The 72089-nt window shown below is 38.6% G+C and overlaps 1 non-coding gene across 1 annotated transcript; it reads right to left on the reverse strand.

The window, feature by feature from the left end:
• Window positions 1-33793: 33793 nt before the first annotated feature.
• LOC112739148 (small nucleolar RNA R71) lies at window positions 33794-33901 on the reverse strand. Its single transcript, XR_003170087.1, has one exon. It is a non-coding gene; the product is annotated as a small nucleolar RNA R71 (small nucleolar RNA).
• Between the last annotated feature and the right edge of the window lie 38188 nt (window positions 33902-72089).

A 72089-nucleotide genomic window follows, 5' to 3' on the forward strand; every position in this document is an offset into this window, starting at 1 on the left:
CAATATAAATCATAAAATAGTGGTTTATCAGATGCCCACGCATCGCCTACGCGCACGCGTGGGTTGCCCCCCTCCCCCTTTTTTTTTAAATAACATGCTACCAAAATAAAGTTAAATATCATTAAACCAGTAGAACCAAAACTTAAACTAAATAATTCTAACAAAAAATATAAATTCAATATATTACCAACATAAATGAAAAATAAAATTGGAAGAGTTTACCATGGTGTGGTGTCTCCCACCTAACAGTTTTAGTTAAAGTCCTTAAGTTGGACATTTAGTGAGCTCTTTGTCAAGGTGGCTTGTGCTTGAACTCATCTTGAAACTTTCACCAACGCTTGGAATTCCAATAACCCTCAACATTTCCGAATGAATTCACCAAGCTCTGACCAAGTTCTTCACAAGCTTTGAGCTCCCAAAGTTGAGCCTCTTGTATGTCGGGATCCCAAATCCTGTTTCTACACCCGTCTTCAAGTTGATCATCTTTGTTCCAACCGGGTGGCAAGCAGTCTGAATTCTCAATGAAGTACCAAACTTTTCTCTTAGATACAACCAAATGTTCACTAGTTCTACCCTTGCATCTAGCTCTTGAAGTATCAACCTTGATAAGCCTTGATTTGCAACTCCAACCACTGAACATCCTTCTCTTACGCTTAGTGCCACAAAGCCTCCTAAGTTGGCCATCTGTTTCAAGTATACCATACTCAAGTGGGACAGTAAAGCGAATAGAGATAAGTTTTACCCACTCAAATGAAGGATTAGATGGCAACCTAGGTAGAGAAGTCTCCAACGTTCTTGACAAAGCGTACTCAACTCCCGTCCAACCTTTGTGAAGGACTTCCATTTCCACATCATTCTCAAATTTACTCAGAGAAGGTTCTCCACACTCAAGGAGTTCATTTGCGGATGCACATTCATCACTAGAAAGACTTGATTCATGATCATCATCACCAAGGGAACTTGCTTCTTGATCTATCCCATCCAATTCTTCATAGGGAATATGCCATGGAGGTTGTGCACTAGCTTCCTTGACATCAATTTCAATTTTCTTGGAGGAATACTCTACAACTCTTGATTCCCATGGAGGTTTGGCATCTCCTAAGTCTTCAACCACTTCTTCCTCTTCAATTATTATGGCTTCCTCCACTTGTTCCAATACAAAGTCACGTTCCTTATTGTCCACCGGAGTTTCAAGTGTCTCCTTCATGCTACGCTCTTCTATTGATTCTCCACATGTAGCCATGGAAGTTCCTTGAGTGTCGAAGCACAGAAAGGCTAAATTACCTACTACCTCGGTCAAGGTAGCTATGAACTCTTGTGTCGTCCTTTGCATCTCTCTTTACTCTTGAAGAAGAACACGTAGAGTGTCATCCATTGGAGATTGGGGTGGATATGAGGGTTTATTGCTTGGGAGAAAAGGTTCATGATATGAGGGTGATTCATCATAATAAGGATGTGGCGGTTCAACACTCTCCATCCTTTCCACTTGTTGCACAACACACTCCATTTCCTTGTTCTCAAGTTGAGACTCTAGAATCTCACCCATACTCCTTTCTTCAGTTACTTCTCCCTAATCATCTGTGGGCGTGTTTTGCTTATGGTATTAATCCCATGAGTCTATTTTTTGACGGATGGTTGCTTGAAGCTGATCCATTGATTCCTTGAGACGATCCTTTGATTCCTGTTTCACTTGGATTGCATAATTAGGATCATATGGCTCTTGGGTTGATGGATATGGACAAGGCGTATATGGGGGTGGTAGTTCTTGGGACTAATTGTGTTGGAATTGGGGAGGCTTTATGTATGGTTCATACGGCTCATAAGGTGGTTGGTATGGTGGATAAGGGTTAGGATCTTATGAGGGTGTTTGGTAGTAGGTGGCTTGTGAGTATGGTGGTTCAAAGCTATGTTGAGGAGGGGGTTTGATGAGCGGATAATTTATACCCTTTTTGGCATTGTTGTCACATAGTTTTTAGTATGTTTTAGATACTTTTTATTATATTTTTATTAATTTTTATGCAAAAATCACATTTCTGGACTTTACTATGAGTTTGTGTGTTTTTCTGTGATTTCAAGTATTTTCTGGCTGAAATTGAGGGACCTGAGCAAATATCTGATTCAGAGGCTGAAAAAGGACTACAGGTGCTGTTGGATTCTGACCCTCCTGCATTCAAAGTGAATTTTCTAGAGCTACAGAAGCCCAATTGGCGTGCTCTAAATTTCATTGGAAAGTAGACATCTTGGGCTTTCCAGCAATATATAATAGTTCATACTTTGCTTGAGATTTGATGGCCCAAACTGGCGTCCAAAGCCAGCCTAAAACTTTCTGGCGTAAAACGCCAGAACTGGCATAATTCTTGGCATTAAACGCCCATTTTGGCACCCAGGGTGGTGTTTAACTCCAACCTTGGGCATATGCACGTGAAAGCTTGAAAGCTCAGCCCAGACACGCACCAAGTGGGTCCTAGAAGTGAATTTCTGCACTATCTGCACTTAGTTACTCATTTTTTTTGTAAACCTAAGTTACGAGTCTAGTATAAAAACTACTTTTAGAGATTCATTTTGTATCTCATGACATTTTACACTTCATATTGTATCTTCTATGGCATGAGTCTCTAAACCCCATAGGTGGGGGTGAGGAACTCTGCTGTGTTTCAATGGATTAATACAATTACTACTGTTTTCTATTCAATCACGCTTGATTCTATTCTAAGATACTCACTCGTACTTCAATATAGAGAATATGATGATCCGTGACACTCATCATTATCCTCAACCTATGAAGGCGTGCCTGACAACCACTCCTGTTCTATCTGAGCTCAGCGTAGTCATTGGGCGACAACTTGAGTGCGTATCTCTTGGGTTTCTAATCTACGGACCGAGTCCGGGGGTTAGAACCTTCGTGGTATAGGCTAGAACCAATTGGTAGCATTCCTGGGATCCGAAAAGTCTAAACCTTGTCTGTGGTATTCCGAGTAGGATCTGGGAAGGGATGACTGTGAAGAGCTTCAAACTTGCGAATGTTGGGCGCAGTGACAGTGTGCAAAAGGACAAGGGTCCTATTCCGATGCTAGCAGGAACCGACAGATGATTAGCTGTGCGGTAGCTGTACTTGGTATTTTTCATCCGAGAGGATCATACAGCTTGCCATTGAAGGAAGCCATGCATGTTTGGAGAAGAAGACAGTAGGAAAGCAGAGATTCAGATGACAGAGCATCTCCGGAACCTCAGCCTGTTTCTCATTACTGAATCTCAAGTACTATTTATTTCATGTTATTTATTTTTCATAAATACAATCACTTTTATAATTAATCTCCTGACTAAGATTTACAAAATAACCATAGCTTGCTTCAAGTCGACAATCTCCGTGGGATCGACCCTTACTCACGTAAGGTATTACTTGGACGACCCAGTGCACTTGCTGGTTAGTTGTGCGGAGTTGTGAAAAGTGTTATCACAATTTTGTGCACCAAGTTTTTGGCGCCGTTGTTGGGGATTGTTCCAGTTTGGATAACTGACGGTTTATATTGTTGCTTAGATTAGGAAAAATTTATCTTTTTGGTTTAGAGTCACTAAAATTGAGTCTTCTATTATTGTTTTTGGTTAAAATTTTAAAATCCTTATTTTCTTTTTCTAAATTATTTTCAAAAATTAAAAAAAAAACAAAAACCTCATAATTTAGTCTTCTGTTTAAATTTAGTTTCATGTTTTAAGTTTGGTGTCAATTGCATGATTTTTTTTTTAATTTTTTTGAATTATATGTTGTTAATTCTTTCTTAATATTCAAGTTGTTCCTGTTTATTTTCCTTGTTTGATCTTTAGTTTTTCTTGTTTTGTGTCATTTCTTGTTTTTCTTGTGCATTTTCGAATTATTAGTGTCCAAGGTACAAAAATTTTTAAGTTTGGTGTCCTTTGTGTTTTTATTTTCTTAAAAATTTTCAAAAAGTGTTCTTGGTGTTCATCTTGACATTCAACATTTTTGTGTTTGCTTTCTTTGTTTGATCTAAAAATTCTAAGTTTGGTGTCCTTTTATTGTTTTTCTCTTTCCTCATTAAATTCAAAAATTCAATAAAATATCTTTTCCTTTATTTGCTCATTATTTTCGAACTCCTTAGATTAACTTAGTCAAAAATTTTTAAAATTTGGTAGTTTCTTGTTAGGCAAGTTAAAATTTCAATTTTAAAATTTTATCTTCTTAAATCTTTTTCAAAACTCCCTAACCACTTTCTCTCTCCTCATTTTTTTCCGAAAATCATATCCAGAATTTTTAAAATTTTTTTGATTAATTAATCATTTTAGTATTCTAATCTTTTTTTTATTTTTTTATTTTTTAGTTTTCGAAAATTATATTCTATTTTCCAATTATCTTATTTTATTTTATCTTATTTCCTTTTTTTAATTCGGTTTCTCCTTAATTAAATAAAATAAAAATAAAAATATTTTACTTTCTCTATCATGGATTTAAGTGGAAATGAACAGTCCAGAAGGACTCTGGGGTCATATGCTAACCCCACTAATGCTTCCTATGGGAGTAGTATCTGTATACCTCCCATCAGAGCAAGCAGTTTTGAGCTAAATCCTCAGCTCATTATCATGGTGCAGTAAAATTGCCAGTATTCTGGTCTTCCATAGGAAGAACCTACTGAGTTTCTGGCACAGTTCTTACAAATTGCTGACACAGTACGTGATAAGGAAGTAGATCAGGATGTCTACAGATTATTACTGTTTTTATTTGCTGTAAAAGATCAAGCTAAGAGGTGGTTAAATAACCAACCCACAACAAGTATAAAAACATGGAAACAGTTATCAAACAAATTTTTGAATCAATATTTTCCTCCAAAAAGGATGACACAGCTAAGGCTGGACATCCAAGGCTTTAAACAAGAGGATAATGGATCCCTTTATAATGCCTGGGAGAGGTACAGAGGGATGCTAAGGAAATACCCCTCTGAAATATTTTCAGAATGGGTGCAGTTAGACATCTTTTACTATGGGCTTACAGAAAAGGCCCAAATGTCTCTAGACCATTCAACTGGTGGATCTATACATATGAGAAAGACAATTGAAGAGGCTCAAGAGCTCATTGATACGGTTGCTAGAAATCAATATCTTTACTTAAGTAGTGGGTCCTCCATGAAAGAAGAAGCTAATGCAGTACTCACTGAACTTAGTCCTCAGGAACAAGTCGCTGAACTCAATCAGCAATTGCTTGTTATAACAAAACAGTTAGCAAAATTTAAAGAGATGCTGCAAGAAACCAAAGATGCTAATGAGAATATGGAAAAACACTTGAATCAGACAAGACAGCCGCTATCTAAACATATAACAAAAGAATGCCAAGCTGTTCAACTAAGGAGTGGGAAGACATTGAATGTCTCAATTCAAAGCAGCAGAAAGCCAAGAAAGGAACAAATGACAAAGGATGACCAACCCACTGCCCAAAATCCCTCTGAGGACAGTAAGAGCCCAGAGAAGAATGATTTTGGCATTCAAACGCCAGAAAAGTGTAAGAAAGTGGCGTTAAAAGCCCAAGGAATGACCAGTTCTAGCGTCCAAATGCCAGAAAAGGGTGGCAATCTGGCGTTAAACGCCCATGCAGCGCCTAATTCTGGTGTTCAAACGCCAATAAGGGATCAGACACCTGAAGGTGCTGATAACAGCCCCCTTAAGCAGGCTTCTCCAACCACTTCTGTAGAAAATAAACCTGCAGCAACTAAGGTTGAAGAATACAAAGCCAATATGCCTTCTCCTCAGAAACTCCGCCAAGCGGAACAGGATAAACAATTTGTCCGCTTTGCAGACTATCTTATTACTCTTGAAATAAAGATTCCGTTTGCAGAAGCACTTGAGCAAATACCCTCTTATGCTAAATTCATGAAAGAGATCTTAAGTTAAAAGAAGGATTGGAGAGAAACTGAAAAAGTTTTCCTCACTGAAGAATGCAGTGCATTCATTCTGAAAAGCTTACCAGAAAAGCTTAAAGATCCCGGAAGCTTTATAATACCATGCACATTAGAGGGTGCTTGTACCAAGACAGCTCTATGTGATCTTGGGGCAAGTATAAACCTAATACCTGCATCCACTATCGAAAAGCTTGGTTTGACTGATGAGGTTAAACCAACCCGGATATGCCTCCAACTTGGTTATGGCTCCATTAAGATTCCATCAGGCATAATTGAAGATATGATTGTCAAGGTTGGGCCATTTTTTTTCCTACTGACTTTGTAGTACTGAAAATGGAGGAGCACAAGATTGCAACTCTCATTCTAGGAAGACCTTTCCTAGCAATTAGACGAACCCTCATTGACGTCCAAAAAGGGAAGATAATCCTGAGAGTCAATGAGGATGAGTTTAAGTTGAATGCTGTCAAAGCTATGTAGCATCCAGACACATCAAAAGACTGCATGAACACTGATATTATTGACTCCCTAGTGGAAGAGGTCAATATAACTGAGAGTCTCAAATCAGAGCTAGAGGACATTTTTAAAGATGTTCAGCCTGACCTGGAGGAATCAGAAAAAAACAGAAGAACCTCTGAAAACTCCTCAGGAAGAGGAGAAGCCTCCGAAACCCGAGCTCAAACCACTACTACCATCCCTGAAATATGCATTTCTAGGGAAAGATGACACTTTTCCCGTGATCATAAGCTCTGCTTTAGAGCCAAGGGAAGAGGAAGCACTGCTTCAGGTGCTAAGGACACACAAGACAGCTCTTGGGATGTCCATAAGTGATCTTAAGGGCATTAGCCTAGCCAGATGCATGCACAAGATCCTATTGGAGGATGATGCTAAGTCAGTGGTTCAACCACAGAGGTGGCTGAATCTAGCCATGAAGGAGTTGGTGCAGAAAGAGGTCACTAAGTTACTAGAGGCTGGGATTATTTATCCTATTTCTGATAGTCCCTAGGTGAGCCTTGTCCAAGTTGTCCCCAAGAAGGGAGGCATGACAGTGGTTCATAATGAAAAAAATGAACTGGTTTCTACAAGAACAGTTACAGGATGGCGTATGGGTATTGACTATAGAAGACTCAATACAGCCACCAGAAAGGATCAATTTCCTTTACCATTCATAGACCAGATCCTAAAGAGACTAGCAGGTCATGAATACTACTGCTTTTTGGATGGTTATTCAGGTTACAACCAAATTGCAGTAGATCCTCAGGACCAATAGAAAACAGCATTCACATGTCCTTCTGGAGTATTTGCCTACAGAAGGATGCCATTTGGTCTGTGCAATGCACCTGCAACTTTTCAGAGGTGCATGCTCTCTATCTTCTCTAATATGGTAGAAAAATTTCTGGAAGTCTTCATGGATGACTTCTCAGTATTTGGAGACTCATTCAGCTCCTATCTTGACCATCTAGCACTTGTTCTGAAAAGGTGCCAAGAGACTAACCTGGTTTTAAACTGGGAAAAATGTCACTTTATGGTGACTAAAAGAATTGTCTTTGGGCACAAATTTTTAAACAAGGGAATAGAGGTGGATCAAGCTAATAAGGTAGAGGTAATTGAAAAATTACCACCACCTACCAATGTTAAGGCAATCAGAAGCTTTCTAAGGCATGTAGGATTCTATAGGAGGTTTATAAAAGATTTTTCAAAAATTGCAAACCCTCTGATCAATCTGCTAGCTGCTGACACGCCATTTTTCTTTGACATAGAGTGTCTGCAGGCGTTTGAAACTCTGAAAGCTAAGTTGGTCACAGCACCAGTCATTTCTGCACCAGACTGAACATTACCATTCGAACTAATGTGTGATGCCAGTGACCATGCCATTGGTGCAGTGTTGGGACAGAGGCATAACAAGCTTCTGCACATCATTTACTATGCTAGCCGTGTTTTGAATGACGCACAGAAGAATTACACAACCACAGAAAAAGAGTTGCTTGCAGTGGTTTATGCCATTGACAAGTTCAGATCTTATTTAGTGGGATCAAAAGTGATTGTGTACACTGACCATGCTACTCTAAAATATCTCCTCATAAAGTAGGATTCAAACCCCAGACTCATAAGATGGGTGTTGCTTCTGCAAGAGTTTGATATAGAAATAAGAGACAGAAAAGGGACAGAAAACCAAGTAGCAGATCACCTGTCCCGGATAGAACCAGTAGTAGGGGTGTCCCTCCCTCATACTGAGATCTCTGAAACCTTTCCGGATGAGCAACTCTTTGCCATTCAGGAATTACCATGATTTGCAGACATTGCAAACTATAAAGCTGTGAGATTCATACCCAAAGAGTACAGTAAGCAACAAATGAAAAAATTGATTTCTGATGCAAAGTACTACTTGTGGGATGAACCATATCTCTTTAAGAGGTGTGCAGACGGAGTAATCCGCAGATGTGTGCCTAGAAAAGAGGCACAGAAGATCCTATGGCATTGCCATGGATCGCAATATGGAGGACACTTTGGAGGTGAGTGAACAGCCACCAAAGTTCTCCAATGTGATTTCTACTGGCCCACTCTCTATAGAGACTCCCGAGAGTTTGTACGTAACTGTGACAGTTGTCAGAGAGCTGATAATCTACCTCACGGTTATGCCATGCCTCAGCAAGGGATTCTAGAGATTGAGTTGTTTGATGTATGGGGTATTGATTTCATGGGGCCTTTCCCACCATCATATTCAAACACTTATATTCTGGTGGCAGTACACTATGTATCTAGATGGGTAGAGGTAATTGTAACACCCACTAATGATACTAAGACAGTGATGAAGTTCCTCCAGAAGCATATCTTCAGCAGGCTCGGTGTTCCTAGGACACTGATCAGTGATGGAGGCACTCATTTCTGCAATAAACAGCTTGACTCTGCTCTGGTATGATATGGAATTAACCATAAAGTGGCGACTCCATATCATCCACAGATAAATGGGCAAGCTGAAGTCTCGAATAGAGGACTAAAACGAATCCTGGAACACACTGTAAGTACCCGTAGAAGGAATTGGGCAAGAAGTCTGGATGATGCTCTGTGGGCATACAGAACAGCATTCAAGACTTCTATAGGGACCTCTCCATACCAACTTGTGTATGGAAAAGCCTGTCATCTGCCAGTTGAACTAGAACACAAGGCCTATTGGGCAACCAGGTTCCTAAACCTTGATGCTAAGATAGCTAGAGAGAAAAGATTACTCCAGTTGAATGAGCTAGAGGAGTTTAGACTCAATGCTTTTGAAAATGCTAAAATCTATAAAGAAAAAGCAAAAAGATAGCATGACAAAAGGCTGTCATCTAGAGTCTTTGAGCCAGGACAGAAGGGTCCTGCTGTTTAACTCTAGGCTCAGATTGTTCCCTGGGAAATTGAAATCCCGGTGGAGGGGACCATATGTGATTACAAGTGTGTCACCATATGGTTATATAGAGCTGCAAGATGTTGATTCTGACAAAAAATTCATTGTTAATGGACAGAGAATCAAACATTATCTTGAAGGCAATGTTGAGCAAGAATGCTCAAAACTGAGACTAAATTAAAAAGCTCAGTGAAGTCCAGCTAAAGACAGTAAAGAAGCGGTTATTGGGAGGCAACCCAGCTATTATCAAATCAAATTAGATGTTTATAACAATTATATAAGTCTATTTAATTTTGTTGTCCATGTTTATTGATACTTTTTTAGAGAACAAGTCAAGGGTATGAAGGTTCAGAACATAAAGCAGAAGAATCACAGAGTAAAAGAGCTCACTGGCATCAAAACGCCAGTAAAGAGGTAATCTGGGCATTAAATGCCAGAATAGCTATCATTCTGGGCATTTAACGCCAGTAAAGATATCATTCTGGGCGTTTAACGCCTAACTTGGCAGCATTCTGGGCATTCAGAAAAACGCCCAGTAAGAAAGGATTTCGGGCGTTTAACACCAGCCAGGGAATCTGGTTGGGCGTTAAACGCCCAAAATGGCCACCAGATGGGTGTTAAACACCAGAATGGCTATCATTCTGGGCATTTAACGCCAGCACAACTAGGGAAGAGGTAATTTCGTTTCCAATCCAATTTGTTTTCAAATTTTCATGTTTTAAATCAAAATTTTCTGCATCCAAACATTACAAACATTCATTTTTTAATTTTCATTCACAAAAATTTATAATCTTATAAATTCTTCTTGATTCGTTTTCAATTATTCTCAATTCTTTTTCAAAACGCATTCATCTTTTCAATTTCTTTTCAAATTTTTTTAACTCATTCATATTATCTTTTATTTCATAGATGCATAAACAAAAATTCAAGATCTAACTTCCTCAAATCTTTTTCATATCTCTTAATTTTGAAAATAATCTTCTCTTTTTCATATCATGTTTATCTTTTATCAATCATATCTTTCAAAGCATATCTTTTTCTAAAATTTCGAACCCATTCCCGCCCTCCCCTTTATTTATACATTTGGCCATCACCTCTCCTCCATCATCCGAATCCTTCTCTCTATCTATTCATCTTCTTTCTTTTTATTTTGCTTGAGGACAAGCAAATCTCTAAGTTTGGTGTGATTTCCGTGATCCCTGAGTTAAAACAAACCAATCTCATGGCACCCAAAGGAAGACAAACTGCTTCAAGAGAGAAGAAAAAAAACAATCCAAAGCCACGTTGGATGCATGAGAACTTCTGCACCAAAGAACATGCAGACCATTATTTCAAAATTGTGTGAAGAAGATCAGTGATCCCGGAAGTTAGGTTCAATCTGAAAGAAGATGAATACCCGGAGATCCAAGAGCAGATTCAAAACAGGGGCTGGGAAGTCCTGGCTAATCCTGAAATACATGTTGGAAGAAACCTGGTCTAGGAATTCTATGCAAATCTGTGGATGACAGAGAAGCAAATATTAGAGGGAACTGCTTTCTACACCTTTCGGACTATGGTCAGAGGGAAGGTTATTTACTTCTACTTTGACAAAGTGAGAGAGGTTCTTAAACTTCCTCAACTACAAGATGATCCAGAATCCTTTAACAGGAGAATAGCCAAGGATAAAAGGCTAGATCAAGTTCTAGAGGACATATGCATCCCTGGAACCAAGTGGATTACCAATTCAAAAGGTGTCCCAAACTAGTTAAAGAGAGGAGATCTCAAACCAGTTGCTAGAGGGTGGCTGGATTTCATAGGGCGTTCTATACTCCCAACCAGTAACCGATCTGAAGTCACTGTCAAGAGGGCAGTGATGATTCACTGTATTATGCTAGGGAAGGAGGTAGAGATTCATCAGCTGATCCCTGTTGAAATTTACATGTTTGCAAACAAGGAGTCCACTGAGGCCAAATTGGCCTACCCAAGCTTGATTATCCTGTTATGCAAAGATGCGGGGGTACAGATGGGTGTGGATGAATATATCACAGTTGAACACCCAATCACCAAAAAAAGTGTTGGATGGACCTCAAATTCAAGATAACCTCATCAAGAGAGGGGCGCATAAGCTCCTCCCAGAAATTTCTCAATTTGACTACTGGGCCCGTTTAGAAGCATCTGTCACCAAGCTGCAAGAAGCTGTGAATCAACTCGAAGAAGAACAATAGAACCAAAACAGCATGCTCTGCAAAATGCTTATAGAACAAGAGAAACAAGGGCGTGAGATACAGGAGATAAAGCATCAGAAGCTGTCCCTTGAAGAGTTGGATGTCCCACAGATTGAAGGAGCACCTACCCCCCAAAATCAAGGTTGTTGAGTCCTAACTCTGTGATAACTTTTATTATTAGAAATCTATTTTAAGAGTTACATAAGCATTAGTACTAGAGTCATTTATTTTTATGTCTTTAATTTCCTTTCTTTTATTATTATTTGTCTGCTTTTATGTTTATTTTATGTCTTATTTTTATTCCATGATCAATAAAGTTTAGTGTCTATGTCTTAAAGCTATGAATGATTCCATGAATCCCTCACCTTTCTTAATTGAATAATATTTTTATTTGCAAAAGAAAAAAAAGTACATGGGTTTCAAATTTTATCTTGAAATTAGTTTAATTATTTTGATGTGGTGGCAATAATTTTTGTTTTTTGAATGAATGCTTAAACAGTGCATGTTTTTTATTTTTTTGTTTATGAATGTTAAAATTATTGGCTCTTGAAAGAATAATGAAAAAGGAGAATTGTTATTGATAATCTGAAAAATCATAAAATTGATTCTTGAAGCAAGAAAAAGCAGTGGAAAGCTTGCAGAAAAAAGAGGCGAAAAAAAAAAGAAAAAAAAAAGCAAGCAAAAAAAGCCAATAGCCCTTTAAAACAAAAGGCAAGGGTAAAAAGGAACCAAGGCTTTGAGCATTAATGGATAGGAGGGCCCACAGGAATAAAATCCTGGCCTAAGCGGCTAAATCAAGCTGTCCCTAACCATGTGCCTGTGGCGTGAAGGTGTCAAGTGAAAAGCTTGAGACTGAGCAGTTAAAGTTGTGGTCCAAAGCAAAAAGAGTGTGCTTAAGAGCTCTGGGCACCTCTAACTGGGGACTCTAGCAAAGCTGAGTCACAATCTGAAAAGGTTCACCCAGTTATGTGTTTGTGGCATTTATGTATCCGGTGGTAATACTGGAAAATAAAATGCTTAAGGTCACGGCCAAGACTCATGAAGTAGCTGTGTTCAAGAATCAACATACTGAACTAGGAGAATCAATAACACTATCTGAATTATGAGTTCCTATGGATGCCAATCATTCTGAACTTCAAAGGATAAAGTGAGATGCCAAAACTGTTCATAAGCAAAAAGGCTACAAGTCCCGCTCATCTAATCAAAACTAATCTTCATTGATAAGTTTGGAACTTATTGTATTTTCTCTTCTTTTTATCCTATTTTGTTTCTAGTTGCTTAGGGACAGGCAACAATTTAAGTTTGGTGTTGTGATGAGCGAATAATTTATACCCTTTTTGGCATTATTTTCACATAGTTTTTAGTATGTTTTAGATATTTTTTATTATATTTTTATTAGTTTTTATGCAAAAATCACATTTCTGGACTTTACTATGAGTTTGTGTGTTTTTCTGTGATTTCAGGTATTTTCTGGCTGAAATTGAGGGACTTGAGCAAATATCTGATTCAGAGGCTGAAAAAGGACTGCAGATGCTGTTGGATTCTGACTCTCCTGCACTAAAAGTGAATTTTCTGGAGCTACAGAAGCTCAAATGGCGTGCTCTCAATTGCAATGGAAAGTAGACATCTTGGGCTTTCCAGCAATATATAATAGTTTATACTTTTCCTGAGATTTGATGGCCCAAACTGGCGTCCAAAAACCAGCCTAAAACTTTCTGCACCAAACACGCACCAAGTGGGTCCCAGAAGTAGATTTCTGCACTATCTACACTTAGTTACTCATTTTCTGTAAACCTAAGTTACGAGTCTAGTATAAAAACTACTTTTAGAGATTCATTTTATACCTCATGACATTTTACACTTCATATTGTATCTTCTACGGCATGAGTCTCTAAACCCCACAGGTAGGGGTGAGGAGCTCTGCTGTGTTTCAATGGATTAATGCAATTACTACTGTTTTCTATTCAATCACGCTTGATTCTATTCTAAGATACTCACTCGTACTTCAATATAGAGAATATGATGATCCGTGACACTCATCATTATCCTCAACCTATGAACGCGTGCCTGACAACCACTCCCGTTCTATCTGAGCTCAACGTAGTCATTGGGCGACAGCTTGAGTGCGTATCTCTTGGGTTTCTAATCTACGGACCGAGTCCGGGGGTTAGAACCTTCGTGGTATAGGCTAGAACCAATTGGTAGCATTCCTGGGATCCGAAAAGTCTAAACCTTGTCTGTGGTATTCCGAGTAGGATCTGGGAAGGGATGACTGTGAAGAGCTTCAAACTTGCGAATGTTGGGCGCAGTGCAGTGTGCAAAAGGACAAGGGTCCTATTCCGACGCTAGCAAGAATCGACAGATGATTAGCCGAGCGGTATCTGTACTTGATATTTTTCATCCGAGATGAGAAATCCGACAATTGATTAGCCGTGCAGAGATCGTACCTGGTATTTTTTATCCGAGAGGATCATACAGCTTGCCATTGAAGGAAGCCATGCGTGTTTGGAGAAGAAGACAGTAGGAAAGCAGAGATTCAGATGACAGAGCATCTTCGGAACCTCAGCCTGTTTCTCATTACTGAATCTCAAGTACTATTTATTTCATGTTATTTATTTTTCATAAATACAATCACTTTTATCATTAATCTCCTGACTAAGATTTATAAAATAACCATAGTTTGCTTCAAGCCGACAATCTCCGTGGGATCAACCCTTACTCACGTAAGGTATTACTTGGACGACCCAGTGCACTTGCTGGATAGTTGTGCGGAGTTGTGAAAAGTGTTATCACAATTTCGTGCACCAGGGTTCATAGGCATATGGTGGGAGTTGTTGATTGTCACGAAAAGGTCCACCGTAACCATTGTCTTGGTATGCATTGTAGAATGGTTGTTGCTCATAGCACATTGGAGGAGGTTGTTACCAAGAGGGTTGATAAAATCCTTATGGCTCCTCCCATCTTTGATTGTGCCAACCTTGATGCATGTTCTCATTGTAGCTTCCATTCCCTACAATATAATTTGAACAAAACTCATAGCCAAAGGGGTGTGAATTCATAGAAGCAAGAGAAATAAAAACTAATAAAAATAAGTAACAAAGTCCTAAAACTAACAAAAACTAACAAATAAGCAAAAGGCAAATATGTACAATAACCAATAATAAGGCACACGTTTGAAACTTCCCGGCAACGGCGCCAAAAATTGATGGAGGAAAAATCGTCGGTAAAGAATTTTACAAAAATAATCGCTTTGCAAGTATAGATCTAAACTGGCAATTAAACCTCAATCAAATTTAATTTGTTTGTCACTAAAGCAAACCTAATAAAAATAAACTGAAGTATTTAAACCTCGGGTCGTCTCTCAAGGAATTGCAGGGAAGTGTACTTATAATTGGTTATGAGATTGTATTTTTTTGGGTTTTTGAAATGTGGAACAAGGAATGTAAATAGCAAGGAATTAAAATAACAATTAAGAAAAGTCTTAACAAGGATTGATAATTAGAATTCCTATCCCCGTTATCATAGTCACTTGTGATGGTAATTGCCTTTTACTATCACTTAGTTAACCTCTAACAATTGAAGGTAAGTCAAGTGAGCAAATCAACTTGAGTTCACAAGTCCTAATCAAAGACTAGAGTTAGTGAAGCTCTAGCCAACTAGAAAGTTTCAATCACCAACCAACAAGAGACTTTGACAATTCAAGAGTCTCTAATTACTCAATCTAAGCTAAGAACATAAAAAGCTAATTTAAAATCCAACCAAGCATTTTATCAAACACTTGGAAGGCACAAAATAAAAGCATAGAAAAGTAACAAGAGAATGTAAATACTAAAACCAACAATTGCAAAATCAATGATAACAAATAATAGAAGAAGCAATAAATATGAAATACCTCAAATTGCATTAAAAGGAAAATCAAATCTAACATGAGAATTCATAAACTAAATTGATAACAATAAATAAACCAACAAGAGAAATAGATAAACTAAAGTGCTAGGACTAATAAGAGTATAAGAAAACTAAATTAACATTAAGTAGAAATCTGAATTGAAGAAGAAATAGAACTAAAAAACCTAAACCTAGAGAGAGGAGAGAGCCTCTCTCCCTAGAAACTACATCTAAAATCTAATATGTAAACAATGAGATGTGTGTCTATGATTCCCCCACTCTGCAGCCTCTAAACAGTATTTTCGGGTTTGGAACTGGAACAAAAGGAGCCCAGAAATCGACCTAACGCTTTCTGCAGATTGCAGCACGTGACGCTTTGTCACGCGTACGCGTCGCTTGGCAAAAATCCTGGTCACGCGTATGCGTGGCTCACGTGTACGCGTCGTTCGTCTTCTGCACCAGTCACGCGTACGCGTCGCTGCCAGCTTCTCAAAACAACACTTTCTTGCGTTCCTTCCATTTTTGTATGCTTTCTTTCCGGCCTCTAAGCCTTTCCTACCATATAAACTCTGAAAATACTCAGCAAACATATCACGGCATCGAATGGTAATAAGAGGGGATTAAAATTAGTAAATTTAAGGTCAAAGAAGCATGTTTTCAATCAAAGCACAAAATTAGGAAGGAAAATGTAAAATATGCGAATTATATGAATAAGTGTGAGAATAATTGATAAGATCCGCTCAATTCAATACTAAATAAACTGTAAAATAGCTGTTTATCAGCTGGGGAGGGAAAAAAATGTAGGGACTTATATGGTTAATTGTATTTGAATCATGTAACTGCCATCTTCATTTTTGTTACAGCTTCTAATGATGTTTTATTAACAAGTTCATGTCAATGCGGCTCTCATGGGATTTCTAGCTGAGATAATTCAAGCAAAAGCAAATTGAGAGATCTCCTCTATGACTCAAAATACGTGCTCCGCTATGAAGACAAGGATGGTGATTGGATGCTAGTTGGTAAAAAAAATATTAAATCATAATGTTAATAATATGAATATCATTATTTATCTTATTATTATCATCGTTGTTACGAATTTTATTATTTGTATTGTTATTAATATTTATGATTAATGTTAATATTATAACTACTAGTATTAAGTGTGCCTAAGTATTATTATTGTTGAGAGTATAGTTGGTAGTGCTAGTAGTTGTAATTGGATCAGCGTTTCATTCAAGAAACCTTTTGTTACAAAAAATCACTAGGCCCATTTATAAAAAAGTTTTACGTACATTGTTCTAAGATTATTTGGCACACATAATGTCCAGCCCAATATAATATGAATGTGCTCAACTGATAGCTAATGGCACCACTTCTAATTAATTTAATCTAGCTCTCTTAATTTCAAAAATCACATCACCATTCACTGACTCCTACTGACATTTGTATAGCTGCCATTCAATAAGTCACAGAAGTTGTCCCTTTAAATGGACACTTGTCAATCATATGCTCCTCCAATACAAGTCTATATGTGTAGATTTATTCCTGCATCTATACCGAAGAATTGGCATGTTATCGGTATTGATTACTGAAAACAATGTCATATTGCACAAACATTTGACTACCCAAGTGGCTTAAATAATCAAGTAGTAACAGCAACAATTATTCACAAATTAATTAATAATTATTCAACCCTCACAGATTATTCAACAATATTTATTCATAAATTATTGTTATAAAAAATTAAAAAATACCTAGAACCTAGAAGCATAAAACAGAGCAGAGCAGATCCAAGAGGAGTAGCGCTGGCCGGTGGAGTAGAGCAGGAGGCGAGTCTGGCAACTGTGCTTTACTGCAACCCACAACAAAATTCAACTAATAACAGTAGCAAAATTCAACCATTATTCAACAAAACAGCAGTAAAACTCATAGAATAATTAACAATTATTCAACCCATAACAAGTTTACAGATTATTCAACAATTATTGTTTAAAAAAACCTAGAAGCTAGAAGCATAAAAGTATAAAACAAAAGGGAAATTGGTGAACAGAACTGACCGGTGCAACCGAGCTGACGTCGGGGATGGTGGAACAAAGGTGTACGATAGAGGCAGGAGGCGAGTCCAGTGATGGTCCTTCCAGAGCTGAAACGGCGATGATGGTGGAGAGCTGTACGATCGTGACTGTAATCTTTGAGGCTCCAGCTTGCGACGGCGGCGGGAGCAGTCCAGCAGCTGGATGGAAGTGACGGAGACAACTCGTCGGCGGTGAGAGGATGGACGAGCTCGAGGGTGAGGGAGGGAGAGGGAGAGTTGCGCCGTTGTGTCTTGTGTGGAGCAAGGGTTAGTGGAGTGGGTTACTGAGTTGGGGACTTAGGGTTGCTGGGTTAGATGGAAAGGACCAAACAGCTGCGTTTTGGTCAAATTCCAAAAACTGGCCAAATTACGGTTCGATTCAACTGACCAATTTCCAACCGATTTTACGGTTTGACATCAGTTTTTTTTATCTTATGGTTTTACCATTAGTCTGAATCGAAATTTCTATGGTTCACGGTTCGAACCGGTTTTCAGAACCTTACATTAATCAGAACAATTGTTATTGAGCGCAGTTACGAGAATAACATTAAGCGGCAGGGGATTAATATCGTATGCTAAAACAACAATCGGTAGTAGAAAATCAGGTCACAGTGAAACCGACAACACCATATGTATAATTAGGGTTTAAGGTCTCCTCCACCGCACCCTGCGAGAGAGCAAGCAATTAAACACACTCAGTGAGAGAGAGAATCAAGAAGCAGGAAAAGATCAATGGCGTCAAGGGGTGTGTCTCTGAAGGCGAAGGGAAAGAGCTCGAAGGGTTCGAAGGGATTGGAGGATCGTTCCTTAAGCGAGAGCGTGAAGGAGTGGTCGACATGGGCCATGAAGAAGGCCAAGGTTATCACCCACTACGGATTCATCCCTTTCGTCATCATCATTGGCATGAACTCCGAACCAAAACCCCAACTCTCTCAGCTTCTCAGCCCTGTTTGATTCTTCATCTCAGCGAATTGAATCGAATCAACCAGACCTTTCTCTTCTTTTTCTTTTAGTTGATTTTTAATTTTTCTAATATTTATAACTTTCTGAATAAGTGGATCAGATTATGTAGCTTTTCTTATTTGGAATATTTTCGGAGACGCATTAGAAGAGCTATTTTGTTATTATGTTTGCTATAATAATATTCACATGTTGTGTATGCTTGTGATTGTTCGGTTTTTGCATTTTCTTTCGAAGTCACTTGCTGTTGTTGTTCTTTGAGTTAAGGCTTCGTATTTGTGTGTGTGAGAATATGTGATAATGTTGAATGCTGTTGCATCTAATAGGAGATCTTGGAGTACCCTCATCTTTGGTCCTCTTAAAGATTTTAGGATCATCAGTTTGATCTTCCAAAGATTATTACACTTGGAACTAATCTGAAGCTTGTGTGGTGATCAAGAATTATCATTTCAAACTTTATTTAGGATATATTGAATTTTGCAATTATGTCTAAATCGGTAAATCCTTATATCTGATAGACGTTTGTTGCAGTAGAACCTATTTCAAGGTTATTTAAAGACTATTATCACATTACGCATTTTGCAAGTTGAGTGGAAAATTTCTAGGTTGATTTATTTCTGGAGTCCTGTGATAAAGGGGGAGGAAAAAGTAATCAGAGTTGAATCAGTGTAGTGTCATTTTTGTCCTCGAGGCGTACGAGAAGGATTGAGCTTCAAGTCTATTTAGAAGAAGGGGGGTTGAAAGTATATGTGGTTTGTATGACATAGTTGTATGATTATGTCTTTGATTTGTATTACTGTATGCATCTTCTTTTGTAAAATGGTTTTAATTGTATGTCTGCTGCTTAGTTTTGAAAGATCATATTCGATTGATTGGATCGCGAGCATTAACAATTGTAGCTGAAAGAATCGTGATATGATTGAGGTAATGCAGAAGCAGTACAATGATGGTGAAATGAGTATTAGTGAATGATTATCAATTGATGAATAGAGAGTGAATGAAAATTGGGTTACTTTACAATGCAGATACACTTTATACAGTGCATTTAGCTGCATTAACTAAAAAAGAGAACTAACCTGATCATTATTACTTTGTTGAAATTTGAAAACTTGGGGGCTGCTACATAAACATCAATTCATTAAGATCAACATTCAAGAATGCATTATTAGAGTCGAATTGACGAATTTGTCAACCAAATTTCAAAGCAATAGTTATAACAATTCTAATTGTGGAAGGCTTGATCACAAGTGCAAAAACCTTGTCAAAATTCACTCTTTCCACTTGATGATTGCCCTTAGCAACTAAACTATATTTAGCTATGTCGCCATTAAGGTGTCTCTTGATGGTAAAAATCCATCTGCACCCAAGTACTTTAGCATTAGATGGAGCAGCAACAATGGACCATGTATTACTATTGTGAAGAGCTCGCAACTCTTCTTGCATAGCACTATGCCATTGGGGTGATTGTAAGGCTTGGTTGATATTTGCAGGGATATTCTGGGTTAAATCAATGGTAGGTACAGCATTAGCAGCAATAACACGTGGCTTAGATATGCCAGTTTTGGCTCTTGTTTGTATAAGGTGGCTGTTTTTATTAATAGGAGTGGGTGGAGCAGTGCCAAATTGAATTTCAAAACCATATATAGGTATGCTAACCGGATGCAAAGTAGACTGAGGCTGAGATGGATTAACAGTGTTTAGAGGAATGAGACTTTGGGTGAAGTGTGTGTGGAAGGAACAGATTTAATATTAATTGAAAGATATATATTTGTGGTGATGGGAGTAGAAGGATCAGTAGAGGCGTGTGTAGAGGGTGTAGTTGTTGGGATTTGAGGTAATTCAACGTTGCAGGGTGGAATAGTATTGAGAAAAGGAAATGTAAGTGGTGTAAGGGAATTGTGACTTGTGAGGAAGGAGTGTTAGGAGGATCATTAACAAAAAGAATGGAATAAGGGAATTCGGTCTCATCAAATTTAACATGACGAGTAATGATCATTTTTTCTGATTTAGTGAGACATTTGTAGCCTTTGTGGTTTGGTACATATCCAAGAAAGACTGATAATTCTGATTTAAAATCAAACTTGTTTTGAGAATAAGGCTTGAGACATGGATAGCAAGCACAATCAAACACTCTTAGAAAAGAGGAATCTGGTTTGTGGTGATGCAGTGTTTCATATGGAGAGATATTTTGAGTAATAATAGAAGGCAAACGATTAATGATGAAGGTGCTTGAGAGGAAGGCATCATCCCAATGAACTAAGGGAAGAAAAGCCTTAGCTAACATAGCAAGACTAATTTCAGTAACATGGCGATGTTTCCTTTCAACACAACTCTTTTGTTGGTGTGTGTATATGAAAATCTATGAGTAATCCTATGCTCAGCAAGATATTGGGTGAAGGGCTTTGAAAGAAACTTCCTTCCATGATCAGTTTGGAAGGTTTGATCTTAAAACCTGTATGCTTTTCAATCATTGCTTTAAACTGTAAGAAGGCACTAAAGATTTGAGATTTAGAGTGCAAAAGATAAATGCATGTATAACGAGTATAGGCATTTACAACAGAAAGATAATAGTTAAATCCATTATATGATGTAATGGAGGCTGGTCCCCATAAATTAGAATACACCATGTCAAGAGGAACATGAAATTTAAATGAATCAAGATTAAAAGGCAAATGGTGCATCTTAGCCATGCAATAGAATTCACAAACACTTTCTTTATTGATATTAGCTGGTAAATTGAGATAACATATTTTCAATACAGAATGAACTGGGTGCACAATGTCCAAGCCTGTTGTACTATAAAGTGTAAGAATCAAGAGAAGCGGTAAAAACTTAAGGTTGTACATGAAGGAAATTTAAAGCAAATTGATCTTTTTGTTTAGGTAATCTTGTGACAGCAACTCTATTTAGGAGTTCCTTAAAGAAGAATCTCCTTGGTGGCCTGGAATTTGACAAAGAAAATGTTAGCATGGAATTCAGAGAAACAGTTATTGTCAGCACAAAACTTTTGAACACTTATTAAATTTTGAGTAATGTCAGGAGAATGTAAAAGCTGATTGAGAAGAAATTTTTGTTGAATATCAAGATTCACCAAATAAGAGTAACCAGAATGTGGTATAGAAGTACCTATACCATTACCTAGCATAATTTGTTCAGACCCGTTGTATTCAGAGGCACCAATGAACTTGCTTGGATCAGATGTAACATTGTGGCTTGCACCTGTATCAGAGAGCCATGAAGGATCTGAAAACGATGATGGAGTGGCAAGATAAGCTCTAGGTGTGTGATAGGAAGGAGGTGGTGGAAGAGCCAAATTGCCATTGTGTTTGTGATTGAAGCATGTTAGTGGAAGGTTGCTGGAAATTTTGATCATCAAATCTATGAAAGCAATTAAAAACAATATGGTCTGTTCTTCCACAGAGTTGGCAAACTGGTCTTGAATCCATATTAGTAAAATCTTCGACTTTTATAGAACCTTTCCCCCTCTACCTCTTCTTCCATTAGAATTTGTTTTTGATGGTGCACAACCAAATTGTGATGGAGCTTGAGTGAAATTTGCTTGAAAAGATCCAAAATCTGGTTTTCTAAATCTTTCAAACATGTCCTCATGACCCAGCAAGAGTGCTTCTGCCTCAATTAGTGTAATAGTGTCTGATTTGGTCATGACAGAAGAGATGTAGATAGCACATTCTTCAAAAAGTCCATTAGTTATGGCAGTGATGTGGTCTTTTAAAGACAAAGCGTAATGAAGAGTCCATATTTGATGATAAATTTTGGATTGATTTGAGTGGATTTCATTATATAAACCTATATTTATTCACCTAAATAGTATGTTTTTGTGTTTTCTCTCTAAATTATGTCCAATTGTGAAAACATGCATTTTTGTACTTATTTTAATCAATTTTATTCCACTTTCATTTCATTCGATGCCTTGAGGTTTTTGATGAATGATTTCAGGTGTAATAGGTTGGAATGACTTGATAAGAGTGGAAGAGAAGCATACAATTGAGAGAAAACATGAAGAAAACAAAGGAGAAGCACACAACCAAGTGTGCGTACGCACAACCTTCTGTGCGTACGCACAAGAGGAAATCAACATGTGTGCGTACGCACACACCTGTGCGTATGCACAAGTTCCTGCACGTGACTTCATTAAAAAGTCACGTAACTCGCAAATTTTTGGGGGTTTCCAAGCCTATTTCTGAAGTGCTAAAGCATATAAGGGAGAGGCTAGCAACACCCATTCATACCATACACCATACAACACAGTTAGGCATATTTTTAGGTAGTTTGGGGTAGTTTAGTTTAGGTTTTTCTCTCAATTTCCTTAGGGTTTAATTAGAGAAAATACTACAAGTTTATATTTTCCAATTTTGATCTTGGATTCTTCCTTATTTTCATTGTAAGTATTTCTTAATTTTTTCTTTTATTGCACTACTTGTTTTATACTTTCTTACATTTTAATCCACTTTACCAATACATATATAGTTTTGCAATTTTGAATTCTAGTTAGTGAATTTGATGATTTTTAGTTATTATATGTTTATTGAGCTGCTATTGTTGATTTGATTCCTTGGTTGTTCATAGTTGAGTATTTTTACAATTTTGCCATGTTTTGTGAATATGCCTATCATGTGTTTGATGAAATGTCAATTTGATTATGGAGTAGAATTTCACTCCTTGACTTGGAAAAATGAATATATGGAATACTAGAATCATAATGTCCGACATTTAGTGATAATTCTTGAGTTGTTAGTTGTTATTGTTTCCACTAACGCTAGCTTTTTACTAAGGTAATTAGTAAGTTAGTTAGGATTTGTGGATTAATAACAATTATGCTCACTTGACTTACTTTTCGATGTTAAGGGTTGACTAGGTGAGATTAATCCATCATAATTATTATAGTTGTGGTTATGACAAGGAAGGAATTCCATAACCCATCCCAAGTCAAGGTTTCATTTATGTTTTAACTCATACTTTTTATCATTTTAAAGCATTATTTGTCTATATTACACAGATAGTTCTTTTTTTCCTTTATTAGTTTATTAATTGCAATTTTGAGTATTCTTTTATTTCTTAATTGCTTGCTTCAACTATTGAAAACCCCCTTGCTTTTCACAACCAAAATTGTGCGCTTGTGGTCACTAGTTCCTAAGGAGAACGACCCGAGGTTTAATTACTCTTGGTTATTTTTATTTGAAATTAAACTTTGATTGGGAGGGTTACTTGTCGGTTTGGACTATACTATTGACGAAGAAATTGTTCTGCTAAATTTCCGAACTGTCGCTTTCCTCTCTATCATGTAGCCTATTGCAGCTAAAGAATCTACAACCCTTATAATTTTGTTCAAGTACTCTGTAGCAGATGTACCTTTCTTCTTCATGAATTTGAGTTGTGCCTTCAATTGTTGAACTTTGATCTTGGAGATTTTAGAGAAATAATCTTGAATTTTGGAAACCACAGTCTAGCATATGGTTCATGAAGCTTGAATTAATCAAAGAAAGTAACCAAGTCATAAAATAATGGTCCTTATTCTTCCATTGCTTGTATGTTTCAGATTCTGTCCCTGAAATTTTTTCTAGAATCAAATGATATTCAAGCTAATCCTCATTTATGACATGTAGAGCCAATTGTTGCCAAGTCCTGAATGTGTCCTCATTCAATTTATCAGGAAGATGAGTAGTAAAGGTTTTTGAGGTGTTAGAAGAGGAAGATGATGAAATTGGAACAATCGAAGTCATGAATCGTGACACTTAGCTCTGGAAATACCATGAAAGAATCTTGATATGATTGAGCTAATGTAGAAGCATTATGCAGATGTAGTATAGTGATGATGAAATGAGTATGAAGAATATACTGAATGACTATCAATTGATGAACAGAGAGTGAATGAAAATTGGTTTACTTTACAGTGCAGATACACTTTATAAGTTTATATAGTGCACTAAACTGCATTAATTAAAAGAGAGAACTAACCTACTCTAACAAATTCTGTTTCCAACATAATAACAGATTTTCTATTTATTATCTAACTTCATTTTCACTCTTTATATTTTTTAAGTCTATTAGTAGCTATCAAGTCATACCAATTGTTATCTTGTAAGATTTCTTCTTCAATATTTAGTATGACAGAAAATTTTGTCGTTGTTTCCAATGGCTCTTGGCAAGTGTCTCTTCTCCAGTCTTTTGATTGTTTTCTTTTCCTATTAAAGGAAAGTTAATACAAAACTTATGCCTGCCTTAAAGCCGATGTATTGATAACATTATTATCTGCCCTGGATTAAAGACGCAATATGGAGAGACGAGAAATAAATCAGGATTTTGGAAGAAATGTAGCAATTGAGATTTGAGGAAATTTGGTGAATTCATTGGTATAATCTGAATATTGCACTACAGATATCTTTAGAATAAATTGAGCTTTAAATAAAACAAAATATGCTATTTAAAAGTCCTTCTTAGGACTGATATTTCGGAGATAGAAAAAAAATAAAAAACACTACTTGATAAGTTGTGTGATTCATTTCTGTATAAAATATTAGTTGACCAATATTTTTTCTCAATTTTATTTTATATTTGAATTAACACTAACCAGTTTACTCGCTTGAACTCAAGTTAGGATTCATTACAATTTTAGGGGGTAATATTTTTAGTGATATAAAAATTTTAAAATTAATTTTTTAATGAAAACATTTAATAATTTTTTTAGTTTAATTTTCATGCAGTGACAGTGTAAAATGTTTTATACAGTCGTGCAATCATATTCATTCTTTTGGATGACTATTCACACGATCAATGTAAAAAGTAGTTATTTTTTCTTATGTGGCGTTATATAATTGGATGCACGTGTAAAATTACTTTACACTGACAGTGCATCAAAATTAATTTTTTTTTTGTACTTGAGGAAAACATTTAACATTTAACCCATTTGAATTGGTCGAGTGGTCAGCACACTCATCCGTTTAAGCAAGTATCAAAGATTTAAATTTTGTTTTGTGTATGCAGCAATTTATTGATACAATAAAAAAAAATTAAGTTACAATTTTATTTTTTCATATTAGATTATTCACCTAAAAAAGGAATGAACTATCATTTGTACCCATGAATTTTGCGAACGCTGATAAAAGTACCCATCAAATTCATTCTTGGAATGTACACTTTGTCGTCAATATTTCTACCGGTCACTACTGTCGCTCCAATATTACGTTGTTGCCAAGTTCGTTAACTATTAACCTTGTCCCGTTGCATAAACCTGAAGTCTGGTCTATGTTTCGCAGTAGCATTACAACGACTCTTGGTTTTAAAGTCAACTTGTGGTTGGGTGGTGCGTGAAATTTGAACTCGCACAACTGAACCGGCAAGTGCACTAGGTCGTCCAAGTAATACCTCAGGTGAGTAAAGGTCGATCCCACGAGAATTGTTAAATTGAGCAAGATGTGGTTATCTTGCAGATCTTAGTCAGGCAAATAGAAAAGGTGATTGTTGTTGTAGACGCATAAAATGAAGCAAAAAAGAAAATAATACTGAATTGGTGTAGAAACAATGATGGAAAATCAGTTAAGGCCTTGGAGATGCTTGTTCTTCTAGATTAATACTTCTTACTAACTACTTTAACAATGAGTGATTCATTCAATGGCAAGGTTGTAAGTGATTAAAGTCGGGGCTAGTGGTCATTAATCTCCTCTGATCCAGATCACACGCTGGTGCTAATGGTCATCCAATCTGAACGAGGGTGAAGCTTACGTAATTCAGTCTCTGGTGATCCTACTCAAAACACCATAGACAATGTCAGATCTTCCGGATCGGAGAATGATGCTCTGTATTCTAGCCTTAACGCCACAAAGACCTCAATTACCCATGACTAACGAGATTTCATGTCACGTATCATAATTAGCCTAGATACTCTCTTGGAACCTATGATGTATTCTCAAGTTGTAGCTCAATACTATCCGGCTAAGGCTTCGCAAGAGCTCATGTACAATAAGGGGTCATACTTTCGTTCCACCCTAGATTAATAAAGATGAAGAACGAAAATACATCATAGAATGGAATCAAACATGTATTAAAGTAGAAAAGTAATGATATTAATCCATAGGAATGAGTAGAGCTCCTATCCTTAACTCAGAAGGTTTAGCTGCTCATATTTTACAGAAATAATGTGTGATAAGTTCTGAGAGGCTGAAGATCTTAAACATGGCTGATCTCCTCCTATATATACTAATCTAATAATTAAAAATTATAAAAATGAGATAAACTAAGTAAAAGGTGCGAAAATCCACTTCTGAGCCCACTTGGTGAGTGTTTGGGCTGAGCTTGGAGTCCAACTTGGATGAGTGGGCGTTGAACGCCCACTAGGGGGTTTCCACGCTGCCTTTTGCTCCCTTGGTGGCGTTGAACGCCAGAAAGGGGTAAATTGGGCGTTCAACGCCCATTTTGGGCATTCCTTTCCAAAGAAAAGTATAAACTATTATATATTGCTGGAAAGCTATGGAAGTTAGCTTTTCAACGCCGTTGAGAGAGCATGAATTAAACCCCTATAGCTCAAGATATGCTCGTTGGAATGCATAGAGGTCAGGATTTAACAGCATCTGCTATTCTTTCTTTGCCTCTGAATCAGACTTTGCCAAAACTTGCCATTTTCACCCAAAAATCACCTGAAATCATAATAAAAACACAAAAACTCAAAGTAGCATCCAAAAGGTGAATTTTGCACTAAAACCTACAAAAACTTGATAAAATGTAACTGATAACACTAAGAAAATGATACTAAAAAGGGTATAAAATATCCGCTCATCATTGGGTAGTCCCGAACATTTGATGTCATTTAGGAACTCTGGTGTGAACCACTCTTGTTGTACATCTTCATTCTCATAAGCTTGACATGTTGTGTCAGAACTTAGATACTGATTTTCCATTCCTAGAAAGATTGTGAAGACGAAGTCGTTTACCTTCTCGACACTCTCAAGCGTGGGTGCAAGAATTGTCTTACTCTGAAAATACTTGTAATCTGACATGTTTTGTAACAAATTTGGATATGCAAAGTCTACCAAATGAGAGAGAGGGACATCAGTAGTTGTAATCAGCAGATCATCTGGAATTTTAACTTCTGATTCATCACCAACAACAGAACTAATATTTTCATTTCCAACATCAAGTATCTAATTAGCAAATCTCTTCATTTCACCATCATGTTTATCCGAAGAAGACATTAGAAGCCTCATGTTCGTATGGAACTTTAGAATCTTACAGAACGACCACAGATGGGATGAGTTAATAGCTGATGACAATATATCGTGTTTACTTTCTTTAGGAATTACCAAAAATATCTGTCTGAAATCACCTCCTTGAACCACAACCTTACCACCAAATGGTTGATGTGTTTTATGTTGATCAATAACTAACATAAAATCCCTGAGCGTCCGATCAAGTGCTTTAAAGCACATTTTATTGAGCATTGGAGTTTCATCCTAAATTATTAAACTACTTTGGATGAGCAGCTCAACCTTCAAACTACCATGCTTGATGTTGCAAGTAGATTCATCAGTAATTATAATGGGTATTGAAAACCTAGAATGAGCTGTTCTGCTACTAGGTAGGAGTAAAGACGCAATTCTCTAGATGTGACATTTAAAATAATCTTTTCTCTAGATCGAATAGCAGAAGTGATAAACCACTATTTTATAATTTATCTTGTGCTCAATTAAGTGGTTTTTATCAAGTCTTTGCTCACTTATTCATATAATTTGCATGGTTTTACAATTCCTTCCTTATTCTATGATATATGTGAAAACATGTTTCCTAGACCTTGAAACTGCGAATTTTAATTATCCTTTATTACCATTCAATGCCGTGATCTGTGTGTTAATTATTTTCAGGCTTTATAGGGCAGGAATGGCTTAGAGAACAGAGAGAAAACATGCAAAAGTGGAAAGAACGCGAGGAAATGAAGTATTTGAGAAACGGGCAGTGACGCGCACGCATGGACGACGCGGACACGTGCCTAGCGCAGAACACGAGCGACGCGTACACGTGATTGACGCATACGCGTGACAAGAAAAATTGCCAAATGATGCGCACGCGTGACTGACACGTACGCGTGACAGACGCCACGTGCAGAAAGTTGCAGAATTTCTCCCAACAATTTTTGTGCTCCTTCTCCGCCCAAATCCAAGCCTGAAAACACAAAATAGAGGCTGCAGAATGAGGGGATCACTCATTCATTCCAATCATTCATCAATTATTCACAATTTAGATTTTAGATGTAGTTCTTAGAGAGAGAGGTTATCTCCTCTCTCTCTCTTAGGTTTTAGGATTAGGATTTCTCTTAGTTTTAGGATTACTTCATCCCAATTCCAGGTTCAATGTTCCTTTAATTTAATTTCTCTTCTACTTTATTTGTTCTAGCTTACTAGTTTATTCTATTTTTCTTGTTGATTCCTTTCTTATTTAATTTGATTTACGAACCTTCCAATGTTAGATTTGATTTTATATTTAATGCAATTTGAGGTATTTCAGATTTATGATTGTTTCTTCTATTTATGTTATTGATGCTTTTAATTTAATTTAGATTTCTCTCCTTTTGGCTTTGGTTGAGTAATTGGTGACACTTGAGTTATCAAACTCCTTGTTGATTGATAATTGGAATTCGCTGGTTGATTTGGATCCCTCTAAAGCTAGTCTTTCCATAGGGGTTAACTAGGACTTGAGGAATCCCATTGATTGGTCCACTTGACTTTCCTTTATTTAGTAAGGGTTAACTAAGTGGGAGCAATAAACAATTCTCATCACAATTGATAAGGATGACTAGGATGGGATTTCCAGTTCTTATACCTTGCAAGGGTTTCCATGATTATTAATTTACTTTCTTGCCAATTTATTTCCTTGTTCCTTATTTTAAAAACCCAAAAAGATACTTTTCCATAACCAATAATAAATCATACTTCCCTGCAATTCCTTGAGAGACGACCCGAGGTTTCAATACTTCGGTTATTATTTTTATTGGGTTTGCTTAAGTGACAAACAAGTTTTTGTACGAAAGGATTCTTTGTTGGTTTAGAAACTATACTTACAACGAGAACATATTTGTAAAATTCTTTACTGACAGAAAATCCGGTTCGTCAAAATGGCGTCGTTGCCGGGGAATTGCAAACGTGTGCCTTATTATTGGTTATTGTAAATATTTACTTTTGCTTGTTTATTTGTTTTTGTTTTTGTTTTTAATTTTTATTAGCTACTATGAATTCTCACCCTTCTGGCTTTAAGTTTGGTTCCAATGTTGTTGTAAGGAATGGAAGCTATAATGAGAATAAGTATCAAGGTTGGAAGAATTAAAGATGGGAGGAGTGATGAGCGGAAAATTTATACGCTTTTTGGCATTGTTTTTACAGAGTTTTAGTATGATTTAGTTAGTTTTTAGTATATTTTTATTAGTTTTTAAATAAAAATTACATTTTTGGACTTTACTATGAGTTTGTGTGTTTTTCTGTGATTTCAAGTAATTTCTAGCTGAAATTGAGGGACCTGAGCAAAAATCTGATTCAGGCTGAAAAAGGACTGCAGATGCTGTTGGATTCTGACATCTCTGCACTCAAAGTGGATTTTCTGGAGCTACAGAACTCCAAATGGCGCGCTCTCAATTACGTTGGAAAGTAAACATCCAGGGCTTTCCAGCAATATATAATAGTCCATATTTTGCCCGAGTTTAGATGACGTAAACTGGCGTTCAACGCCAGCTCCATGCTACATTCTGGAGTTAAACGCCAGAAACAGGTTGCAAAGTGGAGTTAAACACCAGAAATAGGTTACAAACTGGCGTTCAACTCCAAGAGAAGCCTCTACACGTGTAAAGCTCAATGCTCAGCCCAAGCACACACCAAGTGGGCCCCAGAAGTGGATTTCTGCATCATTTACTCATTTCTGTAAACCCTAGTAACTAGTTTAGTATAAATAGGACTTTTTACTATTGTATTTACATCTTTTGATCCTTTGATCACATTTTGGGGGCTGGCCATTCGGCCATGCCTGGACCTTATCACTTATGTATTTTCAACGGTAGAGTTTCTACACTCCATAGATTAAGGTGTGGAGCTCTGCTGTTCCTCATGAATTAATACAAAGTATTACTGTTTTTCTATTCAATTCAAGCTTATTCCTTCTCTAAGATATCCATTTGCACCCAAGAACATGATGAATGTGATGATTATGTGATGCTCATCATCATTCTCACCTATGAACGCGTGCCTGACAAACACTTCCGTTCTACATGCAAACAAGCTAGAATGAGTATCTCTTAGATACCTAATACAGAGGACCGAGTCCGAGATATTAGAATCTTCGTGGTATAAGTTAGAACCCATGGACGGCCATTCTTGAGATCTGAAAAGTCTAAACCTTGTCTGTGGTATTCCGAGTAGGATCTGGGAAGGGATGGCTGTGACGAGCTTCAAACTTGCGAGTGCTGGGCGTAGTGACAGACGTAAAAGGATAGTAAATCCTATTCCAGTATGATCGAGAACTGACAGATGATTAGCCATGCAGTGACAGCGCATTGGACCATTTTCACAGAGAGGATGGGATGTAGCCATTGACAACGGGATGCCCTACATAAAGCTTGCCATGGAAGGGAGTAGGAATGATTGGATGAAGACAGCAGGAAAGCAGAGGTTCAGAGGAACGAAAGCATCTCTATACGCTTATCTGAAATTCTCACCAATGAATTACATAAGTATCTCTATCCCAGTTTATATTTTATTTATGTTTTTATTATCAATTCACCATAACCATTTGAATCCGCCTGACTGAGATTTACAAGGTGACCATAGCTTGCTTCAAGCCGACAATCTCCGTGGGATCGACCCTTACTCACGTAAGGTTTATTACTTGGACGATCCAGTGCACTTGCTGGTTAGTTGTATCGAAATTGTGAAAAAAGAACTAAAATTATGAACGTGCGTATTAAGTTTTTAGCGCCGTTACCAAGGAATGAACGATCACAGTTTCGTGCACCAAGTTTTTGGCGCCGTTGCCGGGGATTGTTCGAGTTTGGACAACTGACGGTTCATCTTGTTGCTCAGATTAGGTAATTTTATTTTAATTTTAAGCTTTTTGTTTTTATTATTCTTATTTTCGAAAAAATAAAAATAAATATTTTCAAAAAAAAATATTTTTCTTTAAAATTTTAAGAATGAATTCTAGTATTTCAGATGATGCTTTTATCATCACAGGAGCTAGTTGATTCCCATCAATTTGGTTGCTGTATGTAATGTCCTGCTGAAGCATGTTCTGCCTTGTCTAATCTCTTTAGACTGAAGCTTTAGACTAGCATTGCATGATTCCTGGAATTCTCAATAGAAATTTTGAAATCCTTATTTTCCTTTTCAAAAGAATTTTCGAAAAATAAAAAAAAAAATACAAAAAATTTTTTCTTCTTTTTCGTTTTTCCCAAAATAATTTTCGAAAAATACCAAAAAAAAATTTAATAAAATCATAAAACTAAAAATAATTTTGTGTTTCTTGTTTGAGTCTTGAGTCAAATTTTAAGTTTGGTGTCAATTGCATGTTTTTAAAATTTGTGCATTTTTCGAAAACTCATGCATGTATTCTTCATGATCTTCAAGTTGTTCTTGACAAGTCTTCTTGTTTGATCTTCATATTCTCTTGTTTTGTGTCTTTTGTTATTTTTCATATGCATTTTTGCATTCATAGTGTCTAAACATGAAAAATCTCTAAGTTTGGTGTCTTACATGTTTTTCTTTTCTTGAAAATTTTTTAAAATAAGTTCTTGGTGTTCATCTTGACATTCAAAGTGTTCTTGGTGTTCATCTTGACATTCATAGTGTTCTTGCATACATCACATGTTTTGATCCAAAATTTTCATGCATTGAGTCTTTTTGATGTTTTTCTCTTTTATCATTAAAAATTCAAAAATAAAAAAAAATATATTTCTCTTTTTCTTCTCATCAAATTCGAAAATTTGAGTTGAATTTTTTAAAAAATTTTTAAAATCTTGTTGTTTCTTATGAGTCAAATCAAATTTTCATTTTAAAAACTCTATCTTTTTCAAATCTTTTTCAAAAAAATCAAATCTTTTTCAATTTTCTTTCATAATTTTCGAAAATTCCAAAATGATTTTCAAAAATCTTTTTCTTATTTTGTTTCATAATTTCAAAATCTTTACTAACAATTAATGTGATTGATTCAAAAATTTTAAAGTTTGTTACTTGCCTATTAAGAAAGGTTCAATCTTTAAATTTTAAAATCCTATCTTTTAGTTTCTTGTTAGTCAAGTAATCAACTTTAATTTTCAAAATCAAATATTTTTAAATTCCTTTTTCAAATCTTTTTCAAAATAAATTTCAATCACATCTTTTTCAAAATTAATTTCAAAATCTTATCTAACTTCTTATATTTTCAAATTTGATTTTCAAATCTTTTTCAATTAACCACTTTACTTTTTATTTGATTCTTTTTTCAAAACTACCTAACTAACTCCCTCTCTAATTTTCGAAAATCCCTTCCCTCTTTCTCAAATTTCCTTTTTAATTAACTAATTGTTTTGATTTCAATTTAATTTGATTTCAATTTTAATTTTCGAATTTTAACTTTAATTTTAAAATATTTTTATTTTATTTTATTTAAATTTTCGAATTCTTCTCTTCCTCACCTCCTTCTATTTATTTATTCATCTACTAACACTTCTCCTCCACCCAAAAATTCGAACCCCATCCCCCTCTCTGTGTTCGAATTTTTCCTCTTCTCCTTCTTACATTCTTCTCTTCTTATACTTGCATAAGGAATCTCTATACTGTGACATAGAGGATTCCATATTTTCTTTTTGTGTTCTCCTCTTTTTCATATGAGCAGGAACAAGGATAAGAACATTCCTGTTGAAGCTGATCCTGAACCTGAAAGAACTCTGAAGAGGAAGCTAAGGGAAGCTAAAGCACAACTCTCTGGAGAAAATCTGACAGAAATTTTCGAAAAAGAAGGAGACATGGCCGAAAATAATAACAATGCAAGTAAGATGCTTGGTGACTTTACTGCACCAAATTCCAATTTACATGGAAGAAGCATCTCAATCCCTGCCATTAGAGCAAACAACTTTGAGCTTAAACCTCAATTAGTTTCTCTTATGCAACAGAACTGCAAGTTTCATGGACTTCCATCTGAAGATCCTTTTCAGTTCTTAACTGAATTCTTGTAGATCTGTGATACTGTTAAGACCAATGGGGTTGATCCCGAGATCTATAGGCTTATGCTTTTCCCATTTGCTGTAAGAGACAGAGCTAGAATATGGTTGGACTCTCAACCTAAGGATAGCCTGAACTCTTGGGATAAGCTGGTCACGACTTTCTTAGCCAAGTTCTTTCCTCCTCAAAAGCTTAATAAGCTTAGAGTGGATGTTCAAACCTTCAAACAGAAAGAAGGTGAATCCCTCTATGAAGCTTGGGAGAGATACAAGGAACTGACCAAAAAGTGTCCTTCTGACATGCTTTCAGAATGGACCATCCTGGATATATTCTATGATGGTCTGTCTGAGCTATCAAAGATGTCACTGGACCATTCTGCAGGTGGATCCATTCACCTAAAGAAAATGCCTGCAGAAGCTCAAGAACTCATTGACATGGTTGCAAATAACCAGTTCATGTACACTTCTGAAAGGAATCCTGTGAATAATGGGACGCCTATGAGGAAGGGAGTTCTTGAAATTGATACTCTGAATGCCATATTGGCTCAGAATAAAATATTGACTCAGCGAGTCAATATGATCTCTCAGAGTCTGAATGGATTGAAGGAATCATCCAACAGTACTAAAGAGGCATCTTCTGAAGAAGAAGCTTATGATCCTGAGAACCCTGCAATAGCAGAGGTAAATTACATGAGTGAACCCTATGGAAACACCTATAATCCCTCATGGAGAAATCATCCAAATTTCTCATGGAAGGATCAACAAAAGTCTCAACAAGGCTTTAATAATGGTGGAAGAAACAGGTTTAGCAATAGCAAGCCTTTTCCATCATCCACTCAACAACAGACAGAGAATTCTGAGCAGAATCCATCTAGCTTAGCAAATATAGTCTCTGATCTATCTAAGGCCACTTTAATTTTCATAAATGAAACAAGGTCCTCCATTAGGAATTTGGAGGCACAAGTGGGCCAGCTGAGTAAAAGAGTCACTAAAACTCCTCCTAGTACTCTCCCAAGCAATACAGAAGAAAATCCAAAGAGAGAGTGCAAAGCCATTGATTTAATCATCATGGCCGAACCTACAAGGGAGGAGGAGGACGTGAATCCTAGTGAAGAAGACCTCTTGGGACGTCCAGTGATCAATAAGGAGTTTCCCTCTGAGGAACCAAAGGAATCTGAGGCTCATCTAGAGACCATAGAGATTCCATTGAACCTCCTTATGCCATTCATGAGCACTGATGAGTATTCTTCTTCTGAAGAGAATGAAGACATTACTGAAGAACAAGTTGCCAAATACCTTGGTGCAATCATGAAGTTGAATGCCAAATTATTTGGTAATGAGACTTGGGAAGATAAACCCTCTTGCTCACCAATGAACTGAGAGATCTGGATCAACTGAAATTGCCTTAGAAGAAACAGGATACTAGAAAGTTCTTAATACCATGTACCATAGGCACCATGACCTTTGAGAAGGCTCTATGTGACCTTGGGTCAATGATAAACCTCATGCCACTCTCTGTAATGGAGAAACTGGGAATCTTTGAGGTGCAAGCTGCCAGAATCTCATTAGAGATGGCAGACAACTCAAGAAAACAGGCTTATGGACAAGTAGAGGACGTGTTAGTAAAGGTTGAAGACCTTTACATCCCTGCTGATTTCATAATCCTAGACACTGGGAAGGAAGAGGATGAATCCATCATCCTTGGAAGACCCTTCCTAGCCACAGCAAGAGCTGTGATTGATGTGGACAGAAGAGAGTTAGTCCTTCAACTGAATGAGGACAACCTTGTGTTTAAGACTCAAAGATCTCCTTTTGTAACCATGGAGAGGAAGCATGAAAAGCTTCTCTCACTGTAGAGTCAACTAAAGTCCCCACAGTCAAACTCCAAGTTTGGTGTTGGGAGGCCACAACCAAACTCTAAGTTTGGTGTTGAACCCCCACATTCAAACTCTAAGTTTGGTGTTGGGAGGTTCCAACCTTGCTCTGATTATCTGTGAGGCTCCATGAGAGCTCACTGTCAAGCTATTGACATTAAAGAAGCGCTTATTGGGAGGCAACCCAATGTTATCTAATTATATTTATTTATTTTCTATTGTTATTTTATGTTTTTTTTAGGTTTATGATCATGTGAAGTCACAAAAACTACTGAAAAATCAAAAACAGAATGAAAAACAGCATTGAAAATAGCACACCCTGGAGTAGAGCAGTCTGGCGTTTAAACGCCAGAAACAAGCTTCTGTCTGGTGTTTAACGCCAGAAACAAGCATCTACCTGGCGTTAAACGCCAGGATTGCACAGCAAGGGCGTTTTACACACCTAATTGGAGCAGGGATGTTAAGTCCTTGATCCCACTTGATCTGTGGACCCCATAGGATCCCCACATCTTCTTCTCTCCTCTTCACACCTTTACATAACTCTCTTCCACAAATACGCTCCACCAATCACCTCTATTACTCCTCCAAAACCATCATACAACCCACATACACCCACCCACTTAAATTCAAACCATCACTCCTTCCTTTTCACACATGATAACCACCTAAACCCCCTTGACCGAACCATTCACACACCTCTATCTCCTCCATTTTCTTCTTCTTCTACTCACTTCTTTCTTCTTTTGCTCGGGGATGAGCAAACCTTCTAAGTTTGGTGTGGTAAAAGTATTGCTTTTTGTTTTTCCATAACCATCTAGGGCATCTAAGGCCAGAGACATTCTCATTGAAGAGGACAAGCCCATCACTAAGAAAAGTATGGAGCAAACAAGAGATCATGGACCTCAACAAGAGCATGAGGAAATTCCTCACCATGAAATCTCTGAGATTCCTCAAGGGATGCACTTTCCTCCACAGAATTATTGGGAGCAACCTCCCTAGGAGAATTAAGTTCCAACATGGGACAACTAAGGGTGGAGCATCAAGAGCACTCCATCATCCTTCATGAGATTAGAGAAGATCAAAGAGCTATGAGGGAGAAGTAACAAAGGCAAGGAAGAGACATAGAGGAGCTCAAAAGCACCATTGGTTCTTCAAGAAGAGGAAGACGTCACCCTCACTAAGGTGGACTCATTCCTTAATCTTCTTGTCTATTTATTTTACTGTTTTTCGATTTTTGAGCTTTATGTTTTATTTATGTTTGTGTCTTTACTATATGATCACTAGTGTCTAAGTGTCTATGCCTTAAAGTTATGAATATGAATCCATCACCTCTCTTAAATGAAAAATGTTTTAATTACAAAAGAACAAGAAGTACATGATTTCGAATTCATCCTTGAAACTGGTTTAATTATTTTGATGTGGTGACAATACTTTTTGTTTTCTGAATGAATGCTTGAACAGTGCATATGTCTTTTGAAAGTTGTTGTTTATGAATGTTAAATATGTTGGCTCTTGAAGAATAAGGAAAAAGGAGAAATGTTATTTGATAATCTGAAAAATCATAAAAATGATTCTTGAAGCAAGAAAAAGCAGTGAATAAAAAATCTTGCAGAAAAAAAAGAAAAAAAAAAAGCGGAAAAAAAAAGAGAAAGAAAAGAAAAAGCAAGCAGAAAAAGCCAAAAGCTCTTTAAACCAAAAGGTAAGAGCAAAAAGCCAATAGCCCTTAAAACCAAAAGGCAAGGGTAAATAAAAAGGATCCAAGGCTTTGAGCATTAGTGGATAGGAGGGCCTAAATGAATAAAATCTTGGCCTAAGCGGCTAAACCAAGCTGTCCCTAACCATGTGCTTGTGGCGTGAAGGTGTCAAGTGAAAACTTGAGACTGAGCGGTTAAAGTCAAGGTCCAAAGCAAAAAGAAGAGTGTGCTTAAGAACCTTGGACACCTCTAATTGGAGACTTTAGCAAACCTGAGTCACAATCTGAAAAGGTTCACCCAATTATGTTCTTGTGGCCTTTATGTATCCGGTGGTAATACTGAAAAACAAAGTGCTTAGGGCCATGGCCAAGACTCATAAAGTAGCTGTGTTCAAGAATCAACATACTGAACTAGGAGAATCAATAACACTATCTGAACTCTGAGTTCCTATAGATGCCAATCATTCTGAACTTCAATGGATAAAGTGAGATGCCAAAACTATTCAAGAGGCAAAAAGCTGCAAGTCCCGCTCATCTGATTGGAGCTAAGTTTCATTGATATTTGGAATTTATAGTATATTCTCTTCTTTTTATCCTATTTGATTTTCAGTTGCTTGGGGACAAGCAACAATTTAAGTTTGGTGTTGTGATGAGCGGATAATTTATACGCTTTTTGGCATTGTTTTTACATAGTTTTAGTATGATTTAGTTAGTTTTTAGTATATTTTTATTAGTTTTTAAATAAAAATCACATTTTTGGACTTTACTATAAGTTTGTGTGTTTTTCTATGATTTCAGGTAATTTCTGGCTGAAATTGAGGGACCTGAGCAAAAATCTGATTCAGGCTGAAAAAGGACTGCAGATGCTGTTGGATTCTGACCTCTCTGCACTCAAAGTGGATTTTCTGGAGCTACAAAACTCTAAATGGCGCGCTTTCAATTGCATTGGAAAGTAGACATCCAGGGATTTCCAGAAATATATAATAGTCCATACTTTTACCGAGTTTAGATGACTTAAGCTGGCATTCGACGCCAGCTCTATGCTGCATTCTGGAGTTAAACATCAGAAACAGGTTGCAAAGTGGAGTTAAACGCCAGAAACAGGTTACAAACTGGCGTTCAACTCCAAGAGAAGCCTCTACACGTGTAAAGCTCAATGCTCAGCCCAAGCACACACCAAGTGGGTCCCAGAAGTGGATTTCTGCATCACTTACTCATTTCTGTAAACCCTAGTAACTAGTTTAGTATAAATAGGACTTTTTACTATTGTATTTACATCTTTTGATCCTTTGATCACATTTTGGGGGCTGGCCATTTGGCCATGCCTGGACCTTATCACTTATGTATTTTCAACGGTAGAGTTTCTACACTCCATAGATTAAGGTGTGGAGCTCTGCTGTTCCTCATGAATTAATACAAAGTACTACTGTTTTTCTATTCAATTCAAGCTTATTCCTTCTCTAAGATATCCATTCGCACCCAAGAACATGATGAATGTGATGATTATGTGACGCTCATCATCATTCTCACCTATGAACATGTGCCTGACAAACACTTCCGTTCTACATGCAAACAAGCTAGAATGAGTATCTCTTAGATACCTAATACAGAGGACCGAGTCCGAGATATTAGAATCTTCGTGGTATAATTTAGAACCCATGGACGGCTATTCTTGAGATCTGGAAAGTCTAAACCTTGTCTGTGGTATTTCCAGTAGGATATGGGAAGGGATGGCTGTGACGAGCTTCAAACTCGCGAGTGCTGGGCGTAGTGACAGACGCAAAAGGATAGTAAATCCTATTCCAGTATGATCGAGAACTGACAGATGATTAGCCATGCAGTGACAGCGCATTGGACCATTTTCACAGAGAGGATGGGATGTAGCCATTGACAACGGGATGCCCTACATAAAGCTTGCCATGGAAGGGAGTAGGAATGATTGGATGAAGACAGCAGGAAAGCAGAGGTTCAGAGGAACGAAAGCATCTCTATACGCTTATCTGAAATTCTCACCAATGAATTACATAAGTATCTCTATCCCAGTTTATATTTTATTTATGTTTTTATTATCAATTCACCATAACCATTTGAATCCGCCTGACTGAGATTTACAAGGTGACCATAGCTTGCTTCAAGCCGACAATCTCCGTGGGATCGACCCTTACTCACGTAAGGTTTATTACTTGGACGATCCAGTGCACTTGCTGGTTAGTTGTATCGAAATTGTGAAAAAAGAACTAAAATTATGAATGTGCGTATTAAGTTTTTAGCACCGTTACCAAGGAATGAACGATCACAATTTCGTGCACCAAGGAGCCACAAGGATTTGATTAACCCTCTTGGCAACAACCCCCTCCAATACGCTATAACCAACAACCATTATGTGATGCATACCAAGACAATAGTTATGGTGGACCCTTTCGTGACAAACCACCTCCACCAAATTACTATGGTCAAGAGCCATTCCAGGGAGCGTACCAAGATGATGAATATGGTGGACCCCCTTGTAGTTACCAACAAGCCCCACCATATGCTTATGAACCACCTTCCCAACATACATTTGAACCACCAAACTCATAAGCCCCTTTACACCATTCACCTCCATATGACCCTAACCCATATCCACCATACTAACCACCCTATGAACCGTATGAACCATACATAGAGCCACCCCAATTCCAACCCAATTACTCCCAAGAACCACCACCTCCATATACACCACGTCCATATCCATCAATCCAAGAGCACTATGATCCTACTTATGATAGCCGAGCGCAACAAGAATCAAAGGATCGTCTCAAGGAAATAGTGGATCAATTTTATGCAACCCTTCATCAACTGGAGCAAGCAATAAATCAATTAGCTTCCCGACATTCGGACACTCAAGAAACCCCCATGGCTTCATGTGGAGAATCTAATGAAGAGCGTAGCATGAAAGAGACACTAGAAACTCCGGTGGACAGTAAGTAGCATGACTTTGTATTGGAACAATTGGGGGAAGCCGGAATTATCGAAGAAGAAGAATTGGTCGAAGACTTAGGAGATGTGGAACGTCCATGGGAAAGCCCAGTCATAGAACCCCCTTCTAAGGAGTTTGAAATTGATGTTGAGAAGGGTGTACAACCTCCAAGGCATATCATGGTTGAAGACTTTGAAGGGGATGATCAAGAGATGGATTCAATCATTGATGAATTCTTATCTACATTTGAATCCTCTCCCATTGGACTTGACATGGAAATTAAAGAAGAAGAAGCACAACCTCCCATGCCCTTGGTGAACAATGAAGAAGAGATCGAATTGGAAGAAAGCTACCAAGAGGAAGAGGTTGATATTGAAGAAGCTTGCAAAGAGGTGGAAGTTGTCAAAGAAGAGCCCAAGGGAATGGAGCTGGAGATCACCTTGCCAAGGTTGTTGGAGACCTCTCCCCCAAAGCCATCAGCATCCATCCCTTCATTCAAGTGGGTAAATCTCTCATCTCTAAGCTTAATTAGCCCACTTGAATATGCTTTGCTTGAGACGGATGGGCAACTTAAAGCTCTTTGTGGATATAAGAGTAAGAGGGAGATGGTCAGTGGTTGGCAACACAATCCTAGGTTCATTGTGGTAGGAAGCTCATGGTTGAATTATCATGGTTGGAAGAATACTAAATTGTATGGGTCTAGGAAGCTGTTTGGATGCCTCAGTGAGAATTCGGATTGCTTACGACCCAGTTGGAACGAAGATGGTCAACAAGAAGACGAGTGCAAAAGCAAGGTTTGGGACCCCGGAATTCAGTCTAACAATCAACACTCTTGGGGCCTTGTCACTTGCTTAATCTTGCTTGAAGGCTCTTTGCACCTAGTTTGGGATCCCAGAGGCCATTGGAATTACAAACATTGGTGGGGATTCCTGGATGAGTTCAAGCACAAGCCACCATAACAAGGGGCTCACCGAATGTCTAACTTAAGGACTATAACTAAAAGTGCTAGGTGGGAGACAACCCACCATGGTATAATCATTCTTTTTTATTCTTAATCTTATTTTATTTTATTTTTACTAGTGTTCATTCATAATTTCTACATATTCACCTGCATTCTGCATTTTGCATTTTGTATACACATAGAAAAAAAAGGAGGCAAACCACGCGTGTGCGCAGGCCACGCGTGGGCGTCGATAGTAATCTCGCTCCCCCATCCAACAAACAGAAAGTTGTGATGGAATTGTGCGGCTGGTGTGCTCTGCGCACAATTTGACCCACGCGTGCGTGTCTATGACGTGTGCGCATCATCTGCCATAAGGGAAATCCACGCGTACGCGTCAAGCACGCACACGCGTGGATAGGAAAATCGGCGTAAATAGCATGTTGGACAGAAAGTTGTGCTGCCCCCACGCTGGAACTATGCTAGAGGCACAAGTTCATCCACACGTACGCGTCCCTGACGCGTGTGCATCCTTTTGCTTCCAAGGCCACCCACGCATACGCGTGGGTGACGCGTACGCGTCGCATGACGAATATAGTTATCACGCGCACGCGTGCCTTACGCGCGTCGTGTCGCGTCCCGCTTTTCATTCCCTTCTCCTTTCTTCCTTCATTCTTCTTATTGCATTTAATTACTTTTCTTTCTTCAATTTTTCTCTTTCATGCTTAGTTATTTATGGTTTCTTTTTTTTCATTCTTTTCTTTTTTCTTCATGCATTTTTATGTTGGTGTTGGAGCTTTATTTGGGTCTTATATTATTATACTTGAGCTTGTGGATATCATCAAGAGTAATTTGACAATTAATATTAACTTTTTGGATTACATGCATGTTGGAATTCCTACCTTCCCTAACATATTTTACATGCATACCAAGTGTTTGTGAAAAGCCCGTATGGCATTGTGAATTCTTAATTATTCTATCCTTCTACTCTAATGCCTGTTTTTCACAAAACCCTTCCAATATTTTATTAATTAAATATGATTGTCAATACAAACGTTATTGTTAGTTTGTTACAAGTGATAATCCATTTTGGCTTTTAAAGCTTGATCTACACTACTCATGCCTTTGCCAGCATGCCAATAAACATCTTGCATTTAATGGCCTCAATTTATCATGCTATATTTCCATTGATGTCCTAATTGCATGGAGTCGCGACCATGTGTTAATGACATTCTTCTTTACCTTGGCATGATTATCACTCGTACCGCCCTCTTCCTTGCTCTATCCCTTTGAATTCATGCCCCTTTATCTTCTCCCTTTTCAGGATGGCCACCAGAAAGGGTACAGAGAGAGCCTCTAACAAACCACCAGCGAGGAGAGAAACAAAAAGCACAAGCATCTTCAACAAATGAGCTTCTCCTTCAGATACTTCAGAGGTTGGACCGGCTTGACCGGCAGGTGATGAGCGGATAATTTATACGCTTTTTGGCATTGTTTTTAGTATGTTTTTAGTAGGATCTAGTTACTTTTAGGGATGTTTTCATTAGTTTTCATGTTAAATTCACATTTCTGGACTTTACTATGAGTTTGTGTATTTTTCTGTGATTTCAGGTATTTTCTAGCTGAAATTGAGGGACTTGAGCAGAAATCAGATTCAGAGGTTGAAGAAGGACTGCTGATGCTGTTGGATTCTGACCTCCCTGCACTCAAATTGGAATTTCTGGAGCTACAGAACTCGAAATGGCGCGCTTCCAATTGCGTTGGAAAGTAGACATCCAGGGCTTTCCAGAAATGTATAATAGTTCATACTTTTTCCAAGTTTAGATGACGCAAACTGGCGTTCAACGCCAGCTCTCTGCCCAATTCTGGCGTCCAGTGCCAGAAACAAGTTGCAAAGTGGAGTTCAACGCCCAAACTGGCACAAAAACTGGCATTCAAGTCCAAGAATGACCTCTCCACGTGTAGACTTCAAGCTCAGCCCAAGCACACACCAAGTGGGCCCCGGAAGTGAATTTATGCATCAATTACTTACTTCTATAAACCCTAGTAGCTAGTTTATTATAAATAGAACTTTTTATCATTGTATCCGTAGTCTTGGTTACTCCGGTTCCCCTCTGGGGCCGAGACCAATGAACTCCATTATCACTTATGTATTTTTAACGGTAGAGTTTCTACACTCCATAGATTAAGGTGTGGAGCTCTGCTGTTCCTCAAAGATTAATGCAAAGTACTACTGTTTTCTATTCAACTCATCTTATTTCGCTTCTAAGATATTCATTCGCACTTCAACCTGAATGTGATGAACGTGACAATCATCATCATTCCCTATGAACGCGTGCCTGAAAACCACTTCCGTTCTACCTTAGATTGAATGAGTATCTCTTAGATCTCTTAATCAGAATCTTCGTGGTGTAAGCTAGAATGATGGCGGCATTCAAGAGAATCCGGAAAGTCTAAACCTTGTCTGTGGTATTCCGAGTAGGATTCAATGATTGAATGACTGTGACGAGCTTCAAACTCGCGATTGCTGGGCGTAGTGACAGACGCAAAAGGATAGTAAATCCTATTCCAGCATGATCGAGAACCGACAGGTGAATAGCCGTGCCGTGACAGGGTGCGTTGACCATTTTCACTGAGAGGATAGGATGTAACCATTGACAAGGGTGATGCCTCCAGACGATTAGTCGTGCCGTGACAGGGCATTTGGATCATTTTCCCGAGAGAAGACCGAAAGTAGCCATTGACAATGGTGATGCATTACATAAAGCCAGCCATGGAAAGGAGTAAGACTGATTGGATGAAGATAGCAGGAAAGCAGAGGTTCAGAGGAACGAAAGCATCTCTATTCGCTTATCTGAAATTCTCACCAATGATTTACATAAGTATTTCTATCCCTATTTTATTAATTATTTTCAAAAACCCCATTACTATTTTATATCCGCCTGACTGAGATTTACAAGGTGACCATAGCTTGCTTCATACCAACAATCTCCGTGGGATTCGACCCTTACTCACGTAAGGTATTACTTGGATTACCCAGTGCACTTGCTGGTTAGTTGTGCGAAGTTGTGAACCATGGTATTGACATCATATTTTTGGCGCCATTACCAGGGAAAGAAAGAGCGATGAATTTTACATAATTAAAGTGTAATCACAATTTCTGCGCACCAGCAGGCAAAGCAAATGGAGCACCGTAACAAGCGCCGATTTACATACCTCAAGGAGCTGATTGTTGGCAACCACCCACCTGAAGAAGAACCAGACACTTCAGACTCCACCTTACCTACCAGCACCGGGAGCCATGACGACCCCGACTGTGGAGATGCTGTTACCGACCCCCATTTGTTCCTGACTGATGGCACCGAGGACGGTGCCAAGCTTTAAGTGTGGGGAGGTCGGTCAGTACCTGACTTTCGGAGGTAATTATTTTTCTCAACACCAATAGGTTATTTTTCTTTTGTTAGGATAGGATAGATTGCATAGTAATAAGTGTTTGCATGTATGTTCTACTTGGTTGAAAAATAATAAGTTTCTTTTTAATACCCTATTTTTGAAAAAAAAAATTTCACTAATTCAAATTAAAATTTTGTGTTAAATTTATTTGAAGACTGTAAATTTGGAACATAAATTATAGCAAAGAACACACAACCTGTGAGATTTGAGCTTAATTATATGGTTACATTATTTAACCATAATATTTTATTCTTGTGTGTTTTCTTCTCTATGGCTGCAATCTTTGCTTTGTTTCATTTTATATGTCCACTATTTAATGTATTTACATGCTTGCATATGATTGAGGCCATTAATTGTTATTAGCTCACTTATCCCAAATAGCCTACCCCTTTCAATTACCTTTGTTAGCCACTTTGAGCCTTTTAATCCCCATTTGTTCTATATTTTACCATATTACTAGCCTTAAACAGAAAAATAATTACCCCAAATTGAATCTTTGGTTAGCTTAAGTTAGAGATTGTGTATCAATTAAGTGTGGGGAACTGTGGGAACTTAGGTTAATGAAAGTGTACAATGTTTAAAGAATAAAATACTGGAAATTTGGGTACCTACTCATGTGAAACCAGAAAAATTAAAATAACATGTGCATTGATAAATTATGTTTACTTTTATTTAAAAAAAAAATAAAAAAATAAAAAAATAATATTCAAGCGTAGCGCTCCCTTTCCTTCACCTTTTCGTGCCTTTCATGAAGAGCTAGCCAAGCTCACCCACTCACCCAAGGAAGCAATCATCATGTAGCGCTCAAAGAGTGAGCAGAACGCTCACTTAGTGAATGCTATGGACAAGGAGCTAGGCAAGGAGAATTGGCACCAAGGCTCACCAAACCAAGAGTGCGTTCACTATACCAAATGGAGCGCTCCCCTGGAAGGTTCCCACACACCAAACCAACTTGAACCAAAATCAAACCGGACCTATCCTTCTTCAAATCCATTTCTCATTCAAGGCCAACTTTGAAAAGCCCACTCTAAGCTTTGAAGACCAAAATAGAAAGTGTATAAATAGGATTAAGTTTGATTTGTAAGGGACCCTTTTAGCTCATTTTTTAGTTTTCACTTTTAATTTTCAATTGTTTTGAATTTGGGATTTGGGAATTTGGATATGAGTTTTTCTTTCTGTTTTCATTTTCATTCTTCGGCAACTTCCACTTCTCTGTTTTGGATCTTGAATTGAGATTGAAGAGCTCCATTGATTCTAATTCTAAGAATCATCTTTTACTCTTCTTCTCAATTGATCTAAGGATTGGATTTTAATATTCTCCGCTGTTTTCAATTTCATTTTCTTTTGCAATTTCTCTTCTGCTTGATCAAGGGAGCAATTGGGATCTAGATCTGATTGCTAGTCTCATTGCTCTTCTTTGATCTTCAATTTCTCTTTTAGGATTTCATAATTGATTCAAGCTTTCTTGCTGTTTTGTTTCTTGAAGAATTTTTCCATTTCTGTTCTTGTTGTTGAGATCCAGATCTGAATTCTTGCATCTCATATCTCTCTGATTTACTTTAGTTTGCAATTTCTTGTTCAATTCCAAACCCTAGCACCCAAATCCCTTTACTCCTCAAGCAATTTACATTTCTCAGTAATTTAGATTCAGCACTTTACATTTCTTGTACTTTAAGTTTCTGCAATTTACTTTTCTTGCAATTTAAGTTTTAGCTCTTTTACTTTCTTGCACTTTAAGTTACTGTAATTTATCTCTTCTGCACTTTATTCTTCTGCACATTTATTTACTTGCAATTTAGCTTCTGTCAATCAAAATCACTCAATTCATCAAATATTCGCTTAACTAAATTCATCACCTAACTAAAATTGCTCAATCCATCAATCCCTGTGAGATCGACCTCACTCTTGTGAGTTATTACTACTTGATGCGACCCGGTACACTTGCCGGTGAGTTTTGTGTGGAAATATGATTTTCATCCGTCAAGTGTCCTTGACCGGGTTCCTTTTCCAAAGGTTGTGTGTAGTGAGATATATCCAAGTGGTTGGATTGGAGTGTCTCCCAGACCGAACAAGCTATTTGGATATGCTCTGAGCTCTTTATCTTGCAAACCGAGTTTGTCGAAGACGGATTTAAACAAGAGATCCGGAGCTTCCCTGGTCTATTAGTGTTCTGTGGAGATTAGCATTGGCCAATATGATAGTAATGACCATGGGATCATCATGCCCGGGATGATGCCTGTTGCATCTTCTCGGGTAAAGGTAATTGTGGGAAGGTCGGATGACCTCTCTCCTTCCCCGACATGATATACCTCTTTAAGGTGTCTTTCGTGAGATGATTTAGAGATCCCTCCTCCTGCGAATCCCCCATTTATCATATGAACATGTCTCTCAGGAGTGTGGGGTGGTCGTTCAGTCCGTTCGACCACTTCATCCCCTCTTCTTTTTCTTGGTTCCTTCGCTTTGTTGGCTAAGTACCGATCTAGTCGTCCTTCTCTTGCCAATTTCTCTATGGCATTCTTTAGGTCGAAGCACTCGTTAGTAAGATGTCCGTAAATTCGGTGGTATTCACAGTATTCTGTCCGACTTCCCCCTTCTCTTTTGTTTTTGATTGGTCGGGGTGGTGGGATCTTCTCAGTGTTGCATATTTCTCAGTAAACATCCGCAAAAGACACCCGAAGAGGGGTGTAATTGTGGTATTTTCCAGGCTTCTCACTGGGTTGATCTTCTTTTTTCTTGGACTCTTTATCCTTGTCCCGAGAGGGGTAGGACAATCCAAGTTTTCAGGTTTCTCCAAGTCGAGAATTCTCCTCCGTGTTAATATACTTTTCTGCCCGTTCTTGTACCTCTTTAAATATGTGGGGTGCTTTTTTGATATGGAGTGGTGATGCAGGCGGAAATTAGCCGATTAAGAAATTAATATGAGAAATACGTTGCGAGTATAGCTCTTAACCAGCAAAAATCCGCTTATCAATTTAGAAAAGAGTTGTCACAAAATTAATAACAAAATACTGGGAGTAGAAATCCCAGGTCATCTCCCAACGAGTTGACAAAAGAGTGTGGCTTATTAGTCAGAGGTTTTCCAAGAAATTTTTGAATTTGAGAAACAGAAAAATAAATAATTGTAAATTTAAGCAATGGAAATTAACGAGAGAGATTATATAATTCAAATAAAAGCCTTGACCGGGAGAAGATTAATTGGAAGTTCTATCCTTGTTGAATTTTCTCAAGTGTAATAATAAAAGGTTGTTGTTCTACTTGGTCATCCCTTACTTAATAAGGGAAAGTCAAGTAACTAACTAACCAACTCTATCACTCAAGTCCTAACCCTTTCCTAAGAAAGGATTAGAGTTAGAGACTAGAGAGTCAGCCAACAACTTCCAGTTAAGATTAACACTTGAGTATTCCAACTCAAGGTTCTCCTCTTAATCAACTCCCAATCAAGTTAGGATACTACTCCATTAACATGAATATAACTTTCACAGAATTAAAAAGGGAATAAAAGGAAGACATGATAAACAATAACTAAAAATTAATTAAAAGTAAATATGGTTCCTTGCATTAATAAATTCTAAAAATAATCCAATTGTAATTCTGAACAAAAATTAAGGATATGGAAGAGTAAGGGAAAAAGAAAGCAAACTAGAATAGCAACTTCAACGGAGGTAATGACTCTTCTCAATATCCAAAAGCCAAAAGCATAAAACTAGAAATCTAAGAATGTAAAAGAAAACCTAGAGGAAGAGAAATTTTTCTCTCAGATTCAAAAACTAAACTAAAACTATGCGTAATGAGAATGTGTGTTGAGTCTCTGCTGTCCCCTGGCTCTAGTCTGTGTTTCTGGGTCGAAAACTGGGTCCAAACTCGCCCCAAAATTGCCCCCAGCATTTTCTGTGATTTCTGCAAATCGCGCATGTCACGCGTATGCGCCAGTCATGCGTACGCGTCACTGGTCAATTTCGCGTGTCACGCGTAAGCGTCAGGCACGCGCACGCATCTGTGCACAAACTCGCTTTTGCGTGTAGGCGTCAGGTACACACACGCGTCGCAGTGAAAATCTCTAGATCACGCGCACGCGTGAGCCATGCGTGCACGTCGATGCTCGCTGGTTATCTCCTTAGTTTCTTGTGTTCCTTCCATTTTTGCAAGCTTCCTCTCCATCCTCTAAGCCATTCCTGCCCTGTAAGGCCTGAAAACACTGAACACATAGTTCACGGCATCGAATGGTATGAAAGGACATTAAAAATACACAATTTAAAGGCTTAGGAAGTAAGTTTTCAATCATAGATCAGAACTAGGAAGGGATTGTAAAATCATGCAAATAGTATGAATAAGTGTGTAGAGACTTAATAAAAGCCACTCAAATCAGCACAAGATAAACCATAAAATAGTGGTTTATCAAACTCCCTACACTTAAACATTAGCATGTCCTCATGCTAAGCTCAAGGAGATAAAATAAATGAATGGGGAAAGTAAGACTCATGAGATGCAACCTATATATGAATGCAACTATATGCTAAGATGATTCTGCATACTTGGTTAAAAGTAAACAAGTTCTTCAAGACAAACTTAAATCAGATATCACTAATTAAAATCATACAGTAAAGGAAAGTAGACTTGTAAGAAGACAGCTCATGAAAGTAGGAAACATAAAATCAAGCATTGAACCATCATTGATAGTGTATGTGCACTCTAATCACTCAGGTGTATGGGGTAATTCACTCTAGTCTTCTCTAGTCATACTTTCTAAACTTTGTTCTTCACCTAACCAATCAACAAGTATTTAATGTACCAATGTAAACATCATGAGGTCTTTTCAACGTTGTAATGGGACTAAGGTAAAGGTAAGGGTATATATATGGCTAAGTGAGCTATAAATTGAATCCTTGACTAACCTAAACTCTCACCTATACACACACTCTATATACTTCTAAAATCATGCCTAGCTGCCCAAAATTCCCACTTTTTCATTACATACTCATGCATCAACTCTTCTTTAATTGTATCACATATGCATTGATCTTTCATTAGCTTAACATTAGGGTAATTTTGTCCCCTTATTTATTTATTTATTTATTTAATTGAATATTTTTGGGTTTTTTTATATAAAAATATAAAAGTAAACATAACATATCAATGCACATGGATTTTTAATTTTTCTGGTCTCACATGAGTAGGTATCCAAATTCCTAATATTTTATCAAAGTAGAAACATAACACATTCCCTTATTAACCCATGTTCCCACAGTTTTCCTACACTTAGTTGATACACAATCTCTATCTTAAGCTAACCAAAGATTCAATTTGGGGTAATTAATTTGTTTTTCTGCTTAAGGCTAATGATGTGGTAAAATATAGAACAAGGGAGATAAAAAGGCTCAAAGTGGCTAACAAAGGTGATTGAATGGGTAGGCTATTTGGGATAAGTGAGCTAATAACAAATGATGGCCTCAATCATATGCATGCATATAAATACATTAAACATTGGACATATAGAGTAGAACAAAATATAGATTACAATTATAGAGAAGAAAACACACAAGAATAAAATTTTATGGTTAAATAGTGTAACCATGTAATTAAGCTCAAATCTCACAGGTTGTGTGTTCTTTTAGCTATAGTTCATGTTCCAAATTACAGTCTTGAAATAAGTTTAACACAACTTTTAATTTAAATTAGTGAAATATTATAAAATAGAGTCTTAAAAGAAAATTTATTACTTTAACCAAGCAAACATAAATGCAACCAATTATTATCATGAAATCTACTCTATTTAACAAAAGAAAAACTAAAATGTTGGTGTTAAGAGAGAGAGCTTACCTCCGGAAGTCAGGTACTGACCGACCTCCCTACACTTAAAGCTTGGCACCGTCCTCGGTGCCATCAGTCAGGAACAAAGGGAGGTTGGTAACAGCATCTCCATAGTCGGGGTCGTCATGGCTCCCGGTGCTGGTAGGTGAGGTGGAGTCTGGAGTGTCTGGTGCTTCTTCAGGTGGGTGGTTGCCAAAATCAGCTCCTTGAGGTATGTATATCGGCGCTTGTTACGGTGCTCTCTTTGCTTTGTCTGTCGGTCAAGCCGGTCCAACCTCTAAAGTATCTGTAGGAGCAACTGATTTGTTGAAGGTGCTTGTGATGTGGAAGGAGAAGGAATATCTCCGGCCAGGTCTATGGTCCGGCTGGTAGTGGCTGCTGAGGGTCTGATGTACTTCCCGTTGGGGACATACTGATCATCCCGCGGAAGTATGGTCTTGGTGTCTCCAGCTTTGTAGGGGACTCCGGCTGTCGAGACTAGATCTGAAACCAAGACAGGAAATGGTAGGTTGCCCGCAATCTGTACATGTCCCATGGCGTGCCAGAGGTGTGTAGGTAAGTTGAGAGGCTGGACTGTAAGGATACACCAGAGGAGAACAGCCATGTCTGCAGTGAAGGAGGACTCATGAGTGCTCGGAAAGACGTAGTGGGACATAATCTATGCCCACACTCGAGACTCCAAGGTAAGTGCTAAAGCCAATATGCCCTTAGGTCGGGATCGATGGTATCCATATATCCATCTGCTGCCAGGTTGTGCTATAACTCTGAGGATGGCGTCCGAGTCAAATTGGTATGTCTGGCGCTTGGAAGAGGCTTCTTGGTATGCGTCCAATCCTTCTGGGGCAGGGGGAGATCTAAAGCGTGCTGAATGGCCTCTTCAGAAATAGGGACTTGCTTCTGACAGACATAGACAGACTGCAGGGTTGGCATGTGAAAATTGGAGTAGAATTCAACTACCCATGAAAGTTTGACCTGCCGTGGCTGTGTCCGTAAGAATCTCTAGTGTCTTCTCTCAATGCGGGGCTCCACAAAATCAACAATGTGAGTAGGGAGGATGAGTAGGTACTCATTATTGTAGTTCCTTTCAGCCAAGATGGGGAACATCTGCTCACAGTAGCGATTAGTGAACCGCGCAGTGTTTCTGGCCAGAAAAGCTTTCTTAGTTTCATTGACATTGATGATCCTCTTGACTCGCTTTGTTGAGGGCTTTGCTGATGTTGAAGATGGCTCCACAGCTAGCGCTCTTTTTGTTCCTCTCCTTGCCGGTGGTTTGGGAGCAACTTTCTCTTTACCCTTCTTGGTGGCCATCTTGAAAAGGGAAAAGGAAAGTAACATGTAAAGCCAAGGGTTAAAGCAAGGAGGGGGACAGTACAGGTGATAATCAATGCCAAGGTAAAGAAGGATGTCGTTAACACATGGTTGCGACTACATGTGATCAGTTCATCAATGGAAATATAGCAAGTGCATATTATGGCAAGTAGATGCAAGATGTTTATTAGCATGCCGGCAAAGGCATGAGTAGCATAGATCAAGCATCAATAGCTAAAATATATTATCACTCGTAACAAACTAACAATCACGTTTGTATTGACAATTATATTCAATTAATAAAATATTGAAAGGGTTTTGTGAAAAACAGGCATTAGAGTAGAAGGATAGAATAATTAAAAATGCACAATGCCATACGGACTTTTTCACAAATACTTAGTATGCATGGTAAATATCTTATTGAAAGTATTAAATTTGAACATACAAGCAACCCAAAAATAATTAGTGATAATTGTCAAACAACTCCTTAATAATCCACAAGCAATTATGGAAGAAAACAATCATCTAATTAGATTTCTAACACCAAGTAAAATAATGCAAATAAATAAATAAATAAATAATAGGAAGAGAAGAAAGAAAATAGAAAGAAAGAACCTTGAAAAGAAGGTAATAAAGAGAGATAATGGAGAATGTGAGGTGAAGAAAATATGATGGAAGGGGGAAGAAGAAGAAAGGAGTAAAGAAAGAAGAAGGAGAAAAAGAATGGAAAATAAAGAAGAAAGAAGAAAGAAGAGAAAGAAAGAAGAAAGAAGAAAGAAATTAGGATTGGAAAAGAAAATATAAGAAAAGTGGCGGCGTAGGGATCTGGTGGTGTTGCGCGAGTGACGCGCACGCGTACTCCACGCATACGCGTGGGTCGCGCAAATGGGGAGGCGACGCGTAGGCGTCGGTCACGCGTACGCGTGACCGTGTTTGTGCTACTCGCGCGAAGGCAGCCTTGCGCACGCACAACTCTCTGTTCGTTTCGGGGTGTGTGCCAAAATGGCATACAACACGTGCGCTTCATTGACGCGTACGCCTGAGTATTCAGAATTTGAAAATGACGCGCACGCGTCAGGGACGCGTACACATGAGTGACTTAGTGCCTTGGGCATAGTTCCCGCACCAGGCCATTACAACTTTCGGCCTGACATCTTTTTATGTCAATTTTCCTAGGTCACGCGTGCGCGTCATTGACGCGTACGCATGAGGTCCCAAATATTCAAATGACGTGCACACGTGAGGGATGCGTGTGCGTGGTGATGCTTGTGCGATTGACACACTTTCTGCATTGCTCCCACGCAACTTTCTGCCACTTTCTCTTTTCTTTTTTTTATTTTTTTCTTTTTTTTTATGCAATATGCAGATGCAAATGTAGACTATATGCAGAAATCATGACAAGAACCACTAAATGAAACTAAGAAGAGAGAAAAGAACGATCATACCATGGTGAGTTGTCTCCCACCTAGCACTTTGCTTTAACGTCCTTAAGTTGGACGGTCCACAAGCTCAATCTGCTTCTGTTGGTGGATCATCCAATAGGAAGATCTCCAGCTCCTTGTTTTTCTTCATCTTCTCACCATGATATAGCTTTAAGTGATGTCCATTGACCTTGATGAATTTGGAGCTTGAAGGGTGACTCAGGTGAAAGACTCCGTATGGCTCTGCCTTCTCTACTCTGTAGGGACCTTCCCATCTGGATCTCAGCTTGCCTGGCATGAGTCTCAACCTGGAGTTGTAAAGGAGAACCAGATCTCTAGGTCTGAACTCTCTTCTCTTGATGTGCTTGTCATGCACAGCCTTCATCTTTTCTTTGTATAATCTGGAGTTGTCATAAGCTTCGAGTCGAAGGGTCTCCAGTTTTGCTAGTTGCAGCTTCCTTTCAGCGCCAGCTTTCTCAAATCCCATGTTGCACTCCCTCACAGCCTAGAAAGCCTTGTGCTCCACCTCCACTGGGAGGTGGCAAGCCTTTTTGTACACTAAGCGGAAGGGGCTCATCCCAATGGGTGTCTTGTACGCTGTCCGATATGCCCAAAGCGCATCTTGTAGCTTGGTACTCCAGTCCTTCCTATGAGGCTTGACTATCTTCTCCGGGATACGCTTTATCTCTCTGTTAGACACCTCTGCTTGTCCATTATTCTGGGGATGGTAAGCAGTAGCTACCTTGTGAATAACGCCATGCCTCTTTAGTAGAGCGGTCAATCTCCTTTTACAAAAATGGGTTCCTTGATCACTCATGATTTCTCGTGGTGATCCAAAGCGACAGATAATATGGTTTCTAACAAAAGAGACAACAGTGTTAGTATCATCAGTACGGGTAGGAATTGCTTCCACCCATTTAGAAATATAATCTACAGCTAACAATATATATAAGAAACCGCTAGAGTTTGGAAACGGACCCATGAAGTCAATGCCCCAAACATCAAAAATCTCACAGAACAACATAATTTGTTGGGGCTTCTCATCCCTCTTGGATATATTACCAAACCTCTGGCATGGGGAACAAGATTTACAGAAGGCAATAGCATCTTTAAAAAGAGTAGGCCACCAGAATCCACACTCTAAAATTTTTCTAGCCGTTCTTTGGGGGTCAAAATGTCCACCACTCTCAGAGGAGTGGCAGACCTCTAAAATAGACTGGAATTCTGATTGAGGCACACACCTTCTAATTATCTGGTCAGCACCATACCTCCATAAATATGGGTCATCCCATATATAATATTTGGACTCGCTTTTCAGCTTGTCCTTCAGATGCTTAGTAAAATTGGGAGGGAAGGTGTGACTAACTAGATAATTAGCTACAGGTGCATACCAAGGAACTACTTCAGATACTGCATGCAAGCTATCAAATGGAAAAGCATCATTGATAAGAGTGGATTCATCCTTAATGTGCTCAAGGCGACTCAAGTGGTCCGCCACTAAATACTGAGAGCCACTCATATCCTTAATTTCTAAATCAAATTCTTGTAGCAGCAGTATCCAACGTATTAGCCTTGGTTTGGACTCTTTTTTAGCTAATAAATATTTTAGAGCTGCATGGGCTGAGTACACTACCACCTTAGTACCAAGTAAATAGGCTCAGAATTTATCCAGAGCAAAAACAATAGCCAAAAGCTCTTTTTCAGTGGTAGTGTAATTAGATTGAGCAGCGTCTAAGGTCTTTGAAGCCTATGCAATAACAAAAGGATCCTTACCTGCGCACTGGGCTAGTGCCACTCCGATAGCATGGTTGGAGACATCACACATAATCTCAAAGGGCTGGCTCCAGTCAGGTCCTCTCACAATTAGAGCTTGAGTCAAGGCAATCTTCAGCTTATCAAACGCTTCTATACAATCCTCACTCAGCTCGAACTCAACATCCTTCTGCAGCAGTTTGGATAAAGGTAATGCTACCTTACTGAAGTCCTTGATGAATCTCCGGTAGGAACCTGCATGGCCAAGGAACGAATGGACTTCCCTCACAGAAGAGGGGTAAGGTAAACTAGAAATGACATCTACCTTTGTTGGATCTACAGAAATACCAGTATTAAAGACAACATGTCCTAGAACAACACCTTGTTTGACCATAAAATGACACTTTTCAAAATTCAAAACAAGGTTTGAACTAACACACTTGTCTAATACTCTAGATAAACTATCAAAGCAAAGGCTAAACAAATCACCATATACGCTAAAATCATCCATAAAAACTTCCATAAACTCTCAATAAGATCAGAGAAAAGACTCATCAGGCACCTTTGGAAAGTAGCTGGTGCATTGCATAAGCCAAAGGCATTCTCTTATAAGTATATGTCCCAAAGGGACATGTAAAAGTAGTCTTTTCTTGATCTTCAGGAGATATATGAATCTGAAAATAGCCTGTGTAACCATCTAAAAAGCAGTAATGCGATTTAACTGATAGGCGATCCAGCATTTGATCAATGAATGGCAGGGGGTAGTGATCCTTACGAGTGGTCTGGTTGAGGCGCCTGTAATCAATGCACACCGTCCAGGAATTCTGCACTCTAGTTGCTATGAGCTCTCCATACTCATTCTTCACGGTAGTGACTCCAGACTTCTTGGGCACCACTTGTACTGGGCTAACCCATTCACTATCTGAGATGGGGTAGATGATATCAGCTTCCAGCATTCTGATCACTTCCTTCTTGACAACCTCCAAGATGGTGGGATTCAGTCTTCTTTGGGGTTGACGGACAGGTCTTGCTCCCTCTTCTAAAAATATCCTGTGCTCACAAACTTGAGGGCTTATGCCTACTATATCCGCCAAGCTCCACCCAATTGCTTTCTTATGCTTTCTCAGCACAGTAAGCAACTGCTCCTCTTGTTGGGGTGTGAGTTCTTTTGCAATGATAACGGAGAGCTTCTGATTATCCTCAAGGTAAGCATACTTGAGGTGGGATAGAAGTGGCTTTAATTCTAATTTCTGCTCCTGACTGGGCGCTAGATCTTCTAGAACAAGTGATGATGGCAAAGTGTCCTCATTGTGCTCAGAGGGTTTCCCCACACTTGGACCTTGCTCCATGTGCATCTCTTCTACTGCTTCTTGGTGGACTGCTGCTATGGTCTCATCAATGATATTGCACCGGAAGATGAAATGGTCTTCCAGAGGGTGCTTCATAGCTTCATTCAGGTTGAAGCTTACTGCTCGGCTGTCTATCTCAAAAGAATAAGTTCCTGAGAATGCATCCAACTTGAACTTTGAGGTCTTCAGGAATGGTCTTCCGAGCAGGATGGATGACGGTCTTCCTGAGTCATTTTGGGGCATCTCCAAGATATAGAAGTCAATGGGAAATGTGAGCCCCTTAATGCTCACTAGCACGTCCTCAGCAATTCCAACCACTGTAATAATGATTTTATCTGCTAACACAAAACGAGCTGCCGACCTTTTTAAGGGAGAGAGCCTTAAAGCATCATATATAGACAATGGCATAATACTCACGCACGCTCCTAAGTCACACATGCATTCAGAAAATATTACACTCCCAATAGTACAGTTAACTAGGGGTGTAAGTTACCGAACCGGACCGAAATTTACCGCAAAATCAAACCGAAATTTACAACAACCGAATGGAAAACCGAAAAAACTGGTTTTTTTTTGTTTTTTTAATCAAACCGATCGGTTCGGTTCGATTTTCGGTTGGCTCAGTAAAAATCGAACCGAACCAAATCGAACCGAAATATTGGTTCAAAAACCTTATTTTTACACATTTGCCCTTTAACCTAATATGCAAACCTCTAACCTCCCAATCCCTACTCACTCAGCGCAGCCACAACACAAGTCACAACCTCCATCTTTCTTCTCTATGCCTGATTGCCTGAGACCCTAAGAGAATGAGAGCTTGAGAGAGCCAGAGAGCTGAGAGCGCCGACGTCAAGTCGACGTGAAGGATGTCGTCGATCTCCATCATGGGCGTTGCAGAGAGCTGTCTTCACGCCATCGTCTCGCCGTCGTCGATCTCTGTCTGAGCCGTTCTTCCCCGTCGCCGAACAGCAGTCCTCGTTGCCATCCAGCAGTCCTCGTCGCCGTCCAACAGTCTCCGTCGCCGAGCCTTCTCCTGCAACTCACAATGTTGTCTTCTGAGGTTGGTAACTCGATTTTTTCACAAATTGTTGGAAGTTATTACTTATTAGATGTTCTTGTTGGTGGGCTGATTGAAAGTTTGTTGTTGTTGCTGTTCGTTGAATTGAAGAAGCTCTTTGTATATATATATACTTCTTATCACAATTTTAATTATAAATCCACATGATTTAATTTTTAAAATTTTTACTTCTTTATATCATATCAATTAAGATTTCAATTCCGAATATTAACTCATATAACCAAAATAAAAAAATTTGGTGCTTACAAAGATATTTTACCTACTTTAGTCACTGCCTGGCCACTTGAATCCTAATTGAATTTTCTCTTTGATTAATCTTTAGGACTGGTTTTGTCTCCCTGATCTTTGGTTTTTTCAAAATTTATTGCAAGTTATTAGATATTTTCGAGTACCTTTTTCTGTCTATGAAGCTAAGGGATTTGGATACCTTTTTCTGTCTAAGTATCTTCGTAACTTAATTTTTGGTGTTCTTTTTTCTTTAAATTATGGATTTGGGATATTGTAGTTAACCACAAATTTTTAAACATTGTCATGTCCTTATATTTGCATTATGTCATGCAGTATCCCATACTTAATAAATCAAGTTTAGAGGTAAGAATGAACGTGAATAGTATTACTCCTTAGTCTTTTCTAGACCAAAAGACCAATAATTACTTTGATGCAGGTTTGATAACACTAACACAGAAAGATTAAATAAAGAGTACTTAATTTAGAAAATAAAGAGTACTTAATCTAGAGAGTAAATAAAGAGTTTAACCTTGTTAAAACCTTCTTCACACGTGATATTACTCAATTGTTTTAGTTATTCCACTTTGTTTTGAGTTATCAATCTAAACAGTACTTAATTTAGAACCAAGGTTCTTTCACAATGAAGCTTAGAAATAGGTACATGGCACATGGGTTTACATTTGATAGTACATTACAATTTCTTCATGCAATAATTTAGGTAAGTAGCACAAAGGCAATAATGCAGATTACTGCAGGAGGGTCCAATTATGAGATCAACATGGCTGCATAAGTGCATATATATGGCTGCATATAATTAATATGTTTCACAAGTTTGAATGCTGAATTTCTTGCTGGAAATAATATTTTCGGTGCTGTTGATGAGTTAAAATGCTAATTTTTCATTGTTATGTTTATATATATGCAGCCAACAAGCAATGAACAGCCCAATGAACCGATGCCTGAAGTTGGGGGTGAAAATGTTGAGTCTGTGGTACGTTCTTCAACAAACAGCGGTGTGCTTATCAAACCCCCGCCCCATCCAAGATCAAAGAAGAGGAAGGTTGATTCAACTAATGTGGGTGCAACTCCGGGAGCAACTCCTACAAATCCAGCTCCAAGCACTATAGAAACTGATGAAGAGGATGGCAAGGATGATCCCAATGAAGGTAACAGAAAACCTTCTAGACCTAGATCTTGGACTTGGGAACACTTTACAAAGGATCCTAAGTCTAAGCCATCATATCCTAGGGCTAAATGTGATTGGTGTGGTGCATCATATGCATGTGACTCTCATAGAAATGGTACAACTAATATGCGTTATCATTTGTTGAATCAATGTAAAAAATTTCCTAGGGACTCGGTGACCCTAGTTAAACAATCTTTACCTTCCAACAAAAAAAAAGAGGGTGAAGGGGTATTTACTGCCGTTACTTTTGATGATGAAATGTGTAGAAAAGCCCTTGCTAGGATGATAATTGTTGATGAGCTACCATTCAAGTTTATTGAGGGGGAGGGATCCAGATTCTATATGAGTATTGTGCAACCTATATTTTCACTTCCGGGAAGGATTACTGTTGCTAAGGATTGTTGGAATCTTTATATTAGTGAAAAGAATAGGTTGAAAACTGTGTTCAAACAACCAAATCAATCTGAATTATATGTGTCTCACTGCTCATTACATTGATCATGATTGGAAAATTGCAAAAGAGGATTATCAATTTTTGTCTTATTAAAAACTACAAGGGAGAAACAATTGGTAGAAAAATTGAGAGATGTCTTTTGGGGTGGGAGATTTCTAGAGTGTTCACAATTACTGTTGATAATGCTAGTTCTAATGATACTGCAATATCTTATCTAAGAACTAGAATGGAGGATTGGAATTTACATCCTTTGAAAGGAGAGCATTTGCATGTTAGGTGTTGTGCATATATTCTTAATCTTGTTGTTAATGATGAATTGAAAGAGATGTATGAATCTATTAGCAAGATAAAAAATGCTATTAGATATGTGCGTGCTTCCCCTAGTCGCATGAATAGGTTCAAAAATTTCATTAAGGAAGCTAGGATACAAGACAAGTATACTGTTCAACTCGATGTTCCCACTAGATGGAACTCTACATACACCATGCTTAAAAGTGGTTTGAAGTTTCAAAAGGCATCCAAGAGGCTAGGGGAGAGAAATACAGAATATGCTCTAATGCAAGGTGGGATTCCGAGGAATATTGATTGGGACAATGCAAAACACTTTATGGAATTCTTAAAAATTTTTTATGATGTTACAAAGAGTGTGTCTGGTAGTTTGCTTGTGACTTCTTCTCAATATTTTCATGAGTTTTGTAAGATCTTGTGAGTGTTCAAAGTTTCTTGTGGTAGTCGAGATCCATTACTTGGGAGTATGGCTGAGAGGATGAAGCTTAAGTATGACAAGTACTAGGGTAACATAAAAAATATCAATATAATGATTTTTATTGCGGTGGTTCTTGATCCTAGATACAAGTTGAAGTTTGTGAACTTTAGCTTTGAAAAACTATATGATAAGGATGATGCTGATTTTTTGGGTGCAAAAGTGAAAGAGACCTTCTCCAAGATGTTTGAATGCTATGTGAAATGCAAATAATGGGGGTAGATCTTTTACTTCAGCAACAATGGAAGGTGCATCAGATGTGGGAGTACCTGATGGCAACATGGCTGGTGATTTTTTCAAGGAGGTGCATTTTCATGAGATCATCAACAAGAATGAGGTGGATTTGTATTTGATGGATGGTTTAGAGAAGCCTCGTGATCAAAATACTTTTGACATATTGAATTGGTGGAAGGTAAATTCTAGCCAGTATCCTATCTTATCCCAAATAGCTAGAGATGTCTTAGCAATGCCGGTCTCGACTGTTGCTTCAGAATATGCTTTTAACACTGGTGGAAGAGTGCTTAACAACTATAGGAGTTCTTTAACTCCAAAGACAGTTGAGACATTGATATGCACACAAAATTGGCTTTGTGCTTCTCCAATGACAACTGATTTTGAGGAGCTTATTGAAGAGTTTGAGAAACTTGAATTAGGTATGCAAAAAAGAAATTTATAGTTCCTTTTATGGTTTAGGTTTATAATTTATAATCTATATTATGTTTATAATCTATAATGATTTTTTGTTTTATTTTTGTAGAAATTGCACCAACCAGAGAAGATGATGATGAGTCTGGTGTGGATTCAGATTAAGCCATGGTGGTTGTTTGGTTTTTATTTGTTATAAAGTGACTGTTTCGGTTTAAAGTGTGTTCATTTTTGTTGTTTTGCTAGACATTTTTAGTTGTCTTTGTTTTATGTTTAATTAAGTTGAATTTGTATTTAATTTGGATGTGATATACTCTTGTTATTCTAGTTTATTGAAGGTTTTAAACTTTATTTTATGATAATTTAAATTCTGATCATTAGGTGCAAAAAAACCGAAAAAACCGACTGAACCAAACCGCTGTTGGTTCGGTTCGGTTGACCAAACAGCAGCCAACCAAATGGTTGGTATTATTATAGGACCGATCAGGTCGGTTCAGTTGGTTTTCGGTCCAAAACCGAACCAAACCGAACCGATTACACCCCTACAGTTAACCATGCATGGTCTTGGATCACTACATTTTTCAGGTATATCCCCCATTAAAGGAGATATGAAACTACCTAAAGGAATAATTTCTAATTCATTAATCTTATCCTTATGCATGCACAAATCCTTTAGAAACTTCACATATTTAGGTACTTGCTGAATAACATCAAAAAGGGGAATAGTTACCTCAACCTTTTTGGAAATTTCTACCATTTTTGGGTCAAGTTCCATCTACTTTCTAGACTTCCTTGCAAGGTGCAAAAATGGGATAGGAATGGCGTCTCTGGTAGCTTTAGCTTCTTCTGGTGCGCCATTCCCTGGTTGAGTTGCTCTTTCTTCAATCATGTCTTGTACTTCATTTTCCTCTTCAACATCCTCCACTTGAACCATATCCTCAACTGGGGCGTGTTCTTGTGGGCTTGGCTCCTCCTGATTCCTCTCTTGCAGTGTGGTTTTGGACCTCAAAGTGATGGCATTGATGCCACCCTTGGAGTTGGGTAAGGGTTGAGAAGGAATTCCACTGGAGCTTGAAGGCTGGTTGTTGGTAGTATTCATAGATCCAATCTATGAGGCAAGAGCTTGTACAGTAGAGGTCAGGCCATTTAAGGTGGAGCTAAGTGTGTCCTCAATGGCCTTTTGTCTTTGCTCAATAGACTGAAGCAATTCGTCATTAGAAGATGAAGGGGGATAAGTAATCTGAGGGGTCTACTGTTCGTTATTCTGAGGTGCTTGGGACTGTCTTTAGTGAGGTACTCTGTAAGGCTGGTTCTGGTTCTGGTGATACCAGTTTTGCTGATTGTTATTATTATTCCACCTCTGATTCCCCTGGTTGTCTCTGCCTCCTATGTTATAGTTGTCCCTCCAGCCTTGGTTGGAGTTATCCCTCCACCCCTGGTTGGAGTTGTCTTGCCAACCCTGGTTATGGTTCCCACATTGGTTATAGTTGCCGCCTTGTTGATAGTATCCTTGGTTTGGGCGGTCATAGAAATTGTGAGTAGCTGCCAAGGTGTTGTCCTCTTGTTGGAGCTGCGGACATTCATCAGTATAATGACTATAACATGCACATATCCTGCACACTCTCTGAGGAACCAGTTGTTGACTATGTTGTAGTGAGGGAGGTTGAGATTGTTGTTGACTTAGATGTATCTGCTTCAGTAGGTTTGTCGTCTCACACAGACTCTGTGTGAGAGCAGTAGTCTCACTGCCAGAGGAAACCTCTGCAACAGCCTTGGGGTGGCTGTTCCTGTGCCTGTGATTCCGAGTGGACTCAGCTAATTCGCTGATCAGTTGCCATGCTTCATCTGCGGTCTTGTACTTTTTTAGAGAACCATTACTTGCACCATCCAATGTAGTCTTATCCCGAGGCTTCATGCCTTGTGTGAAGTAGCTGATCAACACCAACCTGTCAATCATGTGGTGGGGGCACACATCTAGAAGATTCTTGAAGCGCTCCCAATACTTATAAAGAGTTTCTGACTCGCCTTGGATAATGCAGGAGATCTCCTTCCTCAGTCTGTCTGTAACTTCAGTCGGAAAGTATTTTTCCAAGAATTCTCTCCTGAGCGTATCCCAGTTGGTAACAACCGCTTCAGGTTGAGTGTAGTACCATTCCCTCGCCTTTCCCTCAAGAGAAAATGGGAAGGCAGTTAGCAGAATAGAGTTTTCATCTGCACTATGACGCCTAATAGTAGAACAGGCTGTCTAAAAATCCCTGAGGTGCTTTACAGGCTCCTGAGCATGTAAGCCATGAAACTTGGGCATTAAGTTGATTAGCGCAGTCTTCAGTTCAAAATCTGCAGCCATATTTGGGTGACGCGCTTGATACAGTTGCAGTGTAAAGTCTGGGGCTCCAGCTTCCTAGAGAGTAATTCTCCAGGGATCTGCCATGTTACCTGTACGTAAATCAACCGAGTCAGTAGAAAAGGAGCTTGTTTCTTCCTTAGAAGGCACTTCAGATTTGCCTTCAGATAAGACTGGTGAATTGGTAGTAACCACTTCACCACCCTCAGAGGCTAGCCTACGCCGAGCTCGCCTACTATGTGAAATAATTCTTTCAATTTCAGGATCAAATGCGGCTAAGCTCGGATAAGGCAGTGAACGCGTCATTCAATGAAAGAAACATACTGCTCATGGTAATAAAATAAAATAAAATACAAATAAATAAATTCCAACCAATAAATTAGCACACTGTTGCAACTCCCCGACAACGGCGCCAAAAATTGATGCGGGCGAAAATTAGCCGATTAAGAAATTAATATGAGAAATATGTTGCGAGTACAGCTCTTAACCAGCAAAAATCTGCTTATCAATATAGAAAAGAGTTGTCACAAAATTAAGAACAAAATACTGGGAGTAGAAATCCCAGGTCGTCTCCCAACGAGTTGACAAAAGAGTGCGGCTTATTGGTCAGAGGTTTTCCAAGAAAATTTTTGAGTTTGAGAAACAGAAAAATAAATAATTGTAAATTTAAGCAATGGAAATTAACGAGAGAGATTATATAATTCAAATAAAAGCCTTGACCAGGAGAAGATTAGTTGGAAGTTCTATCCTTGTTGAATTTTTCCAAGTGTAATAATAAATGGTTGTTGTTCTACTTGGTCATCCCTTACTTAATAAGGGAAAGTCAAGTAACTAACTAACCAACTCTATCACTCAAGTCCTAACCCTTTTCTAAGAAAGGATTAGAGTCAGAGACTAGAGAGTCAGCCAACAACTTCCAATTAAGATTAACACTTGAGTATTCCAACTCAAGGTTCTCCTCTTAATCAACTCCCAATCAAGTTAGGATACTACTCCATTAACATGAATATAACTTTCACAGAATTAAAAAGGGAATAAAAGGAAGACATGATAAATAATAACTAAAAATTAATTAAAAGTAAATATGGTTCCTTGCATTAATAAATTCTAAAAATAATCCAATTGTAATTCTGAACAAAAATTAAGGATATGGAAGAGTAAGGGAAAAAGAAAGCAAACTAGAATAGCAACTTCAACGGAGGTAATGACTCTTTTCAATATCCAAAAGCCAAAAGCATAAAACTAGAAATCTAAGAATGTAAAAGAAAACCTAGAGGAAGAGAATTTTTTCTCTTAGATTCAAAAACTAAACTAAAACTATGCATAATGAGAATGTGTGTTGAGTCTCTGCTGTCCCCTGGCTCTAGTCTGTGTTTTTGGGCTGGAAACTAGGTCCAAACTCGGCCCAAAATGGCCCCCAGTATTTTCTGTGATTTTTGCAGATCGCGCATGTCACGCGTACGCGTCACTGGTCAACTTCGCGTGTCACGCGTACGTGTAAGGCACGCACACGCGTCTCTGCACAAACTCGCTTTCGCGCGTACGCGTCAGGTACGCGCACACGTCGCAGTGAAAATCTCCAGATCACGCGCACGCGTGAGCCATGCGTGCGCGTCGATGCTCGCTGGTTATCTCCTTAGTTTCTTGTGTTCCTTCCATTTTTGCAAGCTTTCTCTTCATCCTCTAAGCCATTTCTGCCTTGTAAGGCCTGAAAATACTGAACACGCAGATCACGACATCGAATGGTATGAAAGGACATTAAAAATACACAATTTAAAGGCTTAGGAAGCAAGTTTTCAATCATAGATCAGAACTAGGAAGGGATTGTAAAATCATGCAAATAGTATGAATAAGTGTGTAGAGACTTGATAAAAGCCACTCAAATCAGCACAAGATAAACCATAAAATAGTGGTTAATCAAGTGGCTAAAGGGTCCCTCTCGCAGTCCATTGATGAAACCCATGATGGCTACTTCTCTTGGCAGACTTTGTATGTCCAGGAATGCTTTGTTGAATCTTTCTATGTAGTTGCGAAAACTTTCCCGATCTCCTTGCTTGATCCCTAATAGGCTCGGGGCGTGTTTGGCTTTGTCCTTATGGATGGAGAATTTGGCAAAGAATTTTTTGGCTAAGTCGTCAAAACTTGTGATGGATCTAGGAGACAGACTGTCGAACCACTTTATTGATGTCTTTGTTAGGGTAGTCGGGAAAGCTTTGCATCGAATGGCGTCTGAGGCGTCAGTGACATAAATTCTGCTTCTGAAATTGCTGAGATGATGGCTTGGATCCGAGGTACCGTTGATAAACCCCTTTGTAGGGTTTATCTTGGGTTGAATTTAGAGCATTTTGATAACTTTTCCTCACATTTATTCAATGAAATAGCATAATTTTTGTGATTGTCTCTGTACCTGTGCTTAGATGTGAAAATATACTTTTTAGACCTTTAATTTGATAATTTTGATTCACTTTTGATTTTCACTAGATGCCTTGATGTGTTTGCTAGTGATTTCAGGTTGAAAAGGGCTAGGAAGGGAATCAAAGGAGTGAAAGGAAAGCATACAAAGTGGAGAAATCATGAAAAATCAAAGATTTGGAAAAGCCCATGGGCGCGCGTGTGTACTATGCGCCGACGCGCATATCGCGAAATTCTCCAGGGACGCGCACACGCACTATGCGTATATGCGCCGAAGGCCGCACGTGATTCCTTTAGTCAAACACGTGCCTGGAAATTTTGGAGGGTTTCTGGCCCCATTTGGAGCTGAGTTTTTGGCGGGAAAAGGCTAAAAAGACCAAGGAATGAAGGGGAAGGCATGTAGACAAACACACACACACACATGAGGCTAGTTTAGTTTTAGTTTTAGAGAGAGAAGCTCTCCCTTCTCTCTAGGATTAGGATTAGGATTAGGATTAGTTCTTAGATCTAAGTTTTAATTCATGCTCTCTTCTACTTCTTCTTCTTAATTCTTTGTTGTTACATTCATCAGTCTTCTATTGTTTGTTATAATTTCTTTCACCTTGTTTGTAGATCTACTTTTGTTCATTTTATTTTCTTTCAATTCAATTTGAGGTAATTCATGATAATTGTGTTTCTTTTGATTGTTGTTGTTAACTCCTTGTAATAATTGTTGTTAGATTTCATTCTAGTTGTCAATTTACTATGCTTTTCTTTTATGCCTTCCAAGTGTTTGATAAAATGCTTGGTTGGATTTTAGTATAGATTTTGTTCCTCTTGGTCTAGGTAGAGTAATTAGTGATGCTTGAGTTATCTAATTCCTTTGTTGATAGATAATTAGAAGTTGCTAATTGATTTGGATACCACTAAAGCTAGTCTTTCCCTTGGGAGTTGGCTAGGACTTGTGGAATCAAGTTGATTCATCCACTTGACTTTCCTCCATGATTAGAGGTTAACTAAGTGGTAGCAACGGACAATTTGTGGTTACAATTGAGGAGGATAATAAGGATAGGACTTCCAATTCTCACAATCTTGCCAAGAGCTTTCATAGTCATTAGTTTACTTTTATTTCCATTTATATTTCTTGTCTAAAATCTCAAAAACCCCAAACATACTTCATAACCAATAACAAGACACTTCATTGCAATTCCTAGGGAGAACAACCCGAGATTCTAATACTTCAGTTTATAAATTTAGGAGTTTCTTTTAGTGAGAAACAATCTTTTGTATGAAAGGATTATTGTTTGGTTTAGAAACTATACTTGCAACGAGAATCCTATTGTGAATTCTAAACCATCAAGAAACTTGTTCATCAAAATGGCGCCGTTGCCGGGGAAAATGCAATGGTGTTTTATTGGTTATTATACATATGTGAATAGTGTGAATGGGTTTATCTTTTGATTGTTACTAGTTTTTGTTAGTTTTATTTTGCTTTTCTCTTATGAATTCCCACCCTCTTGGCTATGAGTTTGGTTCTCACTATGTTGTAGGAAATGTGGACTTTAATGATAACATGTACCAAGGATGGGACACCCCAAGATGGGAGGAGCCTCAAGGAATTGATCACTCCTATTGGCAACAACCTCTGGATGCTTGTATGTATAATTCACATCCTAGTGCAAGCCAAGTTAATGGCTATGGTGACTCTTTTTGTGATAATCAAGTACCACCACCATACGCTTGTGAACCTTATCCTCAACATGAGTATCAACCATGCTCACAAGCCCATTTTTGCCAAGCACCCTCATATGATCCACATCCATTATATGACCAATCAACCATACCGTATTCTTATGACCATTATGAGCAAGAACCTTTGGAACCACCTCAATGCACACCATCTCCATATCCTTACCAAGAAGAACCACCTTCTCATTATGAACCCTTTCTCCCAAATAATAAACCTTCCTATCCACCCCAAGCCCCAATAGATGATTCTCTTACTTTGCTACTTCAAGACCAAGCGGATATACAAAGGAACACCCTAGAGTTTTTGACTAATTTGACTAAGGTAGTGCATACTTTAGCATACCAATGTTTGAATACTCAAGGTATCTCTGTGGCCACATGTGAAAAATAAAAAAGGAGCAAAGCATGAAAGAGGGATTGGAAAATCCGGTGGAGAAGAAGGAAGAGTCAAGCTTTGTATTGGAGCAATTGGAGGAACCTAGGGTCATTGAAGAAAAGGAAGAAGTGGTTCAAGATCTAGGAGATTCGGAACCATCATGGGAATCTCAACAACCTCCGGAGCATATAAAGATTAAAGAATATGAGAAGGTCAATCAAGAGATGGACTCAATCATCAATGATTTCCTATCAATAATTGAATCCTCTCCCATGGGACGTGAAATTGAAGCTATTGAAGACAACTCAACACCAAATAATGTTGGTAATCTCATTGAAGATTCTTCCATCAAAAGTATGGAAGTAGATTTCATACAACCTCTCAAGTTTGATTCGATTGATGATGAGGAGGAATTGGAAGAAGTCAGCAAGCATGAAGAAGATGAATGAAGTTGTCAAGAGGTGGAAATCCCCAAAGAAGAGCATAAGGAAGTCGACCTTGCACTGTCCAAGTATGGGGAGGTTTCCCTCCCTAAGCTACTATCCAACACACCATTCAAGTGGGTAAAATCCTTACCCTTAAGCTTCACTTTCTCACTTGAATATGGCTTGATTGAAATGGATGGACAACTTAGAGCTCTTTGTAGAACTAAGAGTAAAAAGGAGTTATGTAGCGGCTGGAAGTTTGGAATTAGGCTCATTGAGGTCAAAGCTTTAAAGTATAGGGACCATGATTGGATGAATGCTGCTTTACATAGGTCTATGAAGACGACTTGGTATGCTAAAGAGAATTCTATTTGTCAACCACCCGAATGGAGAATTCATGGAGATCAACTCGAAGACGGGTGCGAAAATAAGATATGGGATCCCAGATCGAAGCATGAAGACCAACTATGGGAGCTCATATCTTGGGTGGAACTTCATCCAAACTCGGTGAAGATGGTTGGAACTTCTGTCAACCATTTGAGGAGCAAAGATCCTTGGAGATTCAAGGATGAGTACAAGCATAAACCACCATGACAAGATCCTCCCAAATGTCCAACTTAAGGGCTTAAACTAAAAGTGCTAGGTGGGAGACACCCCACCATGGTAAACTCTTTCCACCCTCTTGCAATTTTTGATTAATAAGTGAATTGAGTTACCATTGTAGGTAGTTTTCTTTCCATATACTTGGTTCAATAAATTGGTTATAGGTAGCTTGTGGGGCAAGTAACCCTTGCTTATATTTGAAAATTCCCAAAAAGCCAAAAGATTCTTTGTTATTTTGTATTTTTGGAGTTAATTTTGAGCTGTAGGTAGTGTTAGAAGGATTTTGAGCTGTTTTTTCCTTTTCTGAAAAAAAAAAGGGTCAAGGACGCGTGCGCGTCCATACGCATATGCAGGCCCATACTCTTTCCAGAGAGTTGGGCCACTCTCGCACCAGCACTAGGCCAATGGCACAACCACGTGTACGCGTGCGCGCACTGCGCACATACGTGTCGATATCCACATTTTGCAAATGCACGCACCAGCGCACATGCCGCGTGCGCGCCGATTCGCTTAAACAGTTTCCAGGCCTAGGACCTAAGACTTGTGCCAGCTTTGGGCTGGCATTAAGCTTTTAGCGCAACCCACCTCGCGCGGACGCGCACTGTACACGTCCGCTCCCATGCCTACATACCCCCAACTGTGCGAAAGTGCACGGTACGCTTTCGCGCCACTCACTCATTTTCCCACCCACGCCAACGCGCACAAGACGCTGCCGCGTCCATCCCTATATCCTTCCATACGCGCGGACGCGCATGGTGCGCGCCCGTGTGGATTCAAATTCATTAAACCCTTCCTGCGCGATGAACCAGCGCTTTTGCGCAAACCCTCACCCCCCCCCCCAAAATGTCTCTTCCTCTTCGTCCTCCTTCCCCCCCCCTTCTCACTCCATCACCACCGCACCAGTCGCACCACCGCCGTCGCCACCATCATCCCCCTCTCCCTTCTTCTCTTGCTCTTCCTCTCTCACTAGCCTTTCATTCTCACCATCATCACCATCTCCCTCTCTGCTCCCTACCCGCCGCGGGCGTCAGCCACCGTCGGCAAAACCCAGCCGCGACCCCCACGTCGGCGCTGCCCATCTCTCTTTTTCCTCCATTTCCATTCTTGCTTCTGCTCTACCCCCAGGTTCACTTCGCCCCTGCTCTATTTCCTCTTTGTCTCCTCCCATCACCACTACCCGCCGCTGTGAGTTCGCTGCCGCCACCACTCCTGAGCAGCGCTTCATTACCCATTCCCTTTCCTTTTCCATTTCTGCTCTGCACCTCTGCTCTCAGGTTCCATAGCCTAAACCGCTACTCTGTTTTCTTTATGGCCTTTTATTAATTTTGTTCATTAGTTTTAGTTAGTTAGTTGAATAATTTGTATGTTAGGTTAGATAGAAATAATTGCGGTTAGGTAGTTTGGTTGTGGTTAGAAGATTCTAGGCCTGATAATTGCTCCGTTTGTGTTTATTTGTTTGAATGTTGCATGATAAATGATACGTGGTATGCTCTATTTTATATGCTATGTTCACTGCTGTCTTGCGCGCTTAATGCTGCCAAACCATGTGAATTCCCTAATTATGTTACATGTTTGATATGCTGAATTCACATGACTTTTTTTTTGCTGCTGTTTGTTATCCAGGAACATCCGATTTACTGCCGGAGTGCTGCCCAATTATTTTTGGAAATTGTTTTTGGTTTTAAACATGTTACCTATAATTGAACTTCTTGCTTTTGAAATTGAGTATTCATCTGATTACACGAAGCTCAATTCTTAGGTAACTTTGGGCTGATTATTCCATGTTTATGATGTTGCCCACGATTTGCTTTGAACCCTCACATGTTTTCACTTTTCAAGTTAATCAAATGAATTTGAATTGCGTTTCACTCATTATTTGATTTAATTTGTAATTTTGTTAAATATGGTTCATGCATGTGCAACAATTGGTTATTTTAACTTGTGTAACTCTTTTTCACTCGAATTAGTTTCTATCTTGGTTTATGTTACACAAAATGCATTTCAACTTGTGCAACACCAATTATTGCATTTTTCATGCCGCGACATTGATTGATGACTCGTTTTCAATTAATTGCTTCTTTTGCAATTTCATATTTCATCATCAATTACTGCACCTTCTTCATGATTGTGAGCATGCTTGTTTTCTTTGCTTTGTGGACTTCTCTTCATTGAGACAATGACCATCATACCCCTAACCTTTGAACTAGATTTTCTAACTTCTAACTTGTTTGGCCTTACTAACCTTCTTTTTGTCTTAAGCTAACCCATTGACCATTTTTTTGGGTATGATGCTCTTTGAACCTAATAAACAAGCATGATGTGGTTAATGTTGGATTTCTTGGTTTGTGATTTTATCTTCTTCTTTGGCTTGTGGTTACTTGCATTCCAAGTTTTCATTCTTTTAACTCGCTTCATGGATGTATAATTCCATGCTTGCTATACCTCTACTTGGCTAAGTGCTTATATGTCATATTTGCTTTCAGGATGGATGATAAAGGAAAAGGAAAGGCTACTACCTCAAGAAAGAGGAAGAAATCTCAGGCCTCCGCCATGTCCCCTTATGCCAACTATGCCAAGAATCCACTTAGTGAAGTGGATAAACAGAATCTGCTGCTACCGCCTACTGACACATACATGTTTCCCAACCTTTACTGTGAGCTTCGTTTTCCCACCTATCGGAAAAAAAAGCTAAACATTGAAAAGAAACTAGCTCTTCCCGATGACCTGAGGCACTCCATTAATACCCGTATTCAGGAATTGGGCTTAGGGTTTGTTGACAGAGATGTGGGGAGGATAAACGTTTCTTGGGTCAAGGAGTTTTATTGCAATCTCTTTTGCACTACTCTTGAGTCAGTCCACCTACGGAGTGGACAGGTTTTAGTGACTGAGGCTGCCATTGAGGGTGTTTTGCATTGTCCACCCCGAACCGGTGACACATGTGCTTACCAGCAGGCTAAGACAGCAATAAATGCTTTGACCTTTGATTATGAAGAGCTGAAGTGCGTTATTGCCACACCGGACGCCCCTTGGGTGATGGATTCTAACAACACAAGGCCCAAGGAGACGTTATTTGCTTATCTGTCTAGAGAGACTCAGACTTGGCAGCAGATATTCGCCCACTATATCCTGCCCACTACACACTTTTCTGAGATTCCGATGGATATGCTTCTTCTGATTGGCTGTGTCATGGAGGGGAAGGAGGTATATTTCCCCCGACTGATCAGGAGAGGCATGTGGCGAGCACACATCCGTGGCCTTTTGCCATTTCCCACCATGGTCACTAGGATGGTTGAGCTGGCTGGTGCCCCATGGAGGGATGATGACATGATACCACCACCCCCAGACGAGGACGACAAGGAGGTTACTATCCCGTCGGGTGCGTGGGTGCACGAGAAGCCCCCATCCAGACGCCGCTCTTGGGCTAGAGCAGCAGTAGAGGCAGCCAAACCTTCATCTTTCACAGCAGCAGCAGGACCATCTTCTTCCACAGCACCAGCAGCAGTACCTTTACCACCACCGGCACCTGAGCCGATATACCTGCTAGTACAGCGCCTGTTTCGCTTTATAAAGTGCAGCGAGCGCCGTATCATGCGCCGTCTCGATCACATAGACCAGGTGTTTGTATCACAGGGTATTGAGCTACCCTCTCTCCCCGACTCTCCCCCTTCTGAAGAGGCCGAGCATGAGGCAGAGCA

This window comes from Arachis hypogaea, chromosome 13 (genome assembly GCF_003086295.3).
Source record: "Arachis hypogaea cultivar Tifrunner chromosome 13, arahy.Tifrunner.gnm2.J5K5, whole genome shotgun sequence".
NCBI classification, from domain to species: Eukaryota; Viridiplantae; Streptophyta; class Magnoliopsida; order Fabales; family Fabaceae; genus Arachis; species Arachis hypogaea.